The following is a 71,362-nucleotide window of genomic DNA, read 5'->3' on the forward strand; positions in this document are numbered from 1 at the left end:
GCCCATGCTCCGCAACAAGAGAAGCCACCGCAATGAGAAGCCCGCGCACCACGATCAAGAGTAGCCCCTGCTCGCCGCAACTAGAGAAAGCCCGTGCATAGCAACGAAGACCCAACGCAGACAAAAATAAATAAATAAATAAATTTATTTTTTAAAAAAGACAAATAATAATTTCATGCAATATTTTTCAGGAGTCAAAATCAATGCTAAAAATCCATGATGAACACATTGTCAAAAATGTAAACAAAGAAGGACCACACAGAGCCATATTGGAGCCTAAGGCAAAAGAAAAAATCAGTAACACTGATCCTGGTTTTAGTTAAGATAAAGGCACTCAGCTTACCCTGGTTCTGGTCCTGATAACAGCACTAGGCACTGGGTGGCTGCAAGGATTCAGTGAGCTAACACATGGTGAGTGGCACGGCATCTGGCCAGGGAGTGCCTTGTAGAGTCTAGGAGTCTGAGGCCAGTGGTTGGGGGGAGATGGAGCTGTTGGAACAGCGCTCTGCAACTTTGCCCGTGTGCGACCCGGGTGGCAGCCTGTTTCCTCATCTATAAATGGGGACAGCATCTTGCTCATCGGGCTGTTGGGTAGCCTGGGATGAAAGATGCTTGGTGCTTCATGTAGTACTCGCACGTGGAGACCAAGAATCCCCTGTGTTACTCAGCAAGCAGACCTGCACACCATACAGGCTTTCTGGATGTTCTTGGTGAATTACTGTTTGCTGGCTTTTTTGTTTTGTTTTGTTGCGGTACGCGGGCCTCTCACTGTTGTGGCCTCTCCCGTTGCGGAGCACAGGCTCCGGACGCGCGGGCTCAGCGGCCATGGCTCACGGGCCCAGCTGCTCCGCGGCACGTGTTATCTTCCCGGACCGGGGCACGAACCCGCGTCCCCTGCATCGGCAGGCGGGCTGTCAACCACTGCGCCACCAGGGAAGCCCTGTTGGCTTTTTTTTAACTGGTTTTCATGTTATTAGACGCTGCGGGGAGGGATTTAGCTTTATTCCGTGATCCTAACCGCCAAGCCCATGCCTTGCTCGTATTCCTCTGGGGCATTTTCCTCCACCACCCTCTGTGCTGCTGCTCCTGCAGACTGTGAGGGATTCCAGGACCCTGACTCCTGGAGTTCTGCTGCTCTGACTGTAGCCCTGTCCGCTCCTGCCCCTTCTCTGACCACGTCAGGATGGGTTCTGGATTATCTGGTGGTATTATCACTTGAATGCTTGGGGGCCTTGGCCTGGCCCTTCCTGGCTCTCCCTCTCCCCTCCCTCCCTGTCCCCCTCTCTGCTGCCCCTCCAGTGGGAGCACTGCCACTTGGGCACTGACAGCCCATCTTTGATGCCCTGTGGCACCCACCTGTGTGGTACGGTTGATGGTGCTCTTCTCTGGTGCTTAGACTGAACCCCTGTCATTCAGTGACCATTGTCATTAAAATGACCCCTTTAAAATCCATCCCTCCCACCATCTACAGTCAGACTGTTGCCTGTGAGACTAGCAGAGCCATTTCCCACTGGGTGACCTCAAGGCCATCTCAGAAATGTGGTCTGACTCCCGTACAGGAAGGTGACATTGTTCCTCCCCTCCATTATACCGGTTCCCAGAGGTAAGGCAGTCTGGGCTAGAACCTGGCCTCCGCTTTCTACTGGTTGTGGAACCCTGAGCAAATCATTGCATGCCTCTAGCCTCAGTTTCCTCATCTGCAAAATGGTGCTAATCCTGATGGCTTGCTGTGAGGATTAAGTGAAAAATCAATGGCTGCTCCCATGTTGGTTATTTATATTAACTCACTTGGTTAGAACATGAATTGAGTGAATTCACTCACTGGGCATGTACTATGTGCACAGTAATGTTCTAGATTGTACAAGGAAATACAAAGATAGTATACAATGCCTGCACATAGCGGTTACATGGAGAGGGAAAGAAACATGAGCGGAAGATTGTACTGCGAGAGTGAAGTGTCTGACAGGGTAGGCGCACAATAGGCATTTGTTGAATAAATCAAAGAAAGAAAACTAGGAAGACATGAAAACTTAGGAGAGATTTCCATGGTGCAGTCAGGCAAGCTTCATGGAAGAGGCTGAATTTAAGCTGTCAGCATGTCAACATAGTATTAAAAGATCTTTTTAGCGGGCACCAGAGATATAGCAGTACATGTTACAGACAATACCCATGGCTTCAAGGAGTTGACACTTGAACAGGGAAGACAAATCATAGCAAATATTTAAGAATAACTCATCATCACAAGTGTAAAGAGTGTTAGGCAGAGATGCGGGGGGGACCATCAACTCCTGGAAGATAGGAACAGTGCACAGGATTTTTCTTTTCCACTGTGCCCATATAAGCTAGACCTGAAGGAGAAAAGTTTTTAAGTTTACAGATACATTTTAAAGTTTATGTCTTTTTTGGAAAGGTATTACTTGCACGTGGTCCAAAAATTTAAAAATGCCAAAGGGTGTATAGTGAAAGGTCTCCATGCATCCCCTCCCAGAGGGGAGGATGCCACAGTGCCTTGGGTATCACCCCAGACGTCCAGCCATAATCCAGCCCTGAGGAACCACAAAAGCGGGGTCATGCCATCCTTACTGGTTAGCACTTACTTTTCTGTTGGAGATTGTTCTAAACCAGTACATAATTTTTACGGCTGATTTGTTCTATCACAATTGGTGGACACTTTGTCTTTTGTTTTCTTTTTTACACTTAAAAGACTTTATTTTTTTAAAGCAGTTTTAGGTATGCAGAAAAATGGGCAGAAACTAAAGAGTTCACACGTTACCCCTTCCTTCCTCAATTTTTCCTTTTATTAACACTTTATATTAATGTGGTACATTTGTTACAATTGATGAGCCAATATTGATACACTATTATTAACTAAAAAGTTCATAATTTACATTAGGGTTCACTCTGTGTTTGTTTTACATTCTGTGGGTTTGGACAAATGTATAATAACATGTCGCCACTATTACAGTATCACACAGGACAGTTTCACTTCCCTAAAGTCCCCTGTGTTCTAACTCTTCATCCCTCTCATCCTCCCTGAAAACACCTGGTGAAACGTAGTTTCTTCCAATCAAAGTTATTTGTAGTTCAGCTTTCAGAGCCTTTATAACCTGCTTGCAACCCTCCTTTCCGGCCTCACCTCCTGCCTCTGTACTCTGGCAGCCCAGGCTTTCTCCTGCTCGCTGAAACACACCAGGCACTGAAACATACTGAGTCCCCTGGTCCACACTCATAGGGGCTGCTATTCCCGCAGGGTACACTCGCATGCCACCTTCTCTAAGAAGGCTTTTTGGTCCAGTCTTACCTCCCGGCTCCCACAGCAGAGTCAAGGTCCCCTCTTCTGTGTGATACTTTTTTTTTTTTTTTTTTGCAGTACACGGGCCTGTCACTGCTGTGGCCTCTCCCGTTGCAGAGCACAGGTTCCGGACGCGCAGGCTCAGCGGCCATGGCTCACGGGCCCAGCCGCTCCATGGCATGTGGGATCTTCCCAGACCAGGGCACGAACCCGTGTCCCCTGCATCGGCAGGCGGACTCTCAACCACTGCGCCACCAGGGAAGCCCCCTGTGTGATCCTTATGTTAATTTATTCATTCATGCAACAGATACTTAGGGAGTACCTTCCACATGCCAAGCAGGGCACTGGTGCTAAGGATCTGGAAAGGACTTGGGCATAAGGCCCAGCTCACAGATGGCCGAAAGTTCCTTGAAGAAAATAAAACCAACTAATGCGACGAAAGATGCCAGCATGGTCAGGGAAGGACTTTCGGATGTAGTGACATTTAGGGACCAGAGGGGAGAATATTCAATGTGGAAGAAATAGCATTTGATGCAAACCTGGAGGAACACCTATGATAGCTCACAGAGCGGCCTCCCGTACTCTTCACAGGAAGCGAAGAGTCCCTAGTCGCGAGTTAACCTGTGTGTGCTCAGTGACCAGCACGGGGCCAGGGACGCAAAGGAGAGCAGGGGGCCGGGCGGGGCCTGTCTCTTCCCAGCACCCACTCCCCACCTCACTCTCCCAGCTGGGCGCTGGCAGCTTTGTTTGCTGAAGCATCTGAGCCCTGGCTACCAAACCCCAATTACCTGAGAGAAGGTTATTGCCTCTTTAAAGAGTTCAAAAGCCCCAGACTTCTTTATAAATAGCTCGTATCCTTTCACCAGCCCTTAAGACCTGGATTTACGGCCCACTTCCCCAGAGGCAGACAGACCAACAGACAGGTTACTTCCCTTGGAGTCCGGGTTCCTACAATTGTGGGATGCTCCCACTTCCTCTTTGCATTTTATGACCTCCTGGCTGGCTAATCCTGAAATGGGTTACACGGGAAGGAGGTGAATTGTGTAGGCCTGCAGCTGCCTCGGAAGCCAGAGGGCCAATGCAGACTCAGGAAAGGACTGGCAGGGGTGGGGAGGCCCAGGCAGCTAGGCCCCTTGTCCACACTGGCTCCTCTGGTTCCCAGGGTCTTTCGGCAGCAAGACACCCAGAGCAGAAGCCTCACTGTGACTGGTCCCGTGTGGAGTCTGCCCCAGCAGAACAGACAAGAGGCAAAAATAACCGCGGTTCAAATATCACAATCTGGTGGGACAATGTGGCAAAATTAATGAGGAGTCTCTTGTCACCAGGAAACATCACTCTTTCCCTTTTAGGGCCCCGGCATATTCCTTGTTGCCCTTGATTTAGTTCTTACAGAGCTTGGGTGAAGTAGATCTGTGACATCCTTATGACAGACAAGGAAACTGAGGCAGAGACTAGCCCTGGTTACACAGCCAAGCGGTGACAGGTCCAGATTCTGATCTTGGCTTCCAGTGTAGGGTTGGGGGTCAGAGGCACCAAGAGCAGTGGGAGGTCAGGAGAGGGAGTGAACTTTGGGACAGATAGGTCAACTTCCAAGAGACCGTGAGAAGGGGCCGGGTGTTCTAGGAGGGAACGCAGCATAAGAAAAGGTGAAGCCTGTCATGGCACAGAGACATTGGGCTGGAGCAGGGCTTGGGGAGGCACAGAGCTCCAGAGATTTCTCTGCAAGTCTCTTCCATGGACCGCCGGCCTCTCCTTTCCCACAGCTTTTTCTCTAGTTGCTGACCTCTCACCCAGATGAGCGAGGCAGTGGTCAGGAGCACGGGCTGTGGGTTCAAATCCTTCTCACCAGCCATGGGACTTTGGGCGGATGGCTGCACTTCTCTGATCTCTAGCACAGCTTGATAACGGTAGGGCTGGGGTGAGCCCAGGGCTCAGCAATGAGAGCTGACATTATATTCTTTCTGGGGTTGTTGCCCCCCAGTCAGAGCTTCTCTTTCTCAAATACAGCTCCTAACTTATCACCTGCTCTGCTCAAAAACCAAGACTGCATGTGCTACATTGGCACTCCAGGCCCCGTGAAGTCTGATCCTAAACTCCCCCCACAGCTGGACCATCTGCAGATGGTCTGAAATCCTCAGGGGATGGGGACGTACTGTATTAATTCCCTGTGACACAGCGGAAGGAACGCTAGCTTGGGTGTCAAGGAAAGCCAGTGTTCAAATCCTGGCTCTTCCAGCGGTCCCCGTGTGAGGGGCACCTGGCCTCCCAGAGTCCAGCAGCCTTGCCTATACGGAGGAAGCCCTCGCTTCCACTGGGAGATCTGAGAGCCCAGGACCACGAGGTGCTTCATCTCTGGAGTATTGTGGGCGCTCCTTCAATGTGTTTCCTTTCCTTCTTTTCAGCAAGTAGCCTGTTCACGTCACAGCATCTCTGCTTTTACCCATGATCAAGGGGCTCACCAGCAGAACCCGCACCACGCCCCCGTGCCTGGTTTGTCTCCCCAGCCAAACGGCCCGGCTTCCCCAGGGTGGGCCCCAGGCCTGTCTTGCTCATCCCAGATCCTGGCCTGACAAGCAGTCAGCGCTCAGTAAATATTTATTGGATGAATTAATTTTTGAAGAGAAGACCTGAGCGCTGTGCTCAGTGTACAGGAGGCATGTTTGAAACATGTGCTATGAATCTCAAAGGCCTCTGAAAGAAAACGCATGCTCCTAAGAGTATGCGAGGGAATTAGAATCAACAGGTACCTTATGGCCACAGGCCCTGGATACTGTGTTTGCAGTATGGAAGGGGATCCCCTTATGTGGGTGACTATCCTCCACTTGGCCCTGGCCCTCCTGGCTCAGGGTCCCCCTCCCTCGGGCGAAATGAACTAACATGTCACAGTGCACCTACTCTGTCCTCTGTCCTTGGCACTTTACAGCCCTCATCCCTCTTAAGCCCAACAACAACTGCGTAAGGTGAGAATTACGATCCCCATTTTTACAGATGAGAAAACCAAGGCAAAAAAAGGACAAACAACCCATCCAGATTTCCCAATCAGTGGGTGGTAGAGTTGTGATCTGAACCCAAGGCCAGACCCCAAACCCATGTTCTCTGACTGACTACCCCATCCTTCCTGCCTCGGCCAAGTTAGACTGCTGTGGCTTTCAAACTGTATGTCTATCACTTGTTTTCTTGGCACCCATTTCCCAAGCTAGCAGGACCCCTTTTGAAAGACAAGAGCAACCCATCAGAGTTTGTTCCCAGCCTCGGACAAGCCCATACTACTCTGTGTGCTGGGTGCTGGCAGCGCTCAGCTGCGTGCTTCCGACAGCCCCCGCAGGGGGTTGAAACTCAGGGCAAGCGGGAACTTCCCCCAATGTGGTGTTCAGAGATGGAATTTTTTTTTTTTTTTTCTCTCTCTTCCCCAATTTTGAAACAGTCAGGGATCGGGGCTACATTCTGGCCTGGGCTCCTCGGGCTGGATGATTTATTCATCAGGTGGCTTTGGTACGTATATGTCCCCACAGGCATTTTCTGTAGAGGGAAGTGGAGATACGAGGAAACCCAGGGACCTTGTGACCCCCCGCCCCTCAACCCTCACCCAGAGGTGAACAATGACAATTCTCCAGCTCTGCGTCCGAAGCCGGGCGCTTGATTGCTAAAGAGATAGCATCTGGGCAGCAGGAAGCAGTTAGCTGCCATTGTATTATTTAGGCTGGAGCCAGAGCCAGGTTAGGGACTGGGTGGGAGATTTGTAAGTTTATTAGCTCTCTCCTTCCGTTTCACACACAAGTGTACACTAATCCCCTTGAGCTCTGAGTTGGCTAAGCCAATAGTAAGGTCAAGTTGATTTCCTTCCTTCCTTCCTTCCTTCCTTCCTTCCTTCCTTCCTTCCTTCCTTCCTTCCTTCCTCTGAATAGAAGTAGCTGGGTTTACCACTTATTTGGGTGGCAATTTGCTTAAACATGGAAAGCATCAGTTTCCTTATCTGTAAAATGGCAAAATTTATAGTACCTCGGAGTTTGTTGTGAGGCTCAGATGAGTTCATCCATTTTAAGTGTTTGGCACTTGGCCTGGAACGTAAAGAGGACGTACTGAATGTAAGTTTTCACTCTTACTGTTGTTGATTAGCAGACAGTGATTATTAGCCTACCATGTGCCATGCACTGTGCTGGGGGTTAGAGAGGGTCCATGCCTTCCAATAACACCCAACTAGCAGGAGGAGGTGGCCCATTAAACAGCCAATTACAACACAGAATTGTGAGGGAAATGACAGATGAAACATGATATTAGGACTTAAATGCCAGGCAATTTTTGGAGGTCGTTACTTACTTCATTTAATCTTCACAACAGTCTCATGAGGCCGGCACTATTCTTTTCTGCACTTTTTGGATGTAGGAACTGAAGTGCAGAGGAATAAAGTCACCCACCCAAGGCCATCCAACTGTTGGAAGTGGAGTGGGAAGCCAGGCAGACCCTACTGGGTGCCAGAGGGGGGCCTGGCCTGCCTGGGCAGGAGAGGCTGCATTGAAGAAGAGATGTCTGAGTTGACCTGGAAGGTCCATTAGGCCAGGAAGGCCGAGCAGGAGTGAGCAGGGGCAAGGGGAACAGCATCTGGGGCCCCTTCTGCTTGGGGCTCACCCTGCTGTGGAAGGTTCCAGGCTTGGCCTGGTTTCCTTTGTCTTTAAAATGGGAGCCCCACTTAGTAGTATAATGATTTGAGGACTGAACAAAAGAGTGTGGAGTACGTAAAGTGCTTGCCAGGGTGTCAGGGTGTATGAGTGCTCAGTCAATTCATTCATTCATTTATCCAGCCAACATGGTTTTTTTTTTTTTTTGATGTGGACCCTTTTTAAAGTCTTTATTGAATTTGTTACAATATTGCTTCTGCTTTATGTGTTGGTTTTTTGGCCTCGAGGCACGTGGGATCTTAGCTCCCTGACCAGGGATTGAACCTGCATGCCCTGCATTGGAAGGTGAAGTCTTAACCACTTGACCGCCAGGGAAGTCTCCACCCAACATATTTTTATTAAGTACCTGCCATGAGTCAGGCATTGTTCTGGGCATTGGGAATATAGTGGTGAAGAGAACAACCTTCTCGTCCTCATATAGCTTACAATCTAGTGGACAAGACAGAAGATAAACAAGTAAACAAAAAATGCATATGTAATATAAGAGCAGGTAATGGTGAAATATAAAACAGGCTAAGGGGAGGCAGGAGGTTAAAGGGGGGACTATCGGGGACAGGAAGGTCTAATAAGGCCTTTCTGAGGAGGTGACAACTAGGCAAAGACCTTAATGATGTGAGGGAATGAGCCATGCAAATACCTGGGCAAAGGGCTTTCTGGACAAGGGACCAGCAAATGCAAAGGCCCTGAGGCAGAAGAGGCTTGGTGTGATGGCAGAACCTCCGGAAGGAAGGCCGTGTGGCAGGAAGGAAGTGAGTAAGAGGAAGGGGAGTTGGAGGAGATACAGTCAGGGACAGATCACATGAAGTCTTATGGGCCAGAGTGGGGCCTTTAGATACTGTTTTAAATGAATGAGAAGCCACTGGGGAGGGTTTGAGCAGAGGACTGACTTCTGGTGTTGTGCTGGGTGGTAGGTACGGTCCGTGACTTCTGGTAACACCCAATCTAGTGGTTAGAGATGACTCTTAGAAAACTGGTTACCATACAGCATGATGAGGGAAATGACAGATCATACAACTAAGACTTACTATGTGCCAGACACTCTTATTTCATTTAATCTTTACAACAGTCTCACAAGGCAGGTACGATTATTTTCTCTCTTGTTTAGATACAGAGACTGAAGTGCAGAACAGTGAAATCACCTGCCCGAGGCCACCTAGCTGGTAAATGTTCTCAGCAAATTCGCTCTGGCCAACCGCACGGAGAATCAGTTAACTGTCGGGGCTACAGGAGACAGCTGGGAGACCAGTTAGGAAGCCGGTGCAGTAAGCCAGAGGAGAGAGATGGTGGGTGGCTTGGATGGTGGCCGCGGCAGTGGAGGCGGTGACAATAGATCAGATTCTGGATATATCTGAATGTAAAGCTATACGATTTGCTGCTGGATCAGATGTGAGGTGGGAAATCAAGAGAGAAGCCAAGAACGAGCCCAAGATTTTTGGCTGGAGCTATTGGGTAAATTAAATATTTACTGAGATGGGGAAACCTGCAGGAAGAGCAGGTTGGGAGAGAAAGTCAAGACTTTGGCTTTGCTTAAAATGTGTAAAAATGTTTACTGAATGGAGGAAGCTGGCTGCCAAATGTCCCATATCCACCCTTCCCACACTCTTTCATTATAGTTGAGGGGCATCTGTAGTAGTTACAATGGTTGAAAAGTGCTTTTCAGTCAAGTTCTTTTCAAACCTGCCACCACCCCAGGGTTCCAGAGAGAGGCCCATCCCTCCGTGACCTTCTCACTTTGTTTTTACACCTTTAACTTTGTTTTGGCAGCTTGGACCTGAAGAGAGCAGTTTCAACTCAACTTGTGCTCGGGGTCAAGGGGAGGCATCCTGCCTTGAACTCTTCCCCCAGCTCCCCCTGGGCTCCCCCCGCCCCCAAGCATTTTTTTTGTCTGTAGATTATAGTCCTGGTGGCCTTGAGGGAAGGTGGAGGCGGGTTGGGGGGGCCTGCAGGGCAGGGAAGTGTGACGTCCCCCCCACCCCTGCAGCTGTCAGAAGAAGCCCTGGTGATTCCGTGAGCTGAGGCGTTAGCATTAGGAAGGAAAATAGAACACAGCGGGGAAATCTCTATCTGGGCCATTTGTCTGCTGCCCCCTCCCCGCTCATGCCCTGGGAGGGGCGGGCGACTGAGTTCTGAGGAACTGCCCATCCAGTTCGTCTCAGGCCTGTTTCATTTGGGCAGTTCCTGCAGATTTTTCTTTGACTTCTCGTGTGTGTGTGCGTGCGTGCGTGCGTGCGTGCGTGCGTGTGTGTGTGTGTGTGTGTGTGTGTGTGTGTGTGTGTATAAGGACCCGGGTCCTGGGAAAGCCTGCGAGGGAAAGACCATTTCTTTATCCTGAGGCTCAGACCTCAATTTCTCACTGGGTTTCAGCTCAAAACATGCCTCCCTCAGAGAGGCCTTCCCTGACCACTCCCTGGGTCATTCTCCACTAGGTCCCCCGATTTCTTTTCCCTGAAGCACTTCCCACTCTCTGAGTAGACCTTGACCATCTCTCTCTGACGTGGGCCTTGTCTGTCCTTCACTGTGAGCACTGTGATGGTGTTGCGGGTGACTGACCCCGGAGCCCAGGCCTGTGTCTGCACGTGTGCAGCCCTCGGTCCCCGCCGGGTCCGGCAGAGTCCTGGAGCAGGGCCGGTCAGCAGGCACCTCCTCCCACCCCCCTGTTGGAGCTGCGCTTGCTGTGAGAGTCCACATGAGATAGTCATTATTGTGCCCACTTTTTAGATGGGGGAATGTAGGCTCAGGGAGACTTGATGACTTGTCTGTTGCCACAGCCAGTACGTGGTCCAGCCGGAATTGGAACCCAGGTCCTCTGAGGTTTACACTCTGTGCTGCGACATGGTGCTGACAGATGACAAATGCTATTCCGTGAGAACATGGGGATCTCAGGTCCACCACTCCAACAGGCTTCTAAGCAGGGAGAGAGGAGGAGTGAGGAAGTTGAGGCGGGGCAGGCCAAGAGGGTGTCTGGATGCGTGGGCTGGGGGTCACACCCTGCGGTCACCCCCCACGCACACTCTGCCTCTCTGAGCCCTGCCCGAGGAGAGAAGTGGGGAGCCCCTTGGGTCTCAGGCCAGGGGCTGCCTGAAGGCCTGTTTGGTTTTTTTTTATAACCCCAAGGCCAGAGCTACTGGGGGAAGTTAGAGCTGGAAGGGGAGAGGCGGGTACGAACTGCCTCTAAGTTCATCTGTGACAGATGTAAGTGAAAGGCTAACTCCAGAGATCCTTTTTTGGAAGGAAGTGGTGAGGACAGGAATAAAACTCTCTTCTTATTCAACCTAACAGAAATAGGAGCTCTTCAAACTTTCAGGAGGGTTGAAAGGCCAGGATAGGTCAACCTGAACCACCATCTCCCAGGCTGCATTTTCAAGAGGAGTTTGGGGCAGCCTTGGAAATAGCGACTCCCCAGCTCGCCGGGCAAGCAGAAATGATTGTTAGAGAGTAAGGGGAAAAGGCACCCAATGCATTACGCTCCCGGCCTCACCCACTGAGTGGGCTGGCGATGGTTATTTACAAGCCTGGCTTATTCATGGCCACTGAAGCTAGGAGAGGGAGGATGGAGACAGAATCGAACAAACGAGTTATTTATATCTACATCCCAGACCTCAGAAGGAAAATTCCCATACTTAGACGTTCCTAGATGGCCTGTGACACAGGATATTTAAAGTAACAATGGGCCGAATTCTTGCTCACATTTTTGGCAGTGTGCCAGTCTGAAAGTCCGCAGGAGAAAGACTTGTCGGGCTGTGTAGCTTTAGCGGGGTGGAGGGAGAAAAGACTGTTTCTAATTCGGGACTTATTTAAGATCTGACTTCCCCCCTCCTTCCTGGAATTGCAAGGAAAACATCATTTTGATTATAGAGACAACAAACCATGTAATCGACTTTGGAAGATTTGGGGGGATGTTAAAGAAACAAATAGGATACACTTTGAAAAACCCTTGAACTCCTCCTACATTTCTTTACCTGAGGGTAGAAATAGCCACTACCTGTGGGCAGCCTAATAGCTAAACTCTGAATGCTGCAGACGACTGTACAGAGCTGGATGGACACGGCTCTACAAAACAGCCACTGGCCCACTTAAGACATGACTTTGTGGCATTTGTTCCAAGGAAAATCTCAGAAAGGATTGAAAATGGTGACTTCTTGTACTTACACAGTTGAGATTATAGTCAAGATGACGTCTTACGGCCCCTCCCAAGCCTATGATATTTCTAAACACCAGCCTTGTAAAGAAGTAGAAAATCTACCAGCTCCATCAGTGAGGATGCCTTTGACTGCAACCTCAAACTGGCTTAAATTATACAAAAGATTTATTCAGATAGATAAAAGAAGTCTCCAGGTAGAATGACTTCAGGATTGGCTAACTAGGCAGCTCAGTGATGTCAAAAAGGACCCAGGTTCTTTCCCTGTTTTCTCCCTGTTATCCAACTTCTAGCCTTTATCCTCAGACCACCTCCATTTATGGTACTAAGAAGACTGCTGTTCCAGTGTCATAAGACACTACAATGTGTTCCTTTCTTCTTGGTTTGTCATTTTAAGAATGAAGAGGGCTTCCCTGGTGGCGCAGTGGTTGAGAATCTGCCTACCAATGTAGGGGACACGGGTTCAAGCCCTGGTCTGGGAAGATCCCACATGCCGTGGAGCAACTGGGCCCGTGAGCCACAGCTACTGAGCCTGCGCGTCTGGAGCTTGTGTTCCGCAACACGAGAGGCCGCGACAATGAGAGGCCCACGCACCGCGATGAAGAGTGGCCCCCGCTCGCCGCAACTAGAGAAAGCCCTCACACAGAAACGAAGACCCAACACAGCCTAAATAAATAAATAAATTTATAAAAAATAAGAAGAAGAAGAATGAAGAAACTTTTCCCAGAAGCCTCCAGCAGATTTCCCCTCACATTCTATTGGTCATTGCTGCATCACATGTCCATACATGAACCAATCACTAGCAAAGAGACTGGTCAACATAATTTGATTCCACTCCTTAGGGCTTATCCCTGCAGCTGTGAATAGTTACTTTTGCCTGAACTATATGGCAAAGGGCTGAACCCTTGGAAGAAATTTTGCGCCGCAAACAAAAACGGGATGGATATCAACCAAGGTGTCTGCCATATTAGCTATGAGAGCAAAAATTTGGAAGCAACTGGGGCTTCCCTGGTGGCGCAGTGGTTGAGAGTCCGCCTGCCGATGCAGGGGACATGAGTTTGTGCCCCGGTCTGGGAAGATCCCACATGCCGCGGAGCGGCTGGGCCTGTGAGCCATGGCTGCTGGGCCTGCGCGTCCAGAGCCTGTGCTCCGCAATGGGAGAGGCCACAACAGTGAGAGGCCCGCGTACCACAAAAAAAAAAATTTGGAAGCAACTTAAATGTCCATCAATGGGGGATGAGTTCCTTTATAAAAAGGAAAAAGTTTTTGATAACCAGTATTCCAAGTATTGTCTAGACCTGCAGATATAGCAGTGAATAAAACTGCCCTTGATGGGGGGAGACAGCAAATAAGTAAATGAACACCTAGGTATATCATGGCAAATTAAAATAAGCACAGTGAAGGGAAAGACCAGGAGGACAAGAGACAGCCCGGGAAGTTCTCTCTGAGGAGGTGACATTTCAACTGAGAGATGAGAGAAGTGAGCCATGCATAAAGGAGTGGAAGAATATTTTAGCAGGAGCAAGAGGCAGTGCAAGGGCTCAGAAGCAGGAAGGGGCTTCTTGGAGTTGGGGGCAGAGGGTCAACAAGATGAGGGTGGGAAGGCCAGATTAGGCAGGGTCTTGTGGGCTTTAGTAAGGAGCTTGATTTTCATTCTAAATTCAGTGGCAAGAAACTGAAAATTTAAAAAGATATATTAAAAACCTTTTGTAAACATTTTAAAAAATTATTTTATTGAAGTATAATTGATTTACAATGTTGTGGCAATTTCTGCTGTACAGGAAAGTGATTCAGCTGTGTATATATATATATATATATATATATATATATATATATATATATATATTCTTTTTCATGTTCCTTTCCATTACAGTTTATCACAGAATATTGAATACAGTTCCCTGTGCTATACAATAGGACCTTGTTGTTTATCCACTCTAAATATAATAGTTTGCATCTGCTAATCCCAAACTCTCAATCCATCCCCCCGCTCCCCTCCTTCCCCCTTGGCAACCACAAGTCTGCTCTCTATGTCTGTGAGTCTGTTTCTGTTTTGTAGATAAGTTCGTTTGTGTCATATTTTAGATTCCACATATAAGTGATATCATATGGTATTTGTCTTTTTCTGGCTTACTTCACTTAGTATGATAATCTCTAGGTCCATCCGTGTTGCTGCAAATGGCATTATTTCATTCTCTTTTATGGCTGAGGAGTATTACATGGTATATACATACCACATTTTCTTTATCCATTCTTCTGCCAATGGACAGGTTGTTTCCATGTCTTGGCTATTGTGAATACTGCTGCTATGAACATAGGAGCGTATGTATCTTTTTGAATTATGTTTTTGTTGGGATATATGCGCAGGAGTGGGATTGCTGGATATACGGCAACTCTATTTTGAGAAAAAACTTTTTATTTTGAAATAATTTTAGATTGACGGAAGAGTTACAAAGATAGTACAGAGAATTCCCTATATTCTTCACCCAGCTTCCCCTAATGTTAACATCTTATATAACCATAAAATTAAGAAATTAACATTGGTATAATACTATACACACTTTACTCAGATTTCATGAGTTTTTCCACCATGTAGCATGTCTTCTGTCTTTCTTAGTATGTGACAATTTCCCACTCTTTCCTTCTTTTTCATGGCCTTGACATTTTGAAGAGTACTGATCAGGTATTTTGTAGAATCTCCCTCAATGTGAGTCTGTCTGCTGTTTTCTCATGCTTCAACAGAGGCTGTGAATTTGGGGAAGAATAGGAGAGGTGACATGCCTTCTCGTCACATGATTTCAGGGAATATATGACATCAGCGTGACTTTCCTGGTGATGTTTAACCTGGATCACTTGGTCAAGATGGCATCAGCCAAAGCTCTCCACTGCAGTTACTGATTTTCCCCTTCCATGCTCTATTCTTTGGAAGCAAATCGCTAAATCCAGCTTACACTCAAGAGGAGGGAGGAGCTGGAGCGTTTTAAGGGCAGTGACAATAAAGGATTGGATAAATAAACAATGGTCACTGTGGAATACACATCTCTAAGTAGTGCAGACCTGGAGCTGCCAGCCCAGTGAAAGCTGTGTGTCTTAAAGACAACTGCCTTTCACCTTCCCTCCTGTTCCCTCCTGTTTATTTTCATGGTCATCTTTAAGGTGAATGCTGCACTACCTAGGATTTTGCCCTATGTTGGAGATGTTTCACTTGGCAGTTCTGGGGAGAGAGGACTTTCCTGTGTCCCCCAGTGATGGCCCCAGTGGGCTGCCCTGTGTGCAGCCCTGCCACCCACCTTGCCCCATCACACACACAGTCACGGCCCAGCGAGGCTCCTGTTTTTTGGGGGGTTTTTTTTGCGGTACGCGGGCCTCTCACTGCTGTGGCCTCTCCCGTTGCGGAGAGGCTCCGGACGCGCAGGCTCAGCGCAGGCTCCGGACGCGCAGGCTCAGCGGCCATGGCTCACGGGCCCAGCCGCTCCGCGGCATGTGGGATCCTCCCGGACCGGGGCACGAACCCGTGTCCCCTGCATCGGCAGGCGGACTCTCAACCACTGCGCCACCAGGGAAGCCCCGAGGCTCCTGTTTTTGACCAATAATCTCCTTGGGCAGGGTGAGCAGAGGGTGTGTCTAGTGTGGTTTAGCTGAGGTTGGTGGCTCGGTGTGGAGAGCAGAGCATATCAAAGGGGGGGGTGGGAAGAGGAGCCTATGAGGCATAAAACAAAATAACACGCAGCACCAGCTATTCAAAGGGAGAAAGTGGAGTGGCGGAGGTATGGAAGAAAGTCCAGGTGTGTTGTTGCGTGAAAAAAGCATTTTGCAGGAACAGTTTTGTGCAGTGTGATCCCATGTATGGCTTTAAAGGTGGAAGGACAGTCCCTAGCACATAGTAGACGCTCACTATTTGTTAAATGAACGAATGGTATATAGCAAAATGTTAAACTGAGGCTGGGAATATGGTGGGGAGTGGGTTTTTTTTTTCCCTGTTGTTTTCTTTTTTGCAACATTCCTGTTATAATTTGACTTCTTAAATTATTTTTAAAAATTAAATACCACCCTGATTTTTTTCCCTGAAGCTGATCGGTAATAGCTCTCATGTTGGCCTGGTCTGAGTGGTGAATATTCAGTACTGACCCTTAATTAATGCTTCTGGTAACCACACCTCTTCTAGGAGGGCCAGGAGAACCAAATAACATATGTTCCTAAACTGACTTCCTTTTTTCCTCCTTGGGGATGTTCTGTGACAGGCAAGTGGTGAAGGGAGCAGAGGGCTGGGAATTTGCCAGATTCAGGTCTGCATACTACTGGCCCCCAAGATCTTTGCATTCCACGAGTGCTTCTGCAGCAATGCAGCCAGGTCTTCCTCCTCTGTAGCCAGGGCTCAGGCCTCTTCCCACACATCAGCCATCCCCATAATTGGCTGGCCAGACACCTTGCTTTGCCTCTTCCCAGTGTCCAGGGGTGGGATCACAGGTAGGAAAGCAGAGGCTCTGTAGTCAGGCTTGTGTGACCTTGGGCATATGACTTCACCTTCTAGAGCCTCGGTTTCTTCATCTGTAAAATGGGTACAGCCGCCGAGCGAGGATGAAAGGAAATAATGGATCAAAAGCACTCGGTTGGCACCAGGCTTTAAATACTCAAGTGCTAATCACACGAGGTAGAAGCTGGTCCTATTGTTTACATCATTCTGATTACGTGGTGGAAACCCAACATCCTCTCACATGGCTAGCTTTAGGAACAGAAATAAAGCCTGAGGCCATTGTCCCTTCCCCTTTGACTCTCTTCTCCGTATATCATTAATTAATTAACACATTTAACAAATATTTATTGACTGCCACTCACGTGCCAGATGCTGTGCTGGAAACTTCCCAAGGGGCGTGGTGTATATGGAAATACTGATCCCCATGCTCAGGCCAGTGGGTGTGGCTGGGAGAGGACAGAGGCCCAGACCCTGGAGTGCTGCCCGTCACTGGCAAGTGACCTGCGGGTTTACCGCAGTGGAAAGCTTCTGTGTGCGCCGTGACAAAGGCCAGGCAGCCCTGAAATCATGAACAAGAAGCCTCAGAACAAGGGCTCATCTCTAGGGGGGAACAGACAGGCTGTGAACAGACAGGTGTGAACAGGTCATCACAACGTGTTGCAGGAGGGCAGGAAGGAGACCAGTGAAGATCAGAGAGGACCGGGGCGAGGCTGAGGGGGGAGGGGGTGCTGGTAGCATCATTACTGTTGATGTCACTTTTGGGGAATTTTTGGTAGGAGACACTAGATTGGCTCACAAGTGCTTGAAAACCACAGTTTCCTAGAGAGACAGAAAGCCTGGCTCCTCTTCTTGGCGTTGCAACCAACCCATTGCGTGACTTGGACAAGCTGCTTTCAGGGCCTCACCTCCCCGTCCATATGATGGAGGTGAGTGGATTGGACCAGTGATTCTTCACATTTTGATGGGTCACATACCCCTCTGAGAATCTGGAAAGTGTCTCTCAGACAAAAAGCACAAACAGGGGCTTCCCTGGTGGCGCAGTGGTTGAGAGTCCGCCTGCCGACGCAGGGGACGCGGGTTCGTGCCCTGGTCCGGGAAGATCCCACATGCCGCGGAGCGGCTGGGCCCGTGAGCCATGGCCACTGAGCCTGCGCGTCTGGAGCCTGTGCTCCACAACGGGAGAGGCCACAATAGTGAGAGGCCAGCGTACCGCAAAAAAAAAAAAAAAAAAAAAGCACAAACACACAGAAATTTATCTACAGTGTCAAAGGGCTCCTTCTACCCCGCCCCCCTACCCCCAAATCCTAGGCTAAGAAGCACCGGCTTCCATGACCTCAGATGTCCTCTCTGGGATTATGATTCTGGCACCTGTGCCTGAGTGACATGCCTACAGGGTGGGCATCCTTAGGAAGCCCTCTAGATGGGGGTTGGGACATCTTGTTTTGGGTTTAACTGCCCAAGGAGACCAGTCAGACTTGACACCAGCTGGTGTCAGGAGCAGAGAGCAGGCTGATGATGTAAAAAAGAGAAGCAGACTGGGCTAAGGGACATCAAGGTACAAACACCATGATCAATGCCAGCTGGCGCTCAGCCCAGGGGAATCGGGCAGTGAACTGGGGTGGGAGGGATACTATGTGAGAGTGAGGGGACCCTGCCCTGTTAGCAAAAGCCCGTTAGTTGCCTTTCAACTCTGACCATTTGCTGCAATGGGGAGCCCAGAGCAGCCAGCGCTTTTTTTAAAATTAATTAATTTATTATTTACTTTTTTTGGCTGTGTTGGGTCTTTGTTGCCGTGCGTGGGCTTTCTCTAGTTGCGGCGAGCGGGGGCTACTCTTCGTTGTGGTGCGCGGGCTTCTCACACGGTGGCTTCTCTTGTTGCGTGCAGAGCACGGCTCTAGGTGCGCGGTCTTCAATAGTTGTGGCACACAGCCTCAGTAGTTGTGGCTCAAGAGCTCTAGAGCGCAGGCTCAGTAGTTGTGGCGCACGGGCTTAGTTGCTCCGAGGCATGTGGGATCTTCCCCGACCAGGGCTTGAACCCATGTCCTCTGCATTGGCAGGCAGATTCTTAACCACTGCGCCACCAGGGAAGTCCCCTGCCAGCGCTTTTTATTTTTCATGAGAAGTTTTAGCTCTGGGCTTGGAAACCTCTTCATTTTCAAAGAACAACCAACAGTTTTTGAAAACACTGTGGGCTGTAGTCTGTGGTCTCCTGCCTACATGGTCCACACTTCCAGGCTAAAGACGGAGAAACTGAGGCTAAGAGGAAAGGAGACTGAGTTCTTCTATTCTCCGCCGTCCTATGAGACATGTTTTCACCTCTGAGATATTGGTAACAACGTTTATCAGTGCTGCACACAGCCATTGTCGAATCCTCCAACTGCTGTTAGAAGGGCAGTGACCCTCCCGAGGTCACACTAGAGAAGGTGGCAGAGCAGGGCCCTGGGCATTGGGACCATAAGGCTCAGTTGCTCTTCCCAGCACATGGCCCTAAGAGGACAGGCCTGCGGAAGTGGCAGTCACTTCCCAGCGAGGCCCAAGGCCCTGGCTGTGCCCCCTCTCTGGGAAACGGCTCCGTCTGGATGGACACTAGTTCTTTAATCCGATTAGATCCGGCACCTCAGAGAGCCTTGGTAATCCAGGGCTGGCTGGAGCATTGCCTGGAAACTGGTCAAGCAGTAGCCTGGGGGGGTGGGAGGAACTCAGCTTGTAAACATGGAGGTCCCCAGACCCTAGCCCTGCTGCCTTCCACTCCACCCGGGCTGCTGTGGCCCTGGTCTGTGCCCTCTTTGTACTTTGCCCCTGGAAGCCCAGAGGGGGACCTTCTCCCTTAAACCCCGTGTGTGCGTCTCTCCCGGAGCAGTTCTGCCGCCCCACACACCCACAAGCCACCAGACTACACTTCTGAATTAGCTGGGCTAAGCTCCCCCTCTCCCCTGTTAAGCTTCTTGTCTCTGGCCACCACAGCCCAAATAATTCCACAGGTCTGGGGAAGCAATTCCTCTTTTAATTGCAGAGGAAGTGAGGAAGGCTGGCCAAGAGCAAAGTAGGGAGGGTTGTTACAATGTCATGTGGTAACGCAGCATCCTTCCTGAGATCAGTTTGAGGATGAGGCCGCAATGTTTCCTATGGGGCGCTGTGAAGCGGTGCTTATACCCAGGTTCCAGTCCCATCCCAATCAGTCTACGTATTCTTGTTTAAAGATCACCTACTATACTGACTTCTACATAAGCACTAGGGGGCATCCCAGGGGAGGTGATCTTTGGATCGGGTCTGAAAGTTAGAATAGGACTTTAGCATGCAGTACACAGGCTGTGGAGGAAGGTCCACCACTTATCAGCTGTGTGGCCTTGGGTGAGTGACTTACCCTCTCTGAGCCTGGGGGGGGTTCTCCTCTATAAAATGAGACTGATTATATCAACCTAATTTGATTGTTTTCAAGACTGGAAATGCTAATGCAGTGTCTTTGCTCAGACGCAGTAGCTTTTGTAATGGTTTCCTAAGGCCACTTGACCTCTGTTACTCTGTGAAGGCTTTCTAGAATACTGCAGGTATTCCAACTACTGACTCCAATAGAGAATCACCTGAAGCTCTTCTCTTGCTTTGTCACTGGTGGATTTTCTGTTCAGCGTCCGAAGCCACTCCCTCCCTCACCACGTCCAACGGGAGTGGAGTCAGTCAGGAGGCTGGTTGCATAGTCTCTTCAGGTACAGGAAAGAAAGAGGCCAGACCCAAGGGAGAAAGAAGGTGGGGGAGGAAGGGAGCAGGGAGGGTTCCAACCCTCGCAACAGTTAAATGTTAACATAGGTGTCGGCATAGGAAGTGTCTTCTAATGACAGAAGGAAACTAGGGAGTTTTTCAATCATCTCCTGCTTAAAAGATACAGATGTATTCATAATTATCCCTTGCCTCAGGCCTTGAGGCCCAGGTGGGCTCCAGAAGGCCTGTGTTCCTGCCAGACAACAGTCCTTAAGGAACATCATGTAGACAATTGGAATGCCGTTTATCGTGCAAAACACAATAAAACCCTGAGCTCTCTTCCTGTCTCAGAGACCCATAAATTATGAAAATTATACCTGCCCCAGGCCATGGACATATTGTTTTATTAAAGTTCCGAAGAATAAACTTAAGACTCTTAAAAATGTCCTCTCAGCTTTCATCTGGCACACACCTCCATCACGGAGCTGTCTGCCGGGGTGCATTCGATGAGCTCACAAGCCAACTTTGGGAAGTTGAGCTCATTTCAAGGTGCAGATTCAGCAGGGTGCAGGGGCCAGCTGGGGAGCTGCAGGAGGGGCTGGGGGCCTCCTGGCCTGATGACAAAGTTGCCCAAGGGGTTCTGGTTGTCTGCCGTCAGAGTCGGGACCTCCCCACAGCTTGCCGCCACTCTTCTGTCGAATGTGCGTCAGGCTTGTTGTGCCCTCATAGGAGGTGTGTGGTTATGGGTGTGGAGAGGGTTGAAATTCTTCTTCTTCCCTCTTTTTTTTTTTCAAATTCTATCACTGGGTAGTCTTTTTATTCCATCCTGTGCTTCTTCCCCAAATTAGGTTGCTAAACCTTCAACTTTCCATTTTCCCGTCTACCCTTCAACCATGTAACTAGCAGGCATGTAACACCTCCTCTGACCCTCAATTTCTGCATCTCTAAGAGGTAACTAACAATGGTTTTCAGCCGAGTGTGTTCAGTGCCTGGCAAAAAGGAACCATTCACTACATGCTAAGCCACCTAAGTCATTTCATAACTGGGAACAAAGAGGAACAGGGCCGGTCAAAGACAGACAGACAGTGGAGGCACATGTGGAACTTTTTCTCTGGACGCTGTATTTTAAAAAACAAGCTCCCATTTGTTTAGCTCCCATTTCCTCAAGAGTATTTGGGCGAGTCTAAGCAATAGAAAAAAAGTAAAACCAGGGGCAGGCCTGACCCATGTCCCCACCTATCAGGACACCCAAGACTTAAAGCCTGGTACAGCATCTGGGACTGAGCCAACGAAAAAAAAAAAACCACCTCCAAGCGTCAGTTACTTATCTTGTCAGTGAAGGGAGACGCCATCATGCAGGAATGGGACAGGCCACAAGGTCGGGCCAAGGAGCAGACAAGACCACAATGAGCAAGGACATCTTTTGTGCCTTCTTGGACGGTGACCAGGGAATCCTTGGAACGCAATGTGTTCGGAGGTCTCGAAGAGGACCCCGAGGCTTTCACAACGACTTGGAAGACACCATAACCGGTGACCCCAGAGAAAACCAGAGCTGGACCCAGGGCTCCTGATCTCACCTCTCCCTCCAGCCCCTTCCCCCCACCATTGCTGGCTGTCGGACCCCACTTACTGGTAACAGAAAAATGTCTATTTCTCAATTCCTCTTTCAGCAAACAAGAGCTATGTGTTCACATAAAAGTCAAACGTTCCTTGTGATTGGCATATGAATCGAAAGTAGATCATCTGAGAAGTGGCTGCGTGGTGGGGAGATAGAGGGATAGATAGACGGAAGGTGCACTGGAAAGGCAGAGGCAAGTCATCTAATAGATGCAAGTCTTTAGAGGTCAGAGGGGACGGGTTTGTGCAATATGCACCAATCTAGTGAAAATAAGGAAGATGCCAAGGGCTTTTGTGTTTGCCTTCCGGAAGCCTGTAGGTGTAGGTATGTGAAAATCTGCTGGGGGCGCCAAGGCTAAAAGGAGTTGCAGAAATTTTGTCAACTGGGCAGGTCAGATGAACCTCTCCCACTTCCCAGTTTTGCTGTCCATCTGTTATCAATGCACCCTCGTGTAGGGGAGGGCTTGCCGGAGGACTTAGCACCTGGCAGGATTCAGCTTCATAAGAAAGTGAAGCTTTCCTCCACCGACTCTCAGGTCATCCTAGAGGCAGGACAAGGGCCAGGAGCCCTCTCCCTCTGCCTCTTTGTCTGCTAGAGCTTGGCTAACTCACTTCCATTTGTTCTTTGACAAACGTGGCACCTTGCTGGGTGAAGATGTTGGGAGTGTGAACACACAGACACACAGAGAAACGGCAGTCCTGTGTATATTTAACAATATATATTTATATATATTTTCTAGATCAGTACATTCAGTTTTTAACTTGCTTTTTCTTCACAAACAGAAGAACTCTTACAATAGTAGACTTTCTAAAATAAATACTATTAAAATAGAGCTTCAAAATAAATATTCTATACAAAGGAAACCTTCTGTGGTAACTTTTGATGTGGGGTGAGAAGGGGTTACAGTGAAGAGGGAAAATGTGCCAGGGTGGGACCCTTGAACAGCTTTTCTGTTTGTAACATGAAACCAAACCGTGGGGCAGTGAGAAGAGAAAGCAGGATAAGACACCACACAGTTACCCACAGCAAAACATGGCAGCGCAAGATTTGTCGTCACCTGTCACAGTAAGCAGAGGGCATGAAAATGCTTACCGAAGGCATGAACCAGAAGGTCAGTGAAGCTTGCGGGATGCCCTGGTGACTTGCGCGGTGTCAAGTCGTGCTGCCCACACCCCACCGGACATCCCCTGGGGCAGCACAGAGACCATGAAGGTGACGGGATGTGGATGCTGGTCCCAGCCCACACTTTCCACATTTGGACTCATCATAATCTAACTGGGCCTCGCTCGATGCCCAACAGGGATGCACGCAGACTCCAGAACACGTAAAGAACCGGGCGCATCACGTGATGGTCTTCCATCTCGGTCAGCTGTGAAGGGCCCGTATCAATAGCGGGGACTGGTCTTGACTCCTCCCAGCCAGGGACCTTCAGAAGCCTTGGTTGTACCCCGTCTACCTGCGAGGGCTGGGCTCTCCTAGACCCAGTTCCCAGGGTGCCGGCTGGAGTGTTGGGCCTTCACAAGCCCACCCTTGAGGGGAAGCAGCCTCGGCCCCTTAGGACAAGCATCCTGGACCCAGGTTTATGGATCCCACCCCCCGTTCCAGGCAGAACCACCAGCCACCCCAGGTTGAACAGAAGTGGGAAGCAGCTGGCACTCTTCAAAAAAAGGTCAACACGAGGCATAACCCAGCCAAGCAGGCCACTGGTGACAGGACACGAAACCAGCCAGAAGCAGCCACAGAAGAGTGTCGTGTTACTGAGAGCTTGGTCCCTCAGTGGCCCTTGACTGGCCCCCGGGGGCCACGGGCAAGCCAGTTTTATTTTTTCTTTTTGCCAAGGAAAACATGCTGAGGGATAGCTATGCAACAAAGCTGGGTGAACCGAAGCTGAGCACACAGGACAGAGTTCTGCAGACGTCCATCTAGCAGGCTAGATGCAAACCAAAAAGAACAAGCCAAAACAGGGGGAAGGGAAAAAAGAAAGCCAAAACCCAGGAAAATCCATGTTTATAACTATATACACAAAAAGTCAGGGTTCAGGAGGCTGTTTGCCAGGTAACAGGGTCTATGTAGATAGAGACGGTGGGGTAGGGGTATATGTGTGTATGTACGTATGTATGTATGTATATATGTGTGTGTGTGTGTGTGTGTGCACAGCTTATGTAAGTCAATTCTCCACAGAATGTGCGTGTAGAACTCCAAAGATCACCAAAGTGCAACTTGCCACTGGGTCAAGTTTCCCATGGAGACATTTGAGGGACAGGCTTTGGGAAAAGTTCTGAGGTCTCACCAAGCGAGGACGTGTGCCCTCTTTTTTGGGGTAACCTCTGCACACCTGTTCTGAGAAAACATCTCCAGTCCCTTCAGTACACATCTGATACATTCAATTAGGATACGTGGTTGGCTGAATGTGTTTCTTCTACCATTCCCTCTGATTTGTGCGAGAACATCCACACATCCATCACGACTGTGGCAAAGGGAGCTACAGGAATCAGCCTTAGGAAACGCAGATGCAGTATTTCATATTTGCCTTTTACAAGCCAGCATATGTTATATAAATAAAGCCTAAAATAATAAGACCCTCCCCTCCTTTCCACCAGTCAATAAATACCTACGGTTACAATTAACTTATTCTAAATCATAAGATGTTACTACTAGTCTTCAAGAAGGAAAAACAAAAAAAAAAGTCCTTGAGAAGCACTGGGTGCATGACCATCGTAGCTACCTGCCTCCTTGCCTCCTTCCTGGAGGCTGTTCTGTTCCTACAGAACAAACTGGAAATGCCACAAACGCTGTGCCTAGTGCACTTCCGATATCACCTGGGGTAGCTTTTCTGACCCAGACTACTTCCTCTCATGGGGGGAAAGAGAGGGAGGCACAAAATACCACACTAAGCGAAAACCCCGCACGATAGCTAGGGAGGAAGGACCGGACACACTACAGCTTTTGCATGCAACAAGTACCTACCCACCGGACGAGCTGCACTTTCTGAGTCCTTTAGCACCTTGAGAGAAAGAGTTGCTATGTCTTTGGGGGCTGTTGGGAGGGGCTCATTGTAGCCACGCACAGAAGCAGGGCTCAATCCCAAGAAGCCCCCGGAGAATCTTTCCCCCACCCGCATTCTTCTGACTCCCCCGCCAGGGCTTCCTAACACTAAAATAGACTCTTTTTTCATCATCTGTCTATTTACATTAAAGATACAGACACTGTACACAAAAGGCTATGACAGCAAGCAGCAGAATCAAGAGAGAAGAAACCTACACCCAGCTCGCCTCAACTCTCACTCTGCCAATGGGAGGTGCTGCCTCTCTTCTTTGCTGTTAAAATCCTCTTCTTGGTGGGGAGGGGGATGGTGTTCCTTGAGGTTGCTCGCCCCCCAGATTTTGAAATCAGCCCTTCCTGGGGGTGGCCCAAAAGGAAGCAAGTGTTTTACTATTATTTCTTAAAACACCGTTAGCATCTGGTTTAATGCTTCTATAAAAACATAATGACTGGATCCAGAGACCACAGCCTCAGACTCATTGGCAAAATGCTATTTGGTCTCGAATTTGCCGCCCTGGCCTTCTCTACCCATAAAGTTTCTGGAAAAGATCTGGGTAGAGAGAACTTGGGACACGTAGCGGGCGGGTGAGTCTGTGACCCAGTAAGAGCCGAAGGACGGTGTTATGAGTGGAACACCCCCAAGAGTTAGTGAGGAAGCTGGAAGGGAGAAAAGTTACTGTGCAGTGGTTCCTAGATCCATCCGTGGCTCCGGGCAGAGCGAGGAACGAGGGGGCTCCCAAGTATATACAACAGGGATCGCCAGGGTCTACACCTTCCCCAAGATGTCGGGGCAAACCGGGGTAGAGGCTGGGAGAAGAAGGTATAGACAGCAAAACTCCAAGGGTCTTCTTCCAAGGTCCCCTGGCCGCTCAGTTGCCGACTCCTCCCAGGCAGCCAGAGAGAATGCAAAAGAGCGGGGAGAGAGGGAGGGAGGAGGAGGGCTGGGAAGGCATTCAAGCAGCTGCAACTTCCGGATATGTGTCCACATCTGTGTTCCATCTTCTGAAAAAGAAAAATCGCCCCCAAACCACACCACGCCCCTGCCACTATCTGTTTCACACAAGTTCCAGGACCCTGAAAAAAACAAAAACAAAAACAAAACCCAAAGTGCTTCTTCATCCTTTTGGGGAAGAGAAGGATGGGCGATTGTGGTCTCTGTTTCTTCAGAAGCTGGGGGTAGGGAGTGGGCAGACTGGCAGGGTCAGCCTGAGGATGCTAAAACCTCTGGCCTCGCTGTGGTGGTCCCCTCTCAGGTGTGAGAAGGGAACCAAGTTTCCAGGGGGAAGCGCCGGGACTTGACCCCAGGTGTCAGAAAGGCTTGTCGGGTCTGCTGGCCTTGGCGTCTCCGGCGGCTGCCTTGCAGATGACGCTGTTCGTGTGCTTGCAGCGGCATCCGGGGCGGCGCAGGCGGTCATAGCCGCGCTGGGCCAGCTTCACGCAGCCGGTGGCGGGCAGGTAGCAGAGCAGGCAGGGCAGCACCAGGGAGAGGGCGCCCATGAAGGACCAGCGGGCGCAGCAGTTTGAGCGCGAGCAGGAGCAGGGGTGGTCGGCGCAGGAGCCCTCATCGTCCTCGTTGGTGCAGTGGTAGAAGACGCCCTGCACCAGGCACATGCAGGTGCTATAGTTGACCAGCGTCTGGGCGGAGCACAGGCACTCCTGGTTGCAGACCCAGCAGGAGGGCAACGTCCGGGGGGAGGCGCACTCCTTGCACTTACACTTCCCGCAGGCCTCGCACAGCAAGAAGTGCTTGTCCAGCTCTGGGGGGACGGCCGGGCCCTTGAGGTCCAGTGGCTTGCAGTGGATGGCCTTGGGCTGGATGCGCACGGCCCTCGGGGAGGCCTGGTCAGCCACGGGCGGGGGGGCCATGTGGTCCAAGAGGCGCTGGTCAGAGGACGTACTGCTGCTGCTGCTCACAGAGCTGGGGCGCCCGCTGAAGGAGATCCAGTGGTGGGTGATGTCCTGGTCACAGCGGGCGGGTGTCAGGGCCAGCTCTGGGGCTGCACCCCGGGTCCGCTTGGGGCCGGTGGGGGGTGCCAGGCCAGGATTGTCGATGTAGTCGTTCTCCACGTGGCTGGTCTTCATCTGGTCGATGGGGAGAATGGTGAGGGGGTGTTGGAGCCGGCCGTGGGCCATACGGCTGTCCAGAAGGGGCTGGACCATGACTGAGCTGGGAGTCAAGGGGACGCTCTGTGGGATCGGGGGCTCCATGGGGCCAGAGGTCCTGGGCTGTGTAGAGAAGCAGGCTTCTAGGGGCCCTGGAGTCGGAGGCGGAAGAGAGAATGGATTCCAGACATCAGTATGTGGCCTGTTAACACCCCCCACCACCCCCACCCCCGTCAGGTCCTTGGGAACCCAAATGAAATGGGAACTGGAATTCCTCTGGTGGACTCTCCAGCATTATGGCTTAGATGATTAACAATGACAGCAACAACAATAGTAAGTGGCAGAAATAACTTATTTAGTACTTACTATGTGCCAGGGACTCTTCTAAGCACCATATTTATTACATCATTGACTCTTCACAATAAACCTAAAATGTAACTACTATTATTATCCCTTTTCTAGTTACAGGAAACTAATGTTCAAAGTAACTTGTCCACAGTCACACAAAACCATCAGGAGCAGAACTAGGGCTCAAAGCTGTGCCGTCCGAGTTCATTCTTATAACCCCCATGAAACATGCTCCTGATTTAAGACAGATACAGCTTAGCAGTTATAAACACAGGCTCTGGAATCAGGTCCAAGTTCAAATTCTCACCTCTGCCTAGCAGCGTTGCTGTGAATGAGGTTCTTGAACCTCTACGCCTTAGTATTTTCATCTGTAAAATGGGTTCTTGTGAGGACTAAATGAGAAAATGCATATCTAGGACCTAGCATTTTGCCTGACACACAGCACATACTCTAACTTATCACCATCCCAGAGAGCAACAGTTTAGATTTCCTGAGCACTAATAAGCACGAGTATTAAGTACCAAGCGATGTGCTGCGTGCTGAGGATGTGGGGACCATGACAGACAGTCCCTGTATGCTCCCATGTAGTTTATCAGCTGGATAAACAAAAGCCTTTATTTCAGATAATCACAAGAGAAGGAAGAGCTGTATCTGATGCCTGCACATCCAGGATGTTAACTTATTACCACTACTTCTGAGAGCAGCAACGTCTAGTGGCTAATAACGCCTGGGTAGGTGCACCTCTGACAACTTGGATGGGAAATCCTCCCGAGGGGCACTCACATCACCCATTGCCAAGTGCTGAGCTGAACATTCAGCCTAAATGCTATTTACTAGAATAGCTAAGCCAACCCTGGATCAGTTTCTAATTTCACCGAGAGAGTGCAATTTTAAGTTGGAATCCGGCCAGAGATTCAACTGCAGTGCCTGACACGGAACCCCAGGAAGTCACTTAAATCAAAGAGCGGAAACGGCTTGGTTCAAATTTAGAAAGTGCACATTGTTTTCTATTAAAGTGCCATTTCCTCGCCTGCTGACCTTTACATTCAGAATTCGGCTGGAGATCAATTTAAAGAAATAGCAACAGAGGCCAAGACCCCTGCCCAAGGGGGCACGATTTGGAATCCCAGAGAAAGATTAGACTCTGGGAAGATTCCACCGGGCTTGGGAGTGGGGGACACAACAGATAGCCAGGGTTCGGATAAAAAGGAAAGATAACCACCTTTGGCGGGGGGGAAGACCATTGGATTAACGTGCTACGGGATGGGGTTTCGGTAAATGCTTTTTCAAGACGCTAATGATGTTCTGATTTGGAGAGCTGACCCTGTACCTCCGTTATTAGGTTCACCTTGCCTCAAAGGTGATGCTTAAGAAGGGGATGTGGATAGGTTTCCACTTCCAGTTCTAACCCTGTATCCCTCCAGACTTGGGACACACAGCTGGTCATCCCAGTATCCCAATCACAGGAGAATGACACCTGCCCCGAGTGACACATCCATACTTATCAATGTCTCTATAGTAAAGAATGAAGAGAGGAAAAAAAGGCATTCAGGGCAACTCTGTATTATACTTCCCCTGCTTGGAAACAACAGTTTGATCAGAAATGGTTAAATTGGGGAAGGGCCTCTTTAGATGATTTCCAGCCTGTCTGAAATAAAGAGCTCGGTCTAGATGCGAAGTTCATGAAGTGGATGAAAGGGAGCTTACCCACAAGGTTCTCATCTGTATACTGCAAGGAAAAAAGCATTAAGTCTTTTCTGCAAGGTTCATTGCTCAGTCAACTGATACTTCCCCTTCGCAAAGCCATGAACTATGGGCTCATGAACAAGGGCTTTGCTCCCACAGTCCTATCTACTTAAGAGAGATTTCTGTGCATAGTTTCTCCCAACTCAGAGGATGTCTGCCTAGAGGTAGCCTGCCGCCTGCCTCCTGCCTCTGTGCTCCCTCCACATGTCAGGAGAGCATCGTCTTCAAAGAAGAGACTTCCCCGTGGCAGAGTTAGAATGAAGTGTCTTGCAGGTCTGCCACCAAGAAAAGTCATCTGCCAAGGCAGCCTCCTTTGGGGGTCCTGGGGTCAGGGCTGGATGGGGGGGGATGTTAGTCAAGCATTCAGAGAGAGGAGTTTTTCCAAGGATCAAGTTGGCCATGGGGCAGAACTTCAGGGGATGCTACCTCAGCCCACTTTATTCTTTGCAGGCAATACAAAGCCTTGCTTCTAGAATAAGTGGGTTTGAGGTCAAGAGAAGGTTAGGAGCCACGGGTCCCAGACCTTTGCCTGGAGGAAAAGGTGTGACTAGGCAGAAGAATGGAAAATGCTGACAGAGGCACAGGAGACGACTCTGGCGCCAGCCAGGAGGTGCCTCAGCCAGAACCCCCCAACCAGGACAAAGACAACGCGATCCCCTTATTCCAGAAGCTCAGGGTCCTGCCAACAGAACGTCAGTGGTGGTGTGAAAGTTGTATTGCCCCATGTAGTTGGGCTTTTTGCCTCTTAGGACTAGGATTGGGACTGGCCATGCTGTGGGTCCTCCCTCCCCTATACAGTTTATCCACTCTCCTTCCCCTGGTTCTATTCCTGGGGTTCTATAAGAACGGGCACACTTTCTATGGAGGAAGCAAAAGGCATGGGCAGTGCTTGGGGATTTTAATAGGCCCTGGAATCACAAGGCAGATTCAAGGAAAAAGTCCCATGGAAAAGTCCCACCAGGAAGCCAGGGTGGGCGCAGCGCCTGCAGGCGATAGGGATATTGGCATTAGCAGGCTCCCGTCACTCTCCAGAGGCAGCTGTCAACATCTGGGCCTGCACTCAGGCCAGACGTGGGGGTGGGAGCTCAGTCCACGATGACTCAGCTCTCTTGGGACATGCTGCATCCAAGATGGCTCCAGCAGGCATATTCTAAAATGCATCTTCCCTATCACAACCCTGACGGAAGATGCCTTCCGGCCACCAGGGGCTCAGAGCTGTACCACTCCAACCTTCTCAGGCTTCACGGCCTCACCTCCCAATTAGCCGGGACCCTCCGCAGGAGGGTGGAATTCATTTGGCTGACAAGAAAAACAACCTCCCGATAGCCTGTTTGATAACCCCTCAACACAGCTAGACGGTGTCTCAAACCCCGCCCCCCCAAGTCCGCTTAGAAGATTGATCCCTGCTCACTGGGACACACCCACCCTCCAGTCTGAGCAACGCTGCCGAACTTAAGTGCAGTTTAATATGTACTCTGCTTCCCCGGCAAGGAAGGAAGAGATTTATAATACAAATAGGAGAGAGGAGGCTTTGCCTCATTTAGGCTGTTTGGTAGACTGATGGCCAATTTGGAAGACTGTGGACAGAGAAACAAAGCCAGCAGTCCACTTAGCCAGAGACGCACCTCTATCGAATTTTCGGTGGCAGCCTTATGGATTAGCGTGAGGAAGGGAAACTTTTACCTCCGTTCCAACCTTCTAATAATAATAATTAATAATTAGGGGAGGGCTTCCCTGGTGGCGCAGTGGTTGAGAGTCCGCCTGCCGATGCAGGGGACATGGGTTCGTGCCCCAGTCCGGGAAGATCCCACATGCCGTGGAGCGGCTGGGCCCGTGAGCCATGGCCACTGAGCCTGCGCGTCCAGAGCCTGTGCTCCGCAACGGGAGAGACAGCAACAGTGAGAGGCGCGAGTACCGCAAAAAAAAAAAAAAAAAAAAAAATAGGGGAGCAGCAAGCATTTATGAAACATTTCTTGGTGTCAAGCTCAGTGCTAAATCCTCAATGATTTTCTCCTTCAATCCTCACCATCCCCTTGGAGGATAATACCCATTTTGCAGAGGAAGAACAAAGGGTCATAGAGCAGGCAAGTGGTCGGGGCAGGATTCGAATCCAGGCAGCAGAGGCTCCAGAGGCTGCAACTTCAGCCCTGCGACCCTGACTTGCAATAACTCCTGGGTATTCATGGAAGGGCACGGAAGCACCCTTCTCTCTTATAGCCATGAACTCCGCCAGTCTCCCAGGTCCGCCACCAGCCCTCAGGGAACCTCATTGGGCCATCTTCGGGTTCTTACCCAACCAGTCTGGAAATGAAGCCAGACAGGGCTGACATCAGACTGGCCCCCAGTTAGGGGAATTTTCAGTGTGGAAAGCAGAGGCTGGGGGGTTGAAATCTGTCATTAAAGGAAGGGTCAGAGCGCAAGACATCTTCACTTCCATTTTCTTTGGCATCCCTTGTGTCACCTCACACACCCCCATTTTTCTAACAGTTTTCATTTTCATTTTTCTTAAGGTTGAATGGGTCTCATTTGTAGGATCTCACCACAAAGCAGTCCCTAAAAGGAAAGCCTAGAGTGGGCGGGAATCCCGTCTCTTCCCACCTATAAAGTTGAACTTAAGGGTCCCTAGGGCACGTTCATGGATGCGGCTTCCTAGTCCAGGTCTGTGGGGAAGGGAAGGAGGAGCTAGGGTAAAAGGAAGGCAGAAGAAGACAGTCCTAGAATACTGAATCAGCAGGATATCGAAAAGCCCAGAGCACACTGTCCTGTATTTGCGGCTTCGTCTGTGAGCCTGACATTGCATGTGTACCTGTGGGGAGGGGCTGAGCATCAAGGTGGCAGACAGCTCAATGCAGGCTGGCTGGAAAGAATCAAGAGGCATGTTAAATGTCTGTTCCACCCATCCACCCCTTCCCCTGGACTTATCCCAGGGAGAGGAGTTGGGAAATATTAGGAAAACCTGACAGTTGTACTTTGAAAACTACAGGTCAGCTAATGCCAAATGGCAAGGGGCTCTGAATGAAAGGGTAGTTTCTGCACTGCCCCATTCAGTCCCAGCAGGTGCCTTCAGGGAAGGCTGTTCAAGCCTTTAACAGCTCAGAGAAAAAGGTCTCTAGGCTTCATGAGAGCCCGCCCACCACTATCTACCACTCTCGCTTGGGTTCTTTGGGACAACACTCCAGTTTAGTTCATTAAGCTCCAACTAAATAATGACTTATTGCTTCAAAAAGACTTTTTAAAGGGGGGGAAGGGGGATGAGGGAAGCCAGGGACTTGCCTTCCCTACACCCCAATGAGGGAGACAATCTCTGCTGCAAATAAAGCATTTAGGCAGCTGGATTTGCCTGAGAAACCTTGTTCCTCCCTGCCACCCACCACTAGCACTAAGGAGCTGACCTCTGGCCATAACCTGTCAGAGATCACAAAAGCAGCTGCTTTTCCTCACGTTGTCCCATCCCCAGTTATCAGTTCCCAACCCTTTTCTCTTCTTTTTCCACAACCAGCTGAGCTCCAAAGCCCCGGTGCTAGGGTGGGTGGGAGAGGTCTTGCTGTACTTGGCTCTGGGCTATTCTAACCGGCTACAAATTTTGGCTTCGATGTATTCCCCTCTGAATTGTTGTCTGCTCAGATCCCCTTAAAGAGGGATTAGAAGTCAAGAGTGAGCAAAGAATGGGGCTAGAAGTCTGTTAACTACTGGTACAGCTGGGGAACCACTGGCCCACATCAAAGTTTGGGATGGGGCACCAGAAATCTAAACCCCAGGGGAGGACCCCCCCCCCCACTGACACCAAGATCATTTTATTTGTCCACTAAGAATTGGACTTACAATAATAGACGTTAGCTTACTCCTGGGATGGGGCAGGAAATGACTCCTCCTTCCCCCCAGCCAGAAAGAGACAAGGGAAACCACTTTTCTCCAAATGGCCACCTGCCCCAGAAGGGCCCCTTCCCTCCTCCGTGAGATCCAGCACATCTGTGCTCCCTCCCCGGTGCCCTTGCTTCCTCCACCGACTGTCCTTGGAAAGAACAATCGTGATCACAGCTGAACGGTGGAGCCTCTTAAACCCAGCCACATGTCCCGGATACATCCCCAGCCTTGTCAGCTGTCCGGATCTGCAGGGTGGCCCCAGGCCCCCTCGAGAGCTAAGCATCCTTCGCCTCTTACATCACACAGCACCCCACATCTCCTGTGGAGGAAGGGGCTCCCTTACAACCAAGCCCTCCTTACTAGGCACCCAGTAGTAACAAGGGGCACAGCCCCAGCCCTGCACACTTGCTAGCTGCTCAGCTGGCCCTGGCCCCTCGGGAGGAGTTTCTTCTCCCCACTCTGCAGATGGGGAGACTAAGGGCTAAGCTTAGCACATTTCCTAGCCCCTCATCTGCTTTGACCCAGCCCCTACCTTGGTCTGGAAGAGGTAATACAGTCTTCGGTTATGTTGCCCTTCATCACCTTCTTCCTTTGGCTCTTTTGAGAGAGTAAAAATATATTCCAATGAGTCATTGCTTTCCCTTCTGTCAGGCAGATCCAAGTTGACCATGAGATGGAACCTTCTCCACTCTTGCCATGTCGACATCCTAAATCCAAAATTTTTTATTCTATCCCTAGATCCGGAGGCTTTCCTCACAAGGGAACTTCCACCTCAGTAGGGCTCAGATGACAGACAACTCTGTATGCAGAACCACATTGAAAGCCGTAACTTTCTAAGAACACTGACCTTCTTCTCTGAAGAGAAGGGGCTCCTCTCTAATAAGCCTCCCGGTACCATCACCCGGGCCCTACCCAAGAGGACGGACCGGGGAAAGAAAAATACTCGTGGGGGCCGGATGATGTCACATGAAGGGACTAATAGCATTAGACATTGGAACAGAATCCCACACAAAGGATTTATACTTTGGTGATACCAAAGTATTAAACCCCAGAGCAACACACCTCAGGGACATTTCTGGAGGTGTTAATGGGTGTTTTTTCCTCCCTTAGTTTTAAAATCACTGACTTTCAAATTCTGCACTGAAAGGCTGCCTTCATTTGTTTTTCAAGTCAGCCAAACCTCTGGGCAGAGGCAATGTCAGGTTTACCAGAGTGGGGGGGTGGAGTTCCAAAGAGCCCATCTCTCCACCTATTCTGGAAGGATGAAAACAAAAATGACATCTGTGAGCTCCAAATGCCCCCAGCCTCTGCCCTGCTTTAACCGGGAATCATACTATTCCATGTGATCAGTCTCTGCCCACTTCACCCTACCAAAGCTTTAAGGAGATGTTGCCATTTCAGAGAGTAATTTGGTAAAGGTCATGGGAATGAGCAGGAGAGCACTTACTCTAGAGTTCAGAATCTACGAAGGAAGATAACCAAGAGACATCTTTAATGTCTTCCTCATCAAGCTGACCAACATTTGTCCATCAAGGAGATTTTAGAAATCTGCCACCAAAATGCCCCCTACCCAGTACTGGCCACGCAGCTCAGTTGGTCAGGATGTGCACTGCTCATATTAGAATTCGTCTGGAGCCTTCTGGCAAGTGAGGACCCTCCCAAGGGCTAGGAAAGACAGAAAATTTGATTTCACACTGGACACATCTACGACTTCTTTCCCACCCTTCTGCTGAAAGAGAGAGGAGACAGAGAAAAGAGAGAGGGAGAAAGAGAGGGCTGGGGGTGGGGAGAGAGAGAGAGGTAGGTGTGGGGGGCATTGTCAATGGCTGCCCTCCCTTTCCTAGTCCTCCCCACACCCACACACTAAGGGAAAAACTGAAACTTTCAGATGTTTATGCTCCATTAGTATGAAGATCCGGGGGAACGCTAAACATTGTGAAATCACCAGTGCAATATTGGGTAGGGCCTCAGGCCAGACAGTGCTTATTAAGAGATTGATAAACCCACATTTCCTAAACGCTCTGGGCCTTCACCTGCCAGCTTTGTATCCCCCAAGAGGCTCAGAGAGACTGGAGAGCCTTGGTCAGCTAACCAGACACAGATGCACTTGCTCTCACCCCTCCCCAAACTGGAGAGAATCATGCCACTGGTTTGGAAGCAGGAAAGAGGAGGTTCACACTGGGTCTGGGCGCCCCACCGAACCCACAACCTTCCTTTCATCGTGAATCATGCTGGGGTTGGGGTGGGAGAAGTGGTCTCTGAGCCTTGATGAGCCAGAAGGCAGCCTTCTGCCCTCATCCAGGCCTGGCAATATGGATACCCATCCAGCAGCCGGTACAAGAGGCAGCCAGCAGCTCTTCCCTCTGCCCACCATCCAGCCCCTCCAGCCCAGTTCGCTTCTCCCGTCCATCGCTCAGCCCATCAAGACATGCAACCATTTTCCGCCTCTCCTGCCTCCTCTGCCCACAATCCCCAGACCCCAATCAAAGAAAATTGAGAAACCGTCTTCTTGCACAAGAGCAGCTACTGTCTAAATGCTTTTTGATCGTCTGTATGGAGGGGAAACTGGGCAAAGCCCTGGTCCCAGTGATGGAGCCAAGCTCCAGCTGTCCTGGCTGACCAAATCTGCCCTCACCCCCCTTCATTGCCCCCATAGGCTTGGCGATTCAGAATTTTCAGAACGTACCGTCTCTATCCTTCTCTCTTCTCGGTGATGTCAAGCCTGGTACCACCAAGAAGGAAGGAGAGAAAGCGGGAGCCTTATCTCTCCTACGCACGCAGCCTCTTCCTCCAGATCCCACACGCCCGGCGTTATGGAAACGCACCTTCAGCCCCTACCACAGCCCCAGCGCGGCCCGGGGGCCCCGGGACCTGGCACAGCTCGGTGCCCGGAGATAGGGAGGCACGAGGAGGCCGAGGAGTCTCGGGCCCTGCAGAGGCCGGGGAAGAAAAAGGCAACTGCAAGGCAGCTGCACAGCATAAAATGCGGCAGCAGAGCAAAGGTCAGACGGCAAGGAACCGCCTCGCCAAAGAGAGAGAGAGAGCAGAAATGCCCAGTCCCGGCCAGCCCCGCTCTGACCATCGAGGGGGAGGCAGAAGGGAAGAAAACCCAGTCCCTCACGGCTCCGAAGGGGAAAGAAAAACCTACGTCGAGCATAGGCCGCTGCGGCGGGCTGGGGAGATCTACGGCAGAGCTGGCACCGTGGGCAGCGAGCCCGGGGTGGGCGAGCCGCCCAGGGCGAGGGCGCCCGCCGGACCCAAGAGGTGGCTCCTGACGGAGCCTAGAGCCGCCTGTTACAGCGCCCGAGGCCGGTGGTGGCAGGGGGAAAAAGGCCAGGCCAGAAGCAAACTCCCGGGACACGCACGGAGCTTCCGAGTCGTAGAGAGTGGGGAAGCTGTGCTTGGCAGTGCCCGGGGGTCGGGAACGCCGGTGCCAAGCTGTGAACACCCCTGGCGCCTTGCCGGCCCACCCGAGGGCGTCAGGGAGCTGCGGCGCACCGCAGCGGCTCCAGGAGGCGCAGGGAGAGGGAAGGAACACTGAGGCGCGCCTAGAAATAGCGCACCATTTGCCCCAGCCCGAGGGGGAGTCGCGTCGCGACTCAGAGAGGGGCAGCTTCACATCCCGAAGCCGGTCGGGGACTTACTTTGAGGAGCCACAGAGTCACAAGCATTGCTCCACGTCTGTGTGAATTCCCGAACCCGAGTGGGTCTGACGCCGCTGTCCTCACAGACGCCGGCCGGAGGAACCAGCACTGCTCCCTGCGCTGCTCAGCGCCAGCACCGCGCTGTCAGCCCCTCTCGCTGCCTCCGCGGCGATGTTGCAACCACTGCCTGGGAAAATGGCTTTTTTATGAATGGGAGGGAAGGGAGCTCCTGTGCGCACGCGCGCAGTTCGCGATTCTATGAATGGGTGGGCACAAGAGACCCCGCGCGCGCATGCGCCGCGCTCCTTTTTTTATGAATGGGGGGCCGGAAAAGAACTTAACCCGTGATTGCTGGGGCTGGCTCTCGCTCCTCCAGGGGCCGTCGTTCTTTTACAAAGAGGGGTGGAGGTTGTTGGCTTTTTTTTTTTTTTCCTTTATGAATGGAGGGCGGCGGCGACTGCTGCAGCTGGCTCAGCTGCGCGGGCTGTACCCCCTCCCAGCCTGCGAGAGGAGGTAAAGGCCACCTTCACGCCACTGCGGGCCTGGGCTGGAACCGTCAGTGTTGCTGGGGGGCGGGGGGGCACTGCGGCCTCAGGATCCTGGGCTGAGAGCTGGGTGGGGGAGGACACACCTAGATCTAGGGATTTCTACCCGCCGCAGGCAGTCGGGAGGGCGGGGGAACGGGAAGACCCCTGCTGAGGGCCTTCTCTTTCTCTAGACTAGGGGCGTCGGGGGGCGAGGGGTCTTGAAGCTGCGTTTACCAAAAATTAAGAAAATGTCAAACGTCCATGTCAAAGAAGGGCGGAGTGGGGATTGCTGAGTGAATCTGGTTCCTGACGCTGAGTCTCCCTTGAGTAAGCGCAGACCACCCCTCCCCCCATTTCTTGGGTGTGGACAGCGACTGGGCCGAGGCCTCTTCCGGCTCTAGTACCCCCCAGGGTGATACTGGCTACTCAGCTAGAGACCTGGCTCTCTCCTGGCAGCGCCCCCTTCCCCCCCACTCCAGGGTAATGTCCGCAGTGCTCCGGCGTCCGCCCGCCCTCAGCTGCCCTGGCTAGTGCTCCCCTCTCCGTGCGTTTCCCAGCCCTCACGGGACGCGGGCCTGAGGACCCTGTGTCCTCCGAAGGCCACAGCCCTTTGCTGCTGTAGGCGCCTCTCCCCAGCCACCCCTACTTGCGCCCCTCCGGGGAAGCGGGAGCGGCCGAGAATTGGCCAGGTGGATGGGTGGAGCCGTCCGCGCCGAGGATGCTGCCGGGGTGGCCACGGGATTAAATAACAACAGAGCTCTTGAGCCGCAGAGGAAATGGAAATGGCCAGGATCTTTTCTTTGCAGTTAATGATGGGGCGGCGGGGGCGGGGGGAGCGCATCAACCCTGGGCGGTGAAAAGAAAAGCCCCCGCCATTAGGCCTGACTCCGGGAAGGCGGGGAGCCCTCGCAGCAGGCCCAGCTCCGCCCAGGAACGAAGGAGGCTGTAGCCTCCGGGGAGTCCGGGGTAGGGGGTGGCCTTGATGCGGGGATAAGAGCTGGGCCAGGGTCTGAATCCCCTGTAAGGTTTGTCTTAATGGTGTTTTCGCTTCACGGGGAGGTTGTGAGGCAGGTTTTTTCTTCCTACGCCACCATAGATCTGTGCTTGGCTGTTGTCAAGGGAGCTGATGAAAGACTTCCAGCCCAGGCCACAGGTCTGGCCTTGGGCTGGATCTGGGGCTGGGGCTGGTGCTGGCGCTCTGGAGACAGGCAGAGGGAGAGACATTTTGCAAACCCAGACCAGAACCCAAGGTCACCGAGTCCAGGCTAAAATGGCTTCTCGCTACTCAAACGCACCTTTGCAGTGTGATTTCCTTACTCAGCTCCTGGGGGCAGAGCAGGCTCTTCCCCTACGAAAGCTCAGTCTTCCTTTCAGGGCCAAGACCTTACTTAATGCCAAGAGAAAAACTCTTTACTAGGACAATAGAGTATTTTACAGTTGTTCAGGTCTTCCCTTTACAGGCATCCAAGCTCAATATCATTATTCCTATTTGTCAGATGTAGAAATTGAGGCCAAGGGTCCTGCACCTGATAAATGAAAGATCTAATAAATGGTGGTGCTGATTTTCTAGATCTTTGCAACCCGGATCTTTCTACTTTGCTACCACCCCATCTTCATATCACAAGCCTAAAAACTTGTTTCTTGCAAGTCACTTAAGCATGTCAAACAAGGAAAGTTGGAGCAGTGATTTTCCAGCCAGTGGTTGCTCATGGGCCTTGCTGGAACAAGTGAAAGGATGGGAATAAGGAAATCCTTTCTAAACTATGGAAGAAAGTCAAGATGAGGTAGGGGGTGGCTGTCCTGTGTCCTTAATTAGAGGAATTAGCCAAGAGACAGTGTTCCTTCCATTCCTGGTCTGTTCTCAGCTTTCCTGAAGGAGAAGTGAGGAGACCCCAGCTCTGGTGGGGCTCCATGAAGGAGCCCCCCATCCTGAGCTGGGAGGAGTCTCTGATGCCTGAGCAGACTGTGACTCGGTGTCTGGGAGGGCACTGGGGACCATATTCCACTCTTCCTTGGAACCTAAAGAGAGGAGAGGTTTGGGGGTAACTGTTATGAGAAATCCATCCATCCATCCATCCAGTCAGTCATTCATATATTCTGCCCTGGGGCCTGCCCTGACTCTGAGGCCTTGGTGGTGAGAGACAGACAGCCCTCCCTGCCCTAGTGAAGCTCACAATTTGGGGGGAAGACAGACTATGCAATTTGAGTCTATGATAAGTGCTAGGAGGGAGATGGAAGCAGGATCTGAGGGTATGGGGAGAGCTGCGAAGGACCTGATTTTAATTTGGGCACCAGGGGGTCTCTTTCTGACAGGGGGCTGTGGTTATGAGTTGAGACTTGGAGACTGGGAAGACGTGACCTGAAGGAGGATGAGGGGACAGGTTGGGAAGCGTCTGCATGAGGAAAGGCTGATGTGAAGGTGCCTGTGGGGAGGCATCTCTGTGGCCGACACCCTCTGGTTTGCTGTGTTTTAATCCTGTCTGCAGCCCAGGGGCCAGAGGTTGGGGGAGAGGGGACAGAGTGAAAGATGGTGGGGAATGCAAAGCATTTGTGCGTTCACAGTTTAATGGTACCACCTTCATTCTTTGGATTGAGTGGCTGGTAGGCCTGTGCTGGATTTTTTTTTTTTTCCTACTTCCTGTGACTTTGTTCATTCCAAAGCTGCCCTGTCTCTTCCCCAGGTGTAACTCTTCTGCTGGAGGTGGACCCTAACAGCCCTGCATTCCCGCCCGTGCTAATTATAGTCGTTTCACCCTATCACCGTCTTCACCCCTACCAGATCGTGTACAGGGGAGTCCAGTGGCTTCGGTTCTGGGCTTTGCCCTCTTATCAAGCTGGGAGCTGAGTGCAGTGGGAGTGAGGAGAGGCAGGAATTCTAATTCAGTGGCAGACATTTACGGAGCATTTACTGTGTGCCATTCCTGTGCTCGGCCTGTTTTCATATGTCATGTAGCTTTAAAAAGCTGTGCTCTGGGTCTTATCTTCCCTCCTTTTCAGATAAGAAGTCACAGGCTCTGTTTTCATTATTTACTAATTCCACAAAACATTATTATACACCTCCTATGCATCAGGCACGGTGCCAGGTATTGGGTTTACAGTGATAGATGCTATTTTTGTCCATATAGAGCTTACAGTCAGTGGTGACACCATGGTGTCACGTATAATCTTCATCAGCACCCTCATTTATTTCTGTATTCAATTGACCTTTCTCACCCTTCTATCACATAGGAAGCACTGAAACCAAGCCCCCCAGTACAAGTAAATGACCTGCCCCTACCTATAAGGAAACTCTGGAACTGCTACTGTTTATATAGTCAGGAGGGGAGAGAGAGATGTTAAACAAATAATGATTTATTTGTTTCCAAGAATGATTTAATTACAGTTAACATCAGTGGTGCATTAGAGAGTACAGGAGAGCAAAGGAGGGGCCACAGCCTGGGGGCCCTGGAGAAGTTTCCCTGCATTTCGCATCTGCAGAATGCAGACTCAGCCAGGCAAAGGGGTGGCAGAAGGAACCTTGGGGAGTGCTAGTGCAAGCGAAGATAGCCAGGGCGATGTGTCACCCCCGAGGTTAGAACTCTGTTCTGGCAGTAGCCCCTAGGCTTTCTGGCTTTCAGCTTTGGAGCCTGGAGGACTTGAAAGACAGATGTACAAACACTGACCGCAGACTGCTGGGGTTCAATCTCACCTTTACAAGCTCCACAGCCTTGGACAATTTACCCAAACTGAATGTGCCTCAGTTTCCTCCTCTGTCATATGAAAACTAATAGTAGTACTTAGCAAAAAGGGCTGAGTGGACCTTGAATAGAATAATGCACATTAAAGCCCTTGGAACAGCGTCTAGGTGCTGAATACACGTTTCGATGATTATTCAACATACCCAGCCATTTTGATGAATGGGAATAAGTTAGAATTTTAAGAGAAGCCTATTTATCTGTGCGCGTCAAAACTTCAGAAAGTGGAAAACACTCTCAAATGCAAACAAAGTTTTCTTTATCAAGAAACAGTTCAAACAGTCATACTGTGCTGTCATTGAGGCTTTAACTAGTACAGTTTTTGCAGGATAAAAGTTATATTTTTAACGGTGTGACTGGGTATCTTAAATAGTTCACCAAAGAGTTGATTTTAGATGCTTGGATTTCAGTGGTAGCAGATAGTTTGATATAAAGCTGGGAATGATGATTCTCTTGTATCAGTCTTGGGAGGGGCGGTTGTTAAACACTTGGTGACTTTACATAATTCTTAATCTCTTCAGATCTCTATTGTAAAAAGGGCGATAGTCATAGTATCTGCTTCAGGGGATTATCATGAGCCCTAAAGGGCAAGATATTTTTCAAGTGATCTAGCTGAGAGCCAAGTGCACAGCGAGTTTTGAGGTTCCTCTAATTGCTCTGTGTAATAGGGAAATTTTGAAGATTTTAGTTTGGTTACAATAATACAGGTCACTAGCTTCCTCTTCCCCCATTCTTCCTCCAAGACCCTTGGTTTTCACACTTTGCTGAACAGGGCCGTGGAAGGTTATGCAAAAGAAGCTTTCCTGAAGACCTCACATAGTCCAGAGTGGTTTCCTCATAGGTGTGACTATAAAGTCAGATTTGCATTGTTTCAGTTTTGGCTACTGAATCAAAGTTTTTATGAAGGTATTTAAGTGGCACAGTTCAAATTTGCACTAGTTCACATCAAATGAAGCACACTGCTCATTTCAGATGTGGGAGCTAAATCCAGAGCAACCACTGAGAGCAGTAGGAAGAGAAGAAGGAGAAAAAAATAAAAGATCAAGAGGAGCTCTTTTGGTCCTTGCTTGCAAATCACAGAAATTCCCTGGTAATCTTGAAAACTCAGCTGATGCAGTGATTGGTGAGCTATGACTTTGGGAGTGGACATATTTAGACTTTGCCCAAAGAACTGCCACTTAATTGCTGATGGATCTCAGGTGAGTTACTGATCCTTTAGACTCTCGCTATTATATATTTAATGGGCATGATAATTCTACTCCATAGGGTGGTTCAGTAAATACCTCATAAGTGTCTGTGTCCTTCGTACAGCAGAATGGGGACCCTGAGAGAAGCACAGGGATAAGGAAGGGATATGTGGACTCTGGAGGGGTCAGCAATTTTCTGGAGGCTGAACTTGGCTTTCACGTTCCATGAGAGGGATGGGGGGTTGCGTGCTTCTTTCTGACTTGACTTGTGATTTGGGCCACCCTTTCTCCCCTGGCCTCCATTCATGCCATTTCATTTGGTCAGTCATTCATTGGCTGATTTCATTCAGCCAATATTTAAGCAGCTTCTAGGTACTAGGCACCATCCCAGGCTGTGAGGGTACAACAGTGAACAAGTTATAGGAATCTCCTGCTCTCATATACCTCTCATTAGTCCAATGAGGGAAGCAAATAATAAAATGTAAACACCCAAATAATAACATAAATTCAGATGTCGGTCAAATCCATGAAGGGGATAATAAAGGGATGTGACAGTGATTGGGAGGTCAGGAAGAGCCTCTCTAGGAAGTCTGAAGGCTGAGGAATGGGAACCTTGCAAGTGTTTAGGAAGGAGGCCACAGTGAGTGCAAAGAGCAGGGCAGGTGTGACCTGGTGTGTTCCAGGACCACTGACACCTTGGGCCTGAGGTGGAGAGGCTCATCTCTGCTCGAGGACATTCAGGCCTCCTCCAGCTGACTTGCACTACACCAGGGCTGGCTGGACTCCAGACTCCGGGGTACACGACCACGTGCACCAGCCTCAGGCCCTGGGGAAGAATTTACAACCATCCTGGGCCTGTTTACCACCTGCCAAAGAACACTTGGAAGGCACAGGCTCTTTCTCATAACTAGTTTTTTCAGAGCCACATATAATACGAAGCAATTCAACTGGGTAGGATTTATTTTTTCTTAAGTAATCCTCTCATTGAAGTATAACATTTTAGTTGGGCCATGTGAAGTTGCTAATATGCAGCGACTTTTCATGGACAAAGTGGCATTTCATATGATTCAACATAAATATATTGTTTTACAACATAAAAGTGTACAAATTAGAAGTATAGAACTGAATGAATTTTCATGAACTGAACACAACGGTAGAACTAGTGTCCAGGTCAAGAAACCAAACATTACCCAATTCGGGAAGCCCCACTCATGCTCTTCCCATCCCAAACCACCACCGTGCCCCACCTCCACCCACAAGGGTAGTCACTATTTTGACTTTTAGCAACATAGATTAACATAGTCTATTTTTAAAAATCTTTCTTTAAAGGGAATTATACCGTAGATACTTCTTCTTGGTGAGATTCAGCCATGTTGTTGCATGTAGTTGTACTTTCTTTTTTGTTGCTGTATAACATTCCATTTTATGACTATACTACAATGTGTTTATTTTTTAATTTTTTAAAATGTTTTGGCCGTGCCATCCAGCATGTGGGAATCTTAGTTCCCCAACCAGAGATCAAACCCACACCCCCTGCATTGGAAGTGTGGAGTCTTAACCACTGGACCACCAGGGAAGTCCCTACAATGTGTTTATTCATTCTGCTCGATGGACATTTACATTGCTCCAAGCATTTGGTTTTAAGAATGCTGCTTCTGTGAACATTCTTGTACATGGCTTTTGGTTGAACACATATTAATATATCTGTGGATATAAACTGAGGACTGGGTCAGTGTTAGTATTTCCAAACAGTCATCCAAAGCGGTTGCACCAGTTCATACTCTCTGCACTGCTTTATTCAATGCCTCCTTGCTGCCTAGCTCTTGGGCCAGGTTCAATGTAAAGAATGAATATGGGGGGCTTCCCTGGTGGCACAGTGGTTAAGAGTCCATCTGCCAATGCAGAGGACACGGGTTCCAGCCCTGGTCCGGGGAGATCCCACATGCCGTGGAGCAACTAGGCCCGTGCGTCGCAACTACTGAGCCTGCACTCTAGAACCCGCAAGCCACAACTGCTGAGGCCCGCGTGCCACAACTACTGAAGCCCACGTGCCTAGAGCCCGTGTTCCGCAACAGGAGAGGCCACCGCAATGAAAGGCCTGTGCACCTCAACGAAGAGTAGCCCCCGCTCGCCGCAACTAGAGAAAGCCCGCGCGCAGCATGGAAGGCCCAACACAGCCAAAAATAAATTAATTAAATAATTTTTTTTAAAATTTAGCATTTCTTTGGGAAAAAAAGAATGAATATGGGGGTAGTAGTGGGGAGGATACATGACAGGATTCATGGGATGAATCTCAGTTTGTGTAGTGATTAAGAGCACGAGTCCTGGAGCAGCTAGGCCTGGTTACGATTGTCACTCTTCTCCTCTATTTACCCTCTGCCTCTGTGACCTTGGGCATGTCACCCAATGTCACTAGACCTCAGGTCCTTCATCTACAAAATGGCATAAGTATAGTAGCTCTTATTGCACAGTGTCTGTCACCCATTTTTTTTTTTTTACTTGAGAAATGTTTGTGGAAAGCCTGAAGTGTACTAGGCTCTGTTCTGGGCACTGAGAATTCAAGAGTGAACAAGATAGATGGGACTTTGCTCTCATGGAATGTATGTTCTAGTTAGGGGAGACAGATAATAGTGGAGCTAACAAAAAATTAAGATAGTTTCGGATAGTGATACATGCTACGGCAGCAGTAAAACGGTGCAGTGATGGAGCAATAGGGTGAGGGGGGTAGGGGAGTCAGGGAGGTAGTGACTGAGCTGAGACCCACGTGACCAGCAGGAGGCAGCCATGCGGGGATCTGGGGATGAGCACTTCAGGCAGAAGGGCTAGCTGGTACAAAGGCCATGAGGTAGGAACAAGCTTGGTGTCTGTGAGCTGCAGAAAGAAGGTTGATGCTGCTGGAGCTGACTGAGGGGAGAGGCCGTTTTAGATAAGACAGCAGAAATTATATTCCTGTAGGGCCTTGACTGCAGAGGCAAGGAGTTTACATTTTATTTTAATATCAAGGGGAGTCATTGGAGAGTTTTAAGCAGGGGACCAACATGAGCTAATTGACGTGAAGATTGAGATATGATATATATGTATGTATGTATAAAGAGCTTAGCACAGAGTCGGGCATAGAGTGATGTTCGGTAAATGTTAGTTGCTGCTACTGCTATTATTATTTATTGATGCTCTTAAACAACCTAAAAACTTTCATCCTTATTGAGGATGAGGAAGCCAAGGCATAGACCCATTACCATCCACGTGTGAAGTCAATCAAATCAGAGAACAGGATGTAGATTTGAATAATCAAAGGAAATGCGTTTGGTCCCTTTCCCAAACGGGAATTTTGAGGCAGAGGATTTTTCGCTGTGGTTAGCAATTATCTGGAGCCAACCAAATGCAGCTCCTTCAGCTCCACTTTGCCAAAATGGCCAGCATTCCATCACTTGGGTGCCATTGACTGTGGCCCTGGCCACCGTTTAGGGCCCTGGGAAAAGCTCATGGTTGATTGTTTAATCCATCTGCCTTTGCTCTGGGTCTGATGGGCCAAGAATGGGGAGGCACTCCCTGTTCACCTTGAGGGCCCACCGGGTTTACTGAGATGCCATCCACTGCCCTGGCTTGGAGGCTCTCCCACCACGTTCTTGCCATATGTTCATAAAAGGCTTTTGAAGGAAGCTGCCCTTTGTTATCTCTGACACAGAGAAATGGCAAGTAAATAATCTGTGAATGAATGAATGCAAATTGTGTAACAAAACTAGGCAAAGCTTCTTAGGGTATTTAACACTCGTTTTGGGGCAACGTGTCCTTCTCTTAGTAAGGATGTTTTCATTCCTTCATTCATCAATATGTATTGAGGTTTTGCTAGATGCCAGGTGCCAGGCAGTGTACAGTAGTGAGCAAAAAGGGTGCCATTCTTGCCCTCATGGAGCTTCCAGTCTAGTGGGACACCCCTTCATCAAATACTTGTACAAATATGAATAGAGAATGACAATAGTGATACGTGCTCTGCAGGAGACATATTAATGTCCTGAAGGTATATGATGAAGGTGGAGCTTTGGGAAAGTTCCTCCAGTACGTGGCACTTGAGCTCAGCCCACAAAGATGAGTGGGGATAAGAGGATTTAGAGGGTAGAGTGAGAAGTATTCTAGCCAGAGAACAGCATATGCCAAGGTCCTGAGGTGGGAAGGAACATGCATGGTGAATCCAAGAATATAAGAGAAGGCCACAGTGACTAAAAGGCTGAAAATGAGGTGGACCCTGGTCCCAGTAAAAGCTGGCGACATGGCAGAGAAGACAGGTCACAAAAGGCTTTGGAGGCTATGTTAAGGCACTTTTAGCCATCTCAAGGACTATGGGATGCTCTTAACAGACTTGAAGCTGTAGATGTGTATGAGTGAGTGTGTGTGTTAGGGAGTGTGTCATTCTAGCCACAGTGTGGAAAATGGATTGGCAGGAGCCAGAATGGGTTCTCATAACTGCCTGGCCCTCCTTGGCCTTTCAGTGCTAGAGGTGGTAACAGAGGCCTGTTTTTCCCAGTTCCAGGGTGTTGTGCTTTCCCTGTGGTTTCCTTACACTCTGCCCACGTGTTTGCAAATAGTTCCTTTATCAAACTCTCGTCACATGACCAAATTTGTTCTGATTGACTTTATGGAAAAGTCACATGTGGACAAAGCAGGAGAAAACTTCAGCAGCTCCCTAACTTAGCTCTTTTACTTTATTTGTAATAAGCTCCTATTACTGGATTTTGTTTTCTAGCCATTCTGACAAGCTTTGTCTTTTCAATGCAGAGCAAAACATTTCAGTTAGAATGTATTTACGTAAGAGCTAGAAATTACTGAATTAGTCAGATTTCTCTCTATCTTATTTTGTGCTGTTTGTCCTGGGTGGTTTTTTTTGTTTGTTTGTTTTTAAGACGTAATTTTTTCAGAGCAGTTTTAGATTTATAACAAAATGGAAAGGAAGGTACAGAGAGTTCCCATGTACCCTCTGCACCTACACATAACTTCCCCTATGTCCTGGTTTATTTTTATTTTTTCCTTCCACTTTATCTTCTTATGGATTGAAGTTTTTAATCACCCCATTTTTTCCCCATTGATTGCCTTGGAAGTTACAGTCTCTCTATTTATTCTTTTAATGGGTCCTCTAGATATTAAAAATTTAATCACAGGGACTTCCCTTGTGGTCCAGTAGCTAAGACTCTGCATTCCCAATGCAGGGGGCCCGGGTTCGATCCCTGGTCAGGGAACTAGGTCCCACATGTTGCAACTAAAAGAGATCCCGCATGCTGCAAGGAAGATCCTGTGTGCTGCTACTAAGACCTGGCGCAGCCAAATAAATAAATTAATATTTTTTAAAAAATAAGTAAAATTTAATCACAATTTTTACCCTCTTAAACAAAACAATAAGTGACCTTAAACTACTTTAACTTAAACTCCCCCCATCATTTATTTCCTGTTGTAGTCCAGTTTTTTCACTCTTTTTTTTTTTTTTCAGGACAGATGAGACATCATTGTTTCTTTACACAATCAAATGTTGTTCATTGGTGGCTTACAGAATTACCAATCTCTTTGTTCACGGTTCCTTTTTATAAGAATATCCATCTGAGATTGGCTTCCCTCTACCTGAAATTCATCCTGCAGTATTTCCTTCAGCGAGAGTCTGTTGGTAGTAAATTCTCTTGGTTTTTGTGAGTTTAAAAATGACTTTCTGGGCTTCCCTGGCGGCGCAGTGGTTGAGAGTCCGCCTGCCTATGCAGGGGATACGGGTTCGTGCCCGGCTCCGGTAAGATCCCACATGCCAGGGAGCGGCTAGGCCGCTGAGCCTGTGCGTCCGGAGCCTGTGCTCCGCAATGGGAGAGACCACAACAGTGAGAGGCCTGCATACCGCAAAAAAAAAAAAAAAAAAAAAAGACTTTCTTTCACTATCATATTTAAATTCTTGGATGAAATTCTCGATCGCCAGTTATTTTATCTCAGGACATTGAAGATACCGTTCTGACTTCCACTGTGGCTGCTGAGAAGTCTGTGGTCTAATTGTAGTTTCTTTGTCATTGATTTGTATTTGTCCCAAGCCCTGTGCACTTTCACTTTGATGTAAGTACACATGAATATATTTTTCTTTATTCTTCTTGGGATTTCTGAATCCAGAGTTTGGTGTCTTACAACTATTTGGAAAAATTCTCAGCAGGGCCAGCACTAGTGTATAGCCAGTGAGGGCATCAGATTTAAAAAGATGCTCATTCTTGAGTTTGTACGAATGCAGGATTGGCTCTGAGAGTGATTGTCTAAAATAAATTTTAGGCCCTAGGCCCCTCACTCACCTCACACTAGTCCTGGTGTTGACTCTACAAGTACCTCTTCTTCCTTATTCTTTCTTCTTATTTTCTTCTGTAAAGACAATTAAATATATATTAGACCATCTTATTCTATCCTCCAATGTCACATATGTAGTCCTTTTATTCTTTATCTCTTTGTATCCCTGGTCACTTTCTAGATTTCTTCAGGTCCATCTTCCAGTAAATGAATTCTGCCTTTAACAGTATCTAATCTGCTATGTAATCCATTCTAGTTCCTCCCTGCATACCCCCACCCCCACACACCCACACCCAAATTGGCTTCGTTACTTTTTATAGTCTTTTAGTCTTTTGTTCCTGGCTCATATATTTAAGACTCACATTTATTGTACTCGATAATTTCTATATCTCAAATTTTAGTGAGTCTAACTAGTTGGTTTTTGTTTCTGCTGGTTTTCTTTATGGTACCTTGTTTCCTTGTATGTTTTGTGAGGTTTAACTTTAGGCACAATTTATTAGCACTTCATGGGCATTCTTTGAGGTATGAGTTGAAATTGGAGTCCTTCAGAGAGGATTTGTATTTGCTCTTACCTGTTACTAGGATTCAGTTCCCACCTGAAAGCTCCTTAAATTAAATTTTATGCTTGACGTTTTTCAGATTATATAGGGCAGCGGTCTTCAACCTTTTTGGCACCAGGCACCGATTTCATGGAAGACAATTTTTCCACGGACCTGGAGGTGGGAATGGTTCAGGTGGTAATGCGAGCGATGGGGAGCAGCAGGCTGCATTCCAGGACCTTGGCCTTAAGCTCATTCTTTTTATTTGGCTGGGTCTTGTGGTCAAGCCAGGGAGAATAGGACATCTTTTCTCCTAGGAATAGAGGGAGAGAAAGAAGTGAGAATGGAGTGATGTGAGGTTGGAGAGACCTTGGGAGTCACTTTGCAATTTTCTTATCTGCCCATCAGAAAGGAAGAGGTTATTCATTCATTGATTGGGAAAAAAATGTCTTAATTAATCACCTGCTCTGGACTGGGCACTGTGCTAGGCGAGGGGGACAAGTATCAGTGAAGCAAGTATCAGAGATTGATTGACTGCTTATGTAATGCCAGGCCCTGTGTTAAGTGCTTGGTGTGTTTCCTGCTCTCAAGGGCAGTATAAGACAGGGACTGTTGATGTTGCTTTGGCCTTTTTTACAGGTAGGGGAATGTCCTAACTGAAGCTTAGGATGGTTTGGTAACCCACTGTGGGTCACAGACATATAAGTAAGCAACTTAGACCCAGCCCAGGGGCACTTTTTCCAGCCCTAACTTCTCCCAGGCCCCTGGGGCTTCTATCAGGGTACAGTAAGTGGCTGGCTTAGGGTCCTGCATGAATCAGGCCAAGCTGGGGATAAGCAGTCCGAGTTCCTGCCGTTCTATCCTGTCCTTGGCCTGAGAAAGGAGGTGGCGGAAAGGGACGGATGTGGGCTAGGATAATAATGCCGAGTCACTGACGATGAAAGCCCTGTGTATTCCCCTCCTCCTAGCCACCACCTAAAGCCCGGCTCAGCCACTGTCTTTGTTGTCACACTCACATCCCTCCCGGCCCCACTGACAACAGCTGGGATTGTGTCTCACGAACCAAAAACGTGTTTCCTTCCTTCTCTGGAACTTCCTCAGAGCTACCAGAGAACACAGCCAGATTCTGAAATCCCATTCCCCATTGCCAGGGATTTCCCCTGTGGTCCCAGAGAGAGGGAGAAACGGGTTCTGTGACTCGTATTGCGTGAGATCCTGAGGAAACAGTCCAGTGACCTCTTTCTTCTATTCTGAGGTGAGGAGGAAGGTGGTCCTGCTGCAGTGAGTCAGTGGGTCTCGGGACTGAATGCTCGGTGTGAGTGGAGAACTCAGGAGGTAGGACCAAAGGTGAAGAATCACCCCCAGTCTGCTCTAATCTGGCAATCAGAGGCCTTAAGGACTTAAGGAGTCCACAGATTGTATATATATATATATATATATGTGTGTGTGTGTATAAAATACATATGTATGTGTATATATATAATTTATATATTTATGTATTTATATACACACACACACATATATATTCATCACAATGTTTTAGTAGTAGCAACCTACCGGCCCATCTGTAGAGGACTCATGAAATCAGTGAAGGTTGCTCTCTGCAAAAGAAATCTAACTTGCCATAAAATAGTGTGTGCTGTGCCTATCAAATGTGGCTATAGACGGTTAAGTGAGCAAAGCAAGCCACAGAACGGTGTATGTGTGTGTATATGTTTCAGTAGCCACGGATGATTTCTAGAAAGACTCGTGAGAAGCTGCCAGTTGGTTCATTCCGAAGAGTAAGAATGGAGCTTTGGATGGGAGGCAAGACATTTGCTCTTCACTTTACACTCTTATATACTTTAAAAAGATTTTTTTTTATGATGAGCATGTATTACTTTTATAATACAATGAGAATGAGAAAGAAAAAGTAGAATAAAGAAAGGCATAAGAAGGTTCACAGGCCAAAGACACCTAAAAATTTTCAGCGCTGAATCCAGGAGTGCTGAGGGCAGGAAGAAAAACAAAGTGGGGCCTGAGATGACCTTGCATGATGGAACTTGCCCCGAGCCACCGTCTGTAGGGATATGCTTTGACCAGCCAGGGGTGGATACAGAGGTAGGGACTGGCAGGAAATCCCTGTTTGCAAGGCTGACTCAGTGATACAAAGTCTAAAATAAAATCAAGGCCAAAGTGCAACTTCAAGAACAGGGATTGGAGTCTCTTATAACCCTGGCTAACATATATTGAGTATTTACCATGTTTCAAAGCAATGTACAAATTGCTTTACTTAGTGTTATCTTAATTTATCTTCCTAACAACGCTATGAGTTAGCACTGCTATTATCCCAATTTTACAGATGAGGATACTGAGGCTCAGAGGGTCCAAATTACTTGCCCAAATACACACAGTCCGTAATTGGTTAGGCTGGGATTGACCCAGGTCTGTCTGTTGCAGAGGACACCTCTCTTATCACCTCCTGAATACTACTATGTGTTGAACTCTAAGGGGCCCTTGGGTACAAGAACAGGACATCCTTACATCTTTGCCATCAAGGAGCAGCTGGGCTAGGTGGAGAAGTCCGCACTAACCTATGTAGACTGTATAGTGATTTATTTATGTATTTATATAGATTTATTTATTTATTTATTTTTATTTTTGGCTGCATTGGATCTTCGTTGCTGCATGTGGGCTTCCTCTAGTTGCAGTGAGCGGGGGCTACTCTTCGTTGTGGTGCGCGGGCTTCTCATTGCAAATCAAGCATACGATAACACTAAAACAGGAAAGAGTAAGAGCTCATGTCCGTGCGGGAGGTGTTCATATGGAGGGACAGGAAAGAGGAAAAGAGAAAGGGGAACATGGCGCACACACTCAGGAGTGCTGTCTCTTGTTGCAGAGCACGGGCTCTAGGTGCGCAGGCTTCAGTGGTTGTGGGACGTGGGCTTCAGTAGTTGTGGCTCGCAGGCTCTAGAGTGCAGGCTCAGTAGTTGTGGCGCACGGGCTTAGTTGCTCTGCGGCATGTGGGATCTTCCCAGACCAGGGCTCGAACCCGTGTCCCCTGCATTGGCAGGCGGATTCTTAACCACTGTGCCACCAGGGAAGCCGCGTGTAGTGATTTATATAAGGCATCCATCCGGATTTAATTGTGCTGCAAAGATAATAAGCACTATTTGGATTTTAAAGTTGGAGAGATCAGCGAGACCTGAAGTTGTCGATGAAGGCATCTTGGAGGAGGAAAGATGTACATCAGGTCCAGAAGGATGGATGGAATTAAGAGAGGGGCAAGGAGAACATTCCAGAGAAGAGAATGTGCAAACTGTGCAGGAGCCTGCTCTGTTGTTTCTGAGACAGTGAAGCATCTTGCCTAATCAGAGTGAAAGTTGTATATGTGTGATAAGCGAGCTGGTGTGTTTAGGGAGGGAAAACAGAGCATTAGAAGTCATTCTGAAGGTTGAAAACTGGGAGAGGAGTGATGACTTAATGTGGAAAGAAATGAAGAGCCTCCGAATGCGTTTTAGACAGTGAAGAGACACTATGAAAAGTAATGCTTCAAAGAGGTTAATCCCATAGAGATGTCAAAGTGACAGAGTGAAAGAGGGGGCCATGTGAAAACCTAGGTGTGGGGTGATGGGGACCTTGAGGGGGGTACCAGCAAGAGGAATGAAACAGGAGGGCTGGTGTGAAAGCTGCTTGTAAAGGGAGAGGAGGCAACAGGACTTGATGATTGAAAAGAAACAGACTACGAAGGAGCAAGTCTGAGCCTAAGAATTCCAGGGCTTCAGATACAGATGTCCAAGGAAGGGAACACCTATATCTGGAAAAAGGAATTGGGAGAGGGTTTTGGTTTGCTATTGGAGGTGTGGTGGGAGGAGATGATGAATTGTGTTTTCATTCCAAACCTCTTTTTTTTCCCCAAGACTGTAAGACAGTTTAGGGACTTTTTTTCACTTCATTTTCTTGGTAGTATAATGCATAGGACTTCCTTTGTCTGGACTAGTTCATTCATTCAACAGCTGTTTATTAAGCTGTCTTATGATTTGGTTGTTGGGAACACAGCAGTGAGCAGGGCAGACCTGGTCCCTGTCCTCATGGAAGATAGATATTGAACAAGAAATTATAAGGGTTCTTTCTGTGCTCCTAATATCAAGGTGGCATTTCTTCCCCCAGACCAATTCTGTTCTATACCTGCAAAATCTGGAGGATGCATCAACTGGTAAGGGCATTTGTTAAACACTTTATTATAGATTGTATCTCATAATAAAGAAAAACCATTGCAACCATTCATTTATTCCTTTGCTCTACAAATATTGAGTGGCACTGTGGCTCTGTATTTTTAGCCCTTATGCTCACAAACTAGTGGAGGACATAAACAAGTAAACAGGTAATGATAATATGGTGTAATAAGTGTAATGAGGGGGTAAACACCAGGTGTTGTGGGAGCACCTAGGAGGGGGATTTATCTGGCCTTGGGGGGTGCAGCTGGCTGGTCAGGGAATTTTCCCTGACAAGAATAATGAGATGTTAGCTACACAAGGGCATGGGGTGAGGGTGAGGGTATGTGTTCCATGCAAAAGTAACGTCTAGTTCAAAGACCTGGACACTGGAGAGGCCTAGACTTGGTGGGGAATGATTTACAACCTAGAATTTTATACCTACCAAAACTACCAATCAAAATGTGAAGAAAGAATGAAAGGAAAGGCGTGATCGGATATGTAAGGTGACAAAAAATTTATCTCCCATGTGTCTTTTCCCAGGAAGCTAGAGGAGGACCTGCACCAACAAAACCAAGGCGTAAATCAAGAGAGTAGATACCATGGAAATAACTGCATGGCGCTCAGGTAGGCAGAGACTGGATAAAAAGGGTTCTATAGGCATAGTGAGGAGTTTGGACTTCATTATAATGACAAAATTACTTAAAGTAATAATAGAATGAGGGACTTCCCTGGCAGTCCAGTGGTTAAGACTCTGCACTTCCACTGCAGGGGGCGTGGGTTCAATCCCTGGTCAGGGAACTAAGATCCTGTTTGCCATGTGGTCTGGCCAAAAAATAAAAACTAAAAAAAAAAAAAAAAAAAAAAGAATGATATTCTAAAATAGTGCTTTTTTTCCCCCAAAACTTTGAATTCTAGGGACCATTTTAAGCAACATTGTGATTGGCTTCAATCAGGAACCATAGTTTTAATCTGTTTTTCATATTTTGTGTTCCTTTGAAAAGAATGCTGCTGAGTTTTAAAGAATTTGGAAGTCATTGTACTAGGAAAACCTAAACATGTGTGTAACTACTTCTTAAGCAGTCTTGGGCAATTTGGCGGGGCCCCCAGAAACTCCCAGGGTCAAGAGGTTGTAGAAATTTTTTTTTTTTTTTTTTTTAACATCTTTATTGGGGTATAATTGCTTTACAATGGTGTGTTAGTTTCTGCTTTATAACAAAGTGAATCAGTCATACATAAACATATGTTCCCATATGTCTTCCCTGTTGCGTCTCCCTCCCTCCCACCCTCCCCATCCCACCCCTCCAGGCTGTCACAAAGCACCGAGCCAATATCCCTGTGCCATGCGGCTGCTTCCCACTAGCTATCTACCTTACTGCGTTTGTTAGTGTGTATATGCCCATGACTCTCTCTCGCCCTGTCACAGCTCACCCTTCCCCCTCCCCATAACCTCAAGTCCGTTCTCTAGGAGGTCTGCATCTTTATTCCTGCTTTACCCCTAGGTTCTTCATGACATTTTTTTCTTAAATTCCATATATATGTGTTAGCATACGGTATTTGTCTTTTTCTTTCTGACTTACTTCACTCTGTATGACAGACTCTAGGTCTATCCACCTCATTACAAATAGCTCAATTTCGTTTCTTTTTATGGCTGAGTAATATTCCATTGTATATATGTGCCACATCTTCTTTATCCATTCATCCGATGACGGGCACTTAGGTTGTTTCCATCTCCGGGCTATTGTAAATAGAGCTGCAATGAACATTTTGGTACATGACTCTTTTTGAATTTTGGTTTTCTCAGGGTATATGCCCAGTAGTGGGATTGCTGGGTCATATGGTAGTTCTATTTGTAGTTTTTTAAGGAACCTCCATACTGTTCTCCATAGTGGCTGAACCAATTCACATTCCCACCAGCAGTGCAAGAGTGTTCCTTTTTCTCCACACCCTCTCCAGCATTTATTGTTTCTAGATTTTTTGATGATGGCCATTCTGACTGGTGTGAGATGATATCTCATTGTAGTTTTGATTTGCATTTCTCTAATGATTAGTGATGTTGAGCATTCTTTCATGTGTTTGTTGGCAGTCTGTATATCTTCTTTGGAGAAATGTCTATTTAGGTCTTCTGCCCATTTTTGGATTGGGTTGTTTCTTTTCTTGTTATTGAGCTGCATGAGCTGCTTGTAAATTTTGGAGATTAATCCTTTGTCGGTTGCTTCATTTGCAAATATTTTCTCCCATTCTGAGGGTTGTCTTTTGGTCTTGTTTACGGTTTCCTTTGCTGTGCAAAAGCTTTGAAGTTTCATTAGTGAAATTTTATTTTATTTTTTATAAATTTATTTATTTTTGGCTGTGTTGGATCTTCGTTGCTGCGCATGGGCTTTCTCTAGTTGTAGCGAGCAGGGGCTACTCATCATTGTGGTGCGCAGGCTTCTTATTGGGTGGCTTCTCTTGTTGTGGAGCGCGGGCTCATTAGTTGTGGCTTGCGGGCTGTAGAGGGCAGGCTCACTAGTTGTGGTGCATGGGCTTAGTTGCTCTGTGGCATGTGGTATCTTCCCGGACCAGGGCTCGAACCCATGTCCCCTGCATTGGCAGGTGGACTCTTAACCACTGTGCCACCAGGGAAGCCTGAAGAGGTTGTAGAAATTTTAAGGCCTATGTAGGTGGCCATAGGGCTATGAAAGTTCCTGGAGCAGTGCATTGTGGGAGAGGGGACAGTGGTATAGGGAGGTGATAAGGGCCAGCTTCCAAATTCCAACAGGACTCTTCACTGGTCAGCCTTCCACAGCAGAGGAGATCCCTAGAAGAACATTTCTACTAGAACAGATCTGCTTATGAATTCAGTGCTGAAACTGCCTTCCCCAGTGACTTTCAGACTGCCAAGAAATAAAATTTAAAAATGCAAACATGGGATAGGGGAAACACTGCATGACCAAAGCTCCTTTCCTGCTGAACTTTGCCACAGCTGGACTAAGACAGGGTATGGTTGAGAGACAGAGAGAGAGAGAATGCATGTGTGTCTGCGGGCTCAGAAAAAATTTATGGCTGTGTTGTATTTTAGCAAATCATGGTCAAAGCCAGAGCAGGGATCCAGGTGTTCCCTAAGTCTGCAGCCAAGGAGAACATTTTATTTATGGATTCAGCAGACAGACGTTTGTTTTCTTTCTCATATCCGCATTTCAAGTTTGGATGATAAAAGATTAGCGCAGAAACCAAGCAGCATGCTATGGTGTTTGCTGGTTTTACTGGCCATAAAAAAGGGTGTTTCCCAGTTCCCTGTCAGCTGGGAGAAATCCTTTCCCACCGTCTCCTGGTCAACCTCTCTTCCTCCCCCTAAGCAAGTGAATTTTAAACACCACTCTAAAGTTGTTGGCTGGTGACCAGGAAAATTCCTTTTGCTTTGTTCTGCTGTTAATGGCCCATCAGTTTAAACCTCCTACCCCCAGAAACTTCTTTCTCATAACTAGATTGAGGAAGGAGGGAGCAGAATTAGGAAGGATGGAAGGAAGGAAGGAAAGGAGGAAAGGATGAAAGAAGGAAAAGAATCTCTATTTTTAAGGGCTTTGGGAAGATTCGAAGATGGCCTGGGCCGGATAAATGGAAAGAAGGAATTTCATTTGTCTTGACCTATCTGTACAGCAGCCAACACAAGGGCATACGTAAGTAGGGCCTTATTGAATGACTTTGAATGAAGGTGATAATTTTTGAATGCAGCAATAGCTCAACCATGTGGGATTTTAGTGGACACAGGTCTTCTGGAAGACTTCTAATACTGGGGGCCAAGATTCGGACTTATATTTGAGCTGTGTAAGCTAGTAAATGTGTGAACATTATTGAGCCACTAAGGTCAGTCACCTTCCTTATTCTCATTGTATCATATTTAAAGATACAGTTAATAACTGCCTTGTATCTTGTTACTGTTAGTTATAAAACCAATAATTATTGACTGTGTGTGCCAGGTATAGGGCTCAGGACACTTCCTGTATTATGTCATTTAATTCTCACTGAATAACTCTATGAGGTAAGTACTATTATTATTTCCATTTTAAAGAAGAGGAAACTGAGGCTTAGTGAGGGTGGTAGAGCTGAGACTCCCACCTGGATTCTCTGTCTTTCTAGCTCATGCTCTTAACCTCGACATTTTTCTGTTTATAAAGTACAAAGATCTAAGAAAACATAAATAAGAGGAAGCATCGAGTGGCCATACAGTTCCTCCCTAGAGCATGACAGTTGGTCACCTAGGTCTTGGATTTGCTGAGTTATCACTGGAGGGGACGGTTCTGCATATAATGTTATAAGCGGATCCCTGTCCCTGGCCTTTCAGATTTCTGGAATAAGGTTCTGACCACAAATCTTTCTCAGGTCTTGGTCTGTCAGATTCCATTTCTCAGCTTCCAAAACAACATATAGACACACAGAGAAATCAGAGCCTTTGAACACCAGTGCCACTCCCTTCCCTTACCTCCACTGCCAAGTAGCACCTGTGGTAATTTTTCCCTCTCAAATGAGCTTTGTCATCTCTTATATCACTTGGAGCTAGCAGCTCTCAAATCCATCTTCTGTAACCCAGAAATGCTGTGGGACCCCCCCTGACTGGAGGGGAGGCAGCTGACCAGGTGAGAGACTGCTACTGACATGACACACTGAGGACAAAGCAACTGTGGAAGAGCAATGGGATCATTACCACCAGCTGGAAAGCTCTGCAAAGATGGCATTGCTGGGGGTGTACCCTGGATGGAATTTCCAAGGCCCAGGGTGGGCTTTAACACTCCCCCTTTAATATCTATCTTTATTATATATAAATAGAAGTGTCTTTATCTTTGAAAAATTAATACATGATTGTTGTCAACAATTTAAATAACGTGGAGATTAATACAGAGAAAGTAGAAGTATACCATTAATAGGACACACTCCCCCACTGTCCTCCCCTGACCCCGCCCCCCACCCCGCCAGGCATCTGCCCTGGCATCACTAATGACAATTTGATGTCTGTTCTTCCAGAAGGTTCTGCTGGTTTCCTGTGTGTGGTGTTTACATAATAATCAGTGAGAAGATCCTATTCTGTACCTTGTACATCACAGGCGTATTTCTAGTCTATCCATACAGCTCTCTTCTCCTTTTTGACGGCAGCACAGTATTCCACTGTAAGAATGGATCAACTTCCTTTTTTTTCTAATCTCTGCTCTAACAGATCTTTTACTCTCCTGGGAACCTGTCTCGGCTCCCACCTACCATGCCCTCGTCTGGCTTCTGCCTCAGGAAACTGCACCGATGGGAAGGTGGTCAAGAGGTGAAAGGGGCAGTGGTGGGCCCCCTATGGGAGACTGTAGGATGAGTGTAGTCTATCCTCGCCTTGCTGGGGTACACAGGAAGTTCTTCTCTCCTCCTCGCCCTGCCAAATGGTTCTTCTGTCTGGCTAAGACAAAGCTGCACGTTTTATGGGAATCATCTTTGAAAGGATCAAGAGGATCATTTCAGAGAAACATAAAAGACTGTCTTCTTAGACTGTCACACTGTATCATTTGGGACCCCCCACTCTGGGCATGCACACCTTGGGACTGTCAGGATGACCAGAGATCATCCAGGCCAGTCTCCTGCCTCTGTCCAAGATAGATGAGCAGCCCCTTGATTAAAGTTCTTCTCTTGGGAGCTACTTAGTGTGATTAACAACTCCGTTAGTTAGAAATGTGCTGCTCCTTTTCCCTGGAAAGGCACGCTAGCTTAAAGGATTCAGGTGAGACCACTTATTAGCTATGTGCTCTTGATCGAATTTCATATTTTCCTGTACCTCAGTTTCCTCACCTGTGGAATTGGGATATCTAATTTGGTACGGCTTTTTTTTTTTTTTGGTAACTTAAATTAAATATTGATATATACATAGCATATTTGGTGTATTATATAATAGATGCTAAGCACTCAATGATGGGAATGATTATACCCTGAGTCCGAATAGTTCTCATGGTGCTTTAAACTCAGACTTTAGAGATCATCTAGATCACTGGTTCCTAACCCTGGCTGCACACTAAATTTACCTGGGGAGCTTTAAAAAAAAAGCCAGTGCCCAGGCTGGTCTGAGGTGGGATCAGGGAGAGGGGTCAGTGTTTTTGAAAATCTCCCTGGGGAATTCTAATTTGTACCATGGTTGAGAACTACTGAGTCTAGTCCAGTGATTTCATTTTCCAGATGAGGAAACGGTGAGGCCTAGAGTGGGGAAGGACTTGCCCTGGTTATAGAGCCTCGACCAGAAGGACCCAGGTCTCTCTTATCCTGGATGCCAACCTCCAAGACTTGTCCTTATGCAGGAAACCTGTCCTCTGGGTGCCCTTCAGGTGCTGCGCCAACTTTCAGTCTCTTTCCTGAGAATCCTGTACGCATCCCTCAACTAATTCTTCCCAGGAATGGTGCTTTTTCACCCTCTGGTCCCAGTCTGATGGTCCCCTGCTCAAAGAGTTCTCTGGATTAAAAGCTGCTGTTCAAGAATATGACCCTTTAATCATAGCACTTAGAGCGTGTGAAATAATCCTTTTCAGTCATTTGTTCGTTCGTTCATTCATTCATTCAAAAATCTAAGCCCCCTGGGGGCAGGGGCTGATTCTATCTTGTTCCTGCTGAACAGAGCCTAGAATGGTGACCAGCGCTTAGTGAAAAATACTCATTAAATGACTGAACGAAAGAAATCCCAGGAGGGCAGTTGAGTATATTTTATTTTTCTAGTCCTAGCCATCTGATTCTCATTACTCCTACAGCTTGGGAAGCCTCTCTGTGCTTCGGCGTTTTATAAACCTCGTGTGTGTACGTCGACATTTTAACCATAAATCCAGAGTTTAGGGGTGGAAAAATTCGAGGCCAGGGGATTGGAGGAGGTGGATAAAAACGACCCGGAGGTCTGAAGCAGGGGCGACGCTGCCCCAGGGTTGGAGGGGAAGAGGGGAACCGTCGGGCGGGCGCCCCTCCGCCCCCTCTGTGTCGCCTCGGCGGGTGTCCCCAGGCTACGACATCTATCAGAGGGGTGCGCAGCTGCAAACTTCTCCAGTCCCGGGATGGCGTGGGGGGGGGGGGGAAAGCCGCCGCCGCGGGGGAGGGTATGTGGCCCGGGGGCTGCTCGGGCAGCAGCCCCCGCATTCCGGCAGAGCGCGCGCCCCGGGAGGTGGCGCCTTGGGGAGGCTGTAATTTTTTTTTTTTTTTTGGAGCCGCAGGGGAGCGGTGGGTGGGAGGGAGGGGGGGGCCAGTGTGTGTCCCTTTAAGAGCCCGAGCGCTGCCCCCGCCTCGCAGGCGCCCGGAGCCTCACAAAAGAACAGGATGTTGTTGATTTGTCACCAAACCACAGAGAGGAAATGATTGTAAATTTCCTTTAAACATCCCCACCGCGCTCTGGCCGCCCCCGCTTCCGCCTCCGCCGCCCCCGCCCGGCCGCGCGCAGCGGGGCCTCGGCGCTCCAGCCGGGCACCCGCGCCCCGGCCTCCCGGCCTCCCAGGCCAGGCCACAGGCCCGGGCCGGCTCCGGGGCGCCTGCGGGAGGAGCCCCCGCCCCCCCGCGCCCCCCTCTCGCGTTCCAGTTGCTTTCTTCTGATTATTTTTTCAGCAGCTGCCGCAGAGAAAAGGCCTCAGCTCGTGTGCAGCCGCGCGCGCCGCCCTTCCTTCCTCCGCATTTTCCTTCTTGAACGGAGGAGACCCGCGCTGTCGCCCCGGGCCCTGCCCAGGAAGGGCCTGAGCGCTCCTCCGCCCCGTTGAGCCTCACGACTCCTTACACAGGCACTGGTCATTAGCTCCCCAGGGTCGGGAGGCGGGGAGGAACTAAGGCCCGGGGAAGTTAAGTGATAGCTGAAAGTCACCAGCTCCTGGAACCCCCTGGGTTTGAGACACCCCTGCCTAGGTTTGAGACACCCCAAGCTTATGTTTGTAACCCCGCAGCCACACAGCCACCGGAACATCCCAGAAGTCCCAAGCCATCAAAGGTAGCAGTTTCCAGTGGGAAGTCCAATGTAACAGTTAACATCAGACCAGGTTATTTCATGAGGCGCATCCCGCCATTTGCAGCCGGACACCCGTTTCAGGAGCTGCTTGGGCCTCAGTTACACCCGTGACTTTCTGCACCCTTACCTGTCCCGCTCCCCTCATTGCTTGGTAAGATTTCTAGAAGCCTCTGGTGGAGTTCAAGTTTGCTCCCAACCTGCGGCCCGTGGTGGAGTGGTCGTCTGGTCTGTGGTCTAGGGAAGGGCTGCCTTTGTTGTGCAGTGTTCTTCGGGAGCAGTTAATGCTTGTGGCTCCGGCGCTGGCTGCACTGGGCTTCTTGGCTTGAATGTTCAAAGTACCAGCTAATGTGCCGTGGTTAGTGTGTTCTCTCATTCCATCCTTACAATAGTCTCATGAGGTTGGCATTGCTATTCTGTTTATACAGATAAGGAAATTGAGGTTCAGAGAGGTGAGGAACCTGATCAGCTCACACAGAGTAAGGTGCCAGTGATGGGACTCATTCAGTCACCACTCTCTGGTTACTGGTGGTGTCCCTCTTTGGTACTTTAAATCTGATTATTTGGTTAGGGGGACTGGTAGTAAAAGGACGCAGGGAATTTTCGTTGGGTGTTTTGTCACCCCACCCTCCAGGGAGCTCTGGGCCAGATCCCACTTTCTGGGAAGAAAGAACCTGAGCGGCTGATACCCTCAGGCTGGAATCTTCCCTTTTGGGGGCTGTATGAGGTCCTGAGTGGCTTGGAGGAAGAGGGGCACCTGGTGTGGAGTCTAAGTTCTTTCCACTCTACTGGAATGGGAAAATAGGATCCTTGAAAAAGATTGACCTGGTGCTGTATTCCTAAGGCCAAATAGCCCCCTTCGTTTCAAGACCCTGGATTCTAAGCTCAGAGCTGGTGAGGTGGATGCGGGTGGGGAGGGGTTGTGTTTGCCTCCGGCTAGCACCAGCGTCCTGTAGAAACAGTCATTGGCATCGCATGCCTGCCGTGTGCCTTGCACTGTGCCATGTGCTGTATCTGGGCTTTCTCATTTGATCCTAAGAAGGATCCTAAGAGATGAAAAGTTGGCTTCCAGGGAGGCTGTGCCGCTAGGAAGGGTGGAGTGGGGATTTCCATCCTTCCCCACAGGGTCCCCGTGTCTGTGTAAGAGGGTGCCATCCAGGCACCCCAGAAACAGCGCTGCAGTGCTTCCCTTCAGTCGGTGCGGAAAGCCAAGAGGGTCCTCGATGCTGGTGAATTTTGAGAGAGGAGTGCAGTGGCCTTTGGCTCCTTTGTGCTGCAGCTGTCTGCAGTTCCTCAGCACTGAGCACATTTGTTGATGGATTTCCAGAGCGGCTGCGGTATCTCCACCTGTCCTTTTTGCTTTTATAGATTGCCAGTCACTGAGGCATCCGGGTCCGGAGCACTTGGGAGGGAGAGCCATCTGCTTAATTGTTTCCAGTCCTCAGATGAGGAGCACTGGGTCCCAATATGCTGAGTTGTTGGTCTGAGCGGCTGCCTTGAGGCAGGGCAAGACACCAGGAGTCAGGGCCCCCAGCCTCCACGGCCATGCAGTTCTAGGCAAGCAGGAACCAGAGGCAGGTCATCTAATGTCTCTCGGCTTCAGTTTCCTAGCCTGTGAAGAACTCTGGCCTCTGTGGTCTCTGATGGCCCTTTTAGTCATCGTCATCAGAAAAATAGCTTCTGTTTATTCATTCAGCTAATATTTACTAAATACCCACTCTATGCCAGGCGCCTCTGTTGTAGGTGCTGGAGATACAAGCAGTCAACAAAACAAAAGCTCTGCCTTCTTGGAGTTTATCTTTTAGGTGAAGGAAACAAAATATATGTATATATTTATTTATATATGTAAATTAAAAAATATATATATGTTTGACCCTTTACCCAGGGGTTAGGATCTCCGACCCCCGCTCAGTTGAAAATCCACGTACTACTATCTCTGCCTCAAAAACAAAGGATTCGATAAATGACTCATCCAAGGGCAGGAAGCTGAAAGAGTTTGGATAGAATCAAGACTCAAACGCTCAACATGTTCTTTGAATTCCATATATTGTGATCTCTAATAGAACACAAACTTTTCCCCACACTTAATTTAAAGATCTGTAAAACGAAAATACAGGTGCTATGTTTACTGAAAATATTCGCATATAAACGGACCTGCACAGTTCAAACCCATGTTGTTCAAACTGTGTGTGTGTGTTTGTGTAATATGTCAGGTAGTGTTTTGTGCTATGGACTCAAATGAAGGGGGGATGCAGGGTGGGTGTATGAGATAGGGGAGTAGTATTTTATTTTATTTAAGGTGGTAAGGGAAGGCTCCCTGATAAGGGGACATTTGAGCTTTGAGATGGAGGAGAAGGACTGAGCCACGCAGCTTTCTGGAAGTTTGCTTTAGCAGTTGGAATGGCAGCACTGAGGGCCATAGATGGGAGCAGGTTGCATAGCACTTAGAGTGTGTTAGGTACTGTGCTAAGTGCTTTATGTCATGCATTTAATCCTGTTATCAATGTATTTTATTTGAAGAAGCCGAGTTTCAGAGAGGTTAAGTGATTTGCCCAAGGCCACGCAGCTAGTAGGTAGTGGAGGTGAAATTCAAATGCTTATCTTAACCATCACGTTGCTTCCCACTCAGGGACTCTCCTTATGGAGCTGGTGTTTAATTCATGAGGTGTTTTTTGTTCTGTTTTGTTTTTGCCATGCTGCACGGCTTGTGGGATCTGAATTCCTGGACAAGGCACTGAACCGGGGCCATGGCAGTGAAAGCGCAGAGTCCTAACCACTGGACCGCCAGGGAACTCCCCATGACTTGGTTCTTATGATTTCTTGGGGAGTAAGTGTCAAAAGTGGCCAAGGTGACTCCTGGCCCCTGAGTTGCATGGTTTTGAGGGGGAGAGCTCAGGGCCCGAAGTTCCTTTTTATGAGTGGAAGAAGGTAATCTGTTGGATGCTGGAAAACCCCGTGTTGTGTTTATGGCCGAGTGAAAAACACCTTCAGATTAGTGTAAACAAGAGAAATAGGAGAGAGAACAGGGTAGCCTGAATCCCTCTGCCCCCCTCCTTGGTTTTAATTTCCCCACGATGGGTCCCACACAGCATGTTGTGTGATACAGCGATAATGAAAACACTTGGATTAGTGAACTGAGATTTATAGGACAAACAGGAGCCAGAGGAGAAGATAGCAGTCATCGCTCTTATTTGCAGGCAGATATCCAAATTGCCGCTTGCTTGCTTTTTCTTCCTGACACTATCACCTACTCTGCTTAATTAGAACCTACTTCTTCCCCGTATCATTTCCAATGCCTGCACAGCCGGCTGCTCGGCAGAGTTTGTGAAGCTGCACGCGGAACGCTTTCCCAGAGCCCAGGGAAGATGAGTCAGAAACACAGCACATGAAAGCCAGGGACGGGACCTGTGCATCAGGCTGTGAGCCTGCCTGTCCATTGGCCTCGTGGAGCAGGACGAGGAGGGCTGGACCCAGGGCCACAGAGAGGAAGCTCCATGCGTTTCCCAGCTCTCCTCAGTTCCCCCCGCCCCCCGAGCACCCTCTTTGGTGTGGGCAGCAGAGACAGTGAATTCCCCAGACAGCAGACCCCTGCCTGCGCACTTTCCAAAACCACATCGAAAGAGTTCAGTCCTGCCCCGAAGTATTTATGGAATATTTTACTATGTTCAAAATATCGTTCTAGGGCTTCCCTGGTGGCGCAGTGGTTGAGAGTCCGCCTGCCGATGCAGGGGACACGGGTTCGTGCCCCGGTCCGGGGAGATCCCACATGCCGCGGAGCGGCTGGGCCCGTGAGCCATGGCCGCTGGGCCTGCGCGTCCGGAGCCTGTGCTCCGCAACGGGAGAGGCCACAACAGTGAGAGGCCCGCGTACAGCAAAAAACAACAACAAAAAATCGTTCTAGACTCCGAGAGGGATGAGAGGTAGCCGGGGACTGAGGTGAACAAAACACTGCCAAATCCTACAGTAGAGTAGAAAGGACAGACAAACATAGCTCATGAGGATTTTTGGCCAAATTCATTTCTTTAATAAATATTTATTGAGTACCTACTATGTATCAGGCGTTGTTCCAGGCACTGAGAGGACCCAGCAGTGGCAAGACATGCAAAAAAGTCCCTGCCCACGTGGATATACAGTCTACCTGAATGGGGGAGGGGCAGGGCAGTAAGTTCATTACTAAAGAACCTAAGAACTATGGAGAAAAACAAAGTGGGGCAGGTGGTGAGAGAGCCCCCGGCTTAGAATTTTAAAAGGAAGTAAGTGAAGGCAGGGTGGTGTGGTGGAGACTGACAGATCTGATCTGGGACCTGGGCTTTGACGTCTACTAGCTGTGTGATCAACTGGTCTGAACCTTATTTCTCATCTGTAAAGTGGGGCTAGTCATAGACACTCCTAAAGGGATTAAGTGAGGAAAAATATATATAAAATACATACTTAATTAGGGGTCTGTGACTGTTAGTTGTTCTTAGTATTGTGTGTGCTTATAATAGGGTGATGGGGAACTGAAGTGGTGGCTAATTACGTTTGGAAATAAAGGGATTATTACCCGTGTCACCTTTCCTTTCTTCTAGGAATCAGTTTGCCCGTACACAGGGAGAAGGCAGGAGTACTACGGGTGAACTCTGGAGGCTAGAACTCAGATTGGAGGGGATTTAGATACGGGTTTGGTATGTGGGATGTAGTTGGAAGTTGGACGATTGTCGGTATTTTGCATTCTCTTTTTAAATTGATTTTCCGCATGCTTTGTGTTCACCCCAATATTCCAATAACAAGCCTGGCAGGGAGGCCGGGGCTGCCCATTAGACAAATGGGAAAACAGGCACAGGATGTGAGTGCCCGGCCAAGGTCACCTCCAGTCTCCAGAGGAGATCTCCTGCCGGCCTCGAGATGAGTCATCCTGGAGTGTTGCTCCGGGGTGAAATCACAAAGGAAGGAAGGCTTGGATTTATTGCAGGCAGTCCAGGAAGTTTCCTGTTCTTGAGAAATCTCAGAAACAGTAACCCTCCACCCGAGGGGCCTTATTCTTTGGAGGTCTGCCTCCTGCGTAGTCCCAAATCCCCAGAAGCTATGGGATCTGACTTGTGAGGGAGATGGTCTTAGAAGCCTTTGGCATAAACAGAGGAGAAAGAAAGGAGATGAAAAGAGGGAGAGGGTGCAGTGGTTGAGAGCTTGGGATCTGAGTTTGGTGGTTCTGCCACTTACCAGCTTGGGAAAGTCCTAGAACCTTCTCCAGGCTTCATTTCCTCATTTGTAAGATGGAATGGTAACGGTCCCTAACTCCCAGGTTGTTGGCAAAGTGACATGCAATGGTGAGTGCCAAGGGTTTAGCACAGCGCCCGGCAGGAGGAGGCCCTTAGTAATGTGTGCTGTTATCACTGGAGAGGAAAATGGGGCCGGGCTGGGTAAAGGAGTGAGGGTGAGAGGGCCCCCAGGTTACTGCATCCCTGCTGATGCTGAGCCATTTAGATGAGGTCTTAATGAAGCTCTTTCCACCTGGGGCACTTAGCGTCAGTCACACAGTAGATGCGATCTTGGCCCTCAAGGAGTTTCTGCTGGGACCAGCAGAGCAGGAACAGACAAGCATCCCATGTCCTCTGGTCCTTGTTCACCCTCACTGGCATCGTGATTCAGAGGGCACGGCAGGCCTGCCTGGGAGGGTTCCCCCTCAGTTACCTCTCTCCCCCTCACCTTAACCTTTGCTTCTCCGCCTCAGACCTATTATTCGTCCTGTGTCTGTTGGCTCCATAGAATGAAAATAATGAGCCCTGTCACCACTGATAACTGTCTACAAACGAATCAAGCCCCAGCCCAGTCGTCTGCCTCTGGGTGAATACCCTCTGTCTGCTGCAAACCGTCATGCTGGAGCCTGGTTCCCAAACCCAGGCAGTGGGAACCCACCACCTTTCGAGGGTGGTGACACCCTACTGGGCAGCCTTGTGGTTTGCTGAGGGTGCCTAAGGGTTCTGCAACCAAGGTGGAAAGCTCTCAGAGTTTTTTTTTATGAATCTGCCCTTCATCCTCCAGCCTTACTTCCTCGCCACTCCCTGTCCCCCTTGGATGTAGATTTCCTTAAGAAAGCTGATTCCAGCCCATTCCAGTTGAGCTGAAGTGTTGCATGGGCTTGGGGTGGGAAAGCTCCAGAGGCTCCAGGTTTTTCTGTCTTTCCTAGAAATTGTCCCAAGAGCAAGACCTCTTAGGAATAGTACCCCCTAGCGTGAGTGAGAAGGGCAGGGGTTTTGGTCAGAAGAATCTTATTTAATTGTATTATTCTAGTCCAAAAGAGTCTAGTCCTATTGATGTTTGTGTATTTTGTTAAGATATAGTAATCTTAAGTGGGAAAAAAAAACCCAAAACACCATGTGTCTTCTGCTCTTTAATGGACCCTACCCTTTTGCCTGGGATCCGTTCTCATCTTTATCCTCCCACATATGCACATAATGTGAAGTCTCTCGCCAGGAGCCTGGATTGTGCTAAACCTTTTACGTACCTTCCACCAAATCTCGCGATAACTCTAGAAGGAAGGAATTATCATCCCTATTCCTTTGATGAAGGGACCGAGGCTCTGAGAGGTCATGTCGTCATGGTTGGCAAAACTGGGATTCAAACCCAGTTCTTATTCCATCCAAAGCCTGCAGACTATGCGATAGGTATGATTTCTGTGACTGTGTTTTTCATTCAGCATTATAGTATAGACCTTTCCTCCATGTGCCTCTATAGCCTTCCTAATTACTGTTTAAAATGGGAACGTAAGATTCCCTGAACCATCATTGTGTAACCATTTTCTCCTTTTGGGCGTTTGTGGGCAAGGTCATTGGCTAAGGGCTGCTGAGCAGTGGTGGCAGTAAAGGGACACAGCATGGGAAGGGGGAAAGTTTGGGCTGTTGGAAGCAGGAGCACACTGCAGCTGAGAGGAACACATGGAATGCACACCCCCTTGCTCATTTTTACATTAGGAACTTGAGTTGGCAACTCTGCACTACCTGGTCATTATTTCAACCATGTGAATTGGTGTGGGGCTGGGTCACGATGGCAGCAGTTCTCAGCTCTAGTGAGGGAGGTAGGGAAGGACCCATCCTCTTGAGGTAGACAGGAAAGGAGTTTTTAAGCTCCATTTTACTGATGAGGAATCTGATCTCGGGGATGGCAGGCGACTTGCTAAAGCATAGGTCTGAAGTGGCGAGCTGAAGAATAGAGCATTGGCGTTCGGACTCCTGGTGCCCTTCTCCTCCGTTGACCTAGCGTTTGTTTCTCCTCCTCTGGTCATCTCATCCAGGCCTCTTTTCTTCCTGATACATGGGGATGTTTCCCAGGTAAACCTTAGATGTACAAATGCAGATTAGATACAGACCTTACATGGGAATTCCCTGGCGGTCCAGTGGTTAGGACTCCACACTCTCACGGCCAAGGGCCAGGGTTCAATCCCTGGCTGGGGAACTAAGATCCCACAAGCCACGTGGCGTGGCCAAAAAAAAAAAAAAAAAAAGATACAGATGTTACAGAAAGGCTAGCCCCATGTGGATAAGCTGTTTCTAAAGAAGGGCCCAGTGGTTAGCAGAGAAAATCAGAACTTGTTTCCTATAAACTTCCAGGTAGAGGCGGGTTTTTGTCTTGTTGGCCCAGGGTGGAGATGGTAGCTCAATTTCCTCCTTTAAATCTTTAAGATTTAAAGAAGCCTCTCAGCCTCTGCCTGGAGCAGTACTATAAACATCTTTTTCGAGTCCAAGCCGTGGTCACTGCACATTTTTCTTTCATAGGAGAAAGACTGGAGTCCTTTATAGGGGCTTTTGCAAACAGCATCAAGTTTATAGAATGACAAGCCAGATTTAAATGAAAAAAAAATGTTGTTTATGTCAGCTCTGCAGCTTATCAATATAAAATGAAGATTAAGATTCATTTATATGAATAGACCATTTTGGGGAGGGGTGTTAAAAATTCATATGCCTTTGCTAATGGAACCATTTCCACATTCACAATGGGGAAAAAAACACACAAAAAAACAAGGTTCATAAAAGCTTCCCTGGAACAACCAGAAAAAGGAGTGAGTTCCTGAAAATACAAATTGGCGGTATTATCTTTGCATATTAGCAAAATTCTTTAACCTTTCAGATAGTGTATTGTGGACCTGGTAGGCTGTTTTGTGAATTTAGCATCTTCTTTTAATTCAGACCTTCTCTAGACTGTGTTTCTCTGCACTCACTCTGAGCCAGCCTGTGCTAGCCCATTTTGTCCTCACTGTGGCCTTGCATCCTTACAACTCACCTTTCAGACAGTCAGGGATCCTGTGTTCCTCGCTCCATGAACACAGTTTAAGAATAACTCCCTCTAGAGTTTTACGACCTGGGACCCTGGAGGTGTAGTTATGAGTGATGACCAAATTCTGAAAGGTTTCTAATGGGAAGTGAGTGGCAGAGCAGGATTTGAATCCGGGTCTGAATAGCCCATAACACATACTGTTTGGCACTACCGAATTCTGCCTTGAAATGGGCAAGTCTGTGCTGAGCCTCTTCTTTGGAGTAAGACACCCTGTCAGGAAGGTACCTCAAAGGAAATGCCAAGGGGAGTTAGACTGTTCCCTCTCTTCAAGGTACCTTCAATCTAGCGTGTGTTGGAGGGTCATCCTTTATTGCAGAGAACCATTTATTACTTTGTAATCTTCGTTTTACGGATAAGGAAACAGTGAATCAAAGAGGGCAAGCGACTTGCTCAAGGTCACATAGCTACGATGAGACGAGACTTTTATTAGGTAGGTGCCTGTTGCTGTTAAGTGCTCAGCGGTCCGAGACACTTACGTGGACCACCTCATTCCTAGGTGCAGGGCCCGTGAAGCCCTTACAGGTCACACGGAGGCCGAGGTGCCAAGTGCTTGAAGGGTCCATGCTCAGCGCTCCTGAATTGAGTGGAGAGTCTAAGACAGATTTATCCCCAAGGATGCCTCTAGGCTCCTGGGTCCATGTCTGTACGTGCAACAGAACTCAGGGCTCAGCCACCTCTCTCTCCCTGTGGGGAAGTGTCCCTGCTTTGGCAAGCCGACTCAGGAGACCTCCCGTCCCCAGAGCTTCCCCCAGAGCTTCCCTAGCAGGACAGAGGCCACTGAGGCCTGCTGAGCTGAGCTGTGCAGTGTAGAAATATTTGGGCTGTACACGCTGAGGAAAGCCTGCAGGGATGCCCTTTGCTGTCAGAGAGCTGTGAGCCCCGGGGGCTAGGTTTTCCAGGTCCCACCACCTAGGAGCTTCGAGAACTCTCGCAGCCCACCTGCTCCGCTCAGAAGTGGGCATCAGGATGACACGGACTCCCTTGCAGAGTTGGGTGGATAGGTGAGAAATGGCTGGCTCTGTCGGACACAGGAGTTGATACTTCACTCATGTTTCTTTCCCTCCTCTTTCCTTCTTGCCTCCCTTCCCTCTTAATCTCTAGCTGGTTAATAAGCCCTGTAGGGCTTTCTTGCTGCCTTCACATCTGCAGTGACAGCACTTTCCTGTCCTATACTCTAGGCCCCCCAGAAGCTGTCCTGCTGTACATGAAGCTTGTTGGAGCGGCACAGAAGAAGAATGAAAAAATGCTGGGGTCCCCACGTAACATACCAGGAGGGGGTCCAGTGAGTCCATATTTTAGAGGCACCCAGCCTGCGTGTTCATCCTAGCCTCTGCCACGTTGGCTGTGTGACCTGGGGTATGTTATTTAACCTCTCTGTGCCTCTGTTTCCAAATTTGCAAAATGGGAATGAGAACAGTACTTAGAGATGCAGGGAGTATTTAAATGCAATATTGCATTAGATCCGCTGGCACAGGTGAGTGCTGGGAACTGTTATGTAAAACAGGCACCAAATCCAGCTGGAAGGGACTTTAGACAGCAAGACCTACCTCTCTATTTTAAAAAATTAATTTATGTATGTAATCAACAATAACAAGAGCTAACAGCAAAAGCTAACGTTTATTGAGCACTTACCACGGGCCAGGCACTGTGCCAAGTACTTCTCATTAACTTGTTAAAAAATGTGAAGGTACGGGGCTTCCTTAATGGCACAGTGGTTAAGAATCCACCTGCCAATGCAGGGGACACGGGTTCGATCCCTGGTCCGGGAAGATCCCACGTGCCATGAAGCAGCTAAGCCCGTGTGCCACAACTACTGAGCCTGAGCTCTAGAGCCCGCGAGCCACAACTACTGAGCCTCTATGCTGCAATTACTGAAGCCCATGCGCCTAGAGCCCGTGCTCCGCCACAAGAGAAGCCACCGCAAGGAGAAGCCTGCGCACCGCAACGAAGAGTAGCCACCCCCCG

The 71,362-nt window shown here is 48.7% G+C and overlaps 1 protein-coding gene across 1 annotated transcript; it reads right to left on the reverse strand.

The window, feature by feature from the left end:
• Window positions 1–22,642: 22,642 nt before the first annotated feature.
• Window positions 22,643–36,858, reverse strand: SPRY4 (sprouty RTK signaling antagonist 4). Its single transcript, XM_082651916.1, has 2 exons — window positions 36,642–36,858; window positions 22,643–27,191 (listed from the first exon to the last, which is right to left on the reverse strand). Exon 2 carries the CDS (start codon window positions 27,142–27,144, stop codon window positions 26,245–26,247), a length of 900 nt encoding a protein of 299 aa, XP_082508042.1. The 5' UTR covers window positions 27,145–27,191; window positions 36,642–36,858; the 3' UTR covers window positions 22,643–26,244.
• Between the last annotated feature and the right edge of the window lie 34,504 nt (window positions 36,859–71,362).

The sequence above is a fragment of the Grampus griseus genome, assembly GCF_964374135.1.
Source record: "Grampus griseus genome assembly, chromosome: 3".
NCBI classification, from domain to species: domain Eukaryota; kingdom Metazoa; phylum Chordata; class Mammalia; order Artiodactyla; family Delphinidae; genus Grampus; species Grampus griseus.

What these genes read in the sequence shown, in the direction of transcription:
- SPRY4 (XM_082651916.1), bottom strand. Translation starts at nt 27,144, where the DNA reads ATGGAGCCCCCGATCCCACAGAGCGTCCCCTTGACTCCCAGCTCAGTC.